Raw genomic sequence first — 72089 nt, 5'->3', positions numbered from 1 at the left:
GTAGTATTTTTGCTTAATCATACTATTTCTGCTTTTCATAGTATTTCTGCTAAATTTAGTATTTCTGATTAATTATAGTTTTTCTACTAAATCATAGTACAGTATTTCTGCTTTTTATGGGATTTGTGCTAAAACAAAGTATTTCTACTAAATGTAGTATTTGTGCTTAATCATACCATTTCTGCTTTTTATAGGATTTGTGCTTAATATAGTATTTCTGCTAAATTATAGTATTTCTGCCAAATTATAATATTTGTGCTAAAACATAGTCTCAATTTAAAATTACAATATTCATAGTTCATCACAGTGTCTCTGGTAAATCACAATATTTCTGCTCTGTTGTACTATTTTTCTAAATCATAGTGTTTCTGTAATGTTTAAGTATTTTTGGCTAAATATATTCTTTCTGTTATCTTATACTATTTCTCCTAAATTCTTGTATTTTTGAGAAGTTATCATGTTTCTGGTAAGTTACAATATTTCTGCTAAATTCTGCTATGCTATTGTATTTCTGCCAAGTATTATGTTTCCTCTAAGATATTGCAGTTCTGCTAAGTTATTCCATTTTAGCAAACTTCTTTTGCTTCTGCAAAGTTTTTACAATTTCTGCAACTTTTCAGCTTTTTCAGCTACTTTTTGCATACAGCTTCAGCTTTAAGCATCCACACTGCATTTTCGCAGGAAATGCAAATTTTTCTAGTTATTATTATTATTCTAGTTGCTTCCGTACACTTTTTGGCACTTAACTACTTCCACAATTTTCAGCCGATTTTCACCGTTCAAATTTTAAACTATTCTGCTATTTCTGCTAATTTACGCTATGATTTTTGCTATTTTTAACTATTATACTTTTTAAAATATTAAGCTTTTTTCCTTTAATTTGTCCCATTGAAATGAATGGGAAACTTCTGCAATTCTGCTAAAATTTGCTTGTTTCTGAAACTTAACTACTTCCTCATATTTTCACCTAGAACAACCATTCAAATTTTAAAATGTTCACAAATTATTGGGCTATTCAGGTATGATTCAGCTTTTTCAAATGTTTTACTGTTTTACTTTTATGCCTCTTAAAGTTTTGAGTTGCAAAATTGTGATTTTTCACAAAATACATGCGTTGTTATGGTTGCTATGCTCTTGGCTTCCAGTGTGCCACTGAAGGTTTTGCAATTTTCACTTCATGTCCGAACAACTTCTTGCTACTTGCTCAATTTTCACTCAACTTCCACAAATTATACATCAAAACGTAGGTATTTTTGCTGGCTTTCAGAAAATGTCACTATCATTGTTGTGGGATTTATAGAATTTTTGCAAATCTCCTCAGACCAACACAAGGTCTCAAAACTCTCCATATAAAGTCAATGGAGAGCTTGTTCAAAATCATCGCTGGATTTCTGTAATGAGAGGCATATTCGAATCGTCATATCTCCTTAACGAAGCGACTTTAAGACATGAGGCTTGTCCCCGAATATCTTCAGACACCCCTGACGCTCACAATTCAAGAATTTCTTTCTCACCTATTACCGTTCTGAAATGAGTTGGACTTGTTTGAGGGTAGGAAATTCGTCCTTCGCTCAGATTTCTTCAGATTTAAAACTCTGGAAATGAACCACTTTTTTCTCTCGTCATAATTTTTTTTTGGATTTCCACAGAGACCTGAAAATTTCCATGACTGTTCACCAAAGCCTGCTGTCTCTTACGGTGAAAGAATGATATCGATACTCCAAATAGATTTCGAGTTACAAAGCGTTGTTTGAGGGCAAGTCAAGGCAGTTTTTGCTTCGCTCTACTCAGTTATGGTGCATTAGAAGTCAAATATCTTTAATAATTCATATTTTAATGATAAATTGTAAACACTGGAAGATTCCCCCATCTCTTCTGAACAAAACGGTGTAAGAATGACCGCTCTAGCCCCTACGGTTTGGGAATTATGGTCATTTGTTTGAGGGGAGTCCTCACTATGAGAAATAGGCTGCAATAATCCTGTGCCTCTCTGTGCTGCGTGTGTAAAAAGAGGCACATGTTTTGGCGGGAAAAAGTACACAGGCTCTCTGATTGGTGGATTCAAATTCAGCAGCTCCCAGGCTGACCTAGAAACTTACTTCTCTCTCCCTGTGCATTTTTTTGCTGATTTTTTCATTTAACAAGTATATTTGAGGGACCCTCAGCATGTTCAGCATTTTTTCAGCTGTCCATTTTGCTTTTCCAATTTTTCTGTTTAACTGATTACTATTGTGCTAAATCATACTGTTTCTGCTATTTTATAAGATTTGTGCCTAATATAGTATTTCTGCTAAATTACAGTATTTCTGCTTTTTATACTATTTGTGCTAAAACATAGTATTTCTACTAAATGTAGTATTTATGCTTAATCATACTATTTCTGCTTTTTATGGGATTTGTGCCTAATATAGTATTTCTGCTTTTTATAGGATTTTTGCTCAAACATAATATTTCTACTAAATGTAGTGTTTATGCTTAATCATCCTATTTCTGCTTTTTATAGGATTTGTGCTTAATATAGTATTTCTGCTAAATTATAGTATTTCTGCTTTTTATAGTATTTGTGCTAAAACATAGTATTTCTACTAAATGTAGTATTTATGCTTAATCATAGTATTTCTATATATTTCTATATATTTCTGCCAGGTCCCCAGGCAGCCAATCCTCTGTGAGGACTTAGACATTCAAATTTTCAAATCAGGGCCTGCACGGTTTCCCAGCCAATCATATATGTGTCCTGAGGCATTCAAATTTGCATATTGGGGCCTTCATGGCTTCTAAGCCAGCCAATCATATCTGAGGGCTGAGGAATTCAAATCCACAAATCAGGGCCTGCACAGCTTCCCAGCCAGCCAATCATGTATGTGGGCTCCAGGTATTCAAATTTGCATATTGGGGAATTCGTGGCTTCTAAGTCAACAAGTCATCCATGTCATATATCTCTAAAAATTCATATTTTAATGATAAATTGTCAACACTTGAAGATTCCCCCATCTCTTCTGAACAAAACGGTGTAAGAATGACCGCTCTAGCCCCTACGGTTAGGAAATTATGGTCATTTGTTTGAGGGGAATCCTCACTATGTGAAATAAACTGAAAGAAGCAGGTCTATGTCTCTGTGCTGCGTGTGTAAAAAGATGCACCTGTTTTGGCGGGAAAACGTAAACAGCCTCTCTGATTGGTGGATTCAAATTCAGCAGCTCCCAGGCTGACCTAGAAACTTAGTCCTCTCTCCCTGTGTGTGAGTGTGTGTGTGTGTGTGTGTGTGTGTTTAGTGGGAGAGAGAGGACCCTGCCCTTATTTGGCAGCATGTCATTGTAGGATTTAAATTGAACATAGTTAGACTGGTTGACTGGATTAGAGACTGTGTTTGTGTGTCCCTCTGTGCATTTGTGTTTCAATAAGTTATTACTATTCTGCTAAATCATAGTATTTCTGGTACTTTTCGGTACTTGTGCTAAATACAGTATTTCTGCTAAATCATACTATTTCTGCTTTTCATAGGATTTATGCCAAATATAGTATTTCTGCTAAATTATAGTATTTCTGCTTTTTATAGGATTTGTGCCTAACATAGTATTTCTGCTAAATTATAGTATTTCTGCTTTTTATAGGATTTGTGCCTAACATAGTATTTCTGCTAAATTATAGTATTTCTGCTTTTTATACTATTTGTTCTAAATTATAGTATTTCTGCTTTTTATAGGATTTGTGCTTAATATAGTATTTCTGCTAAATTATAGTTTTTCTTCTTTTTATAGTATTTGTGCTAAAACATAGTATTTCTACTAAATGTAGTATTTATGCTTAATAATAGTATTTCTATATATTTCTGCCAGGTCCCCAGGCAGCCAATCCTCTGTGAGGACTGAGACATTCAAATTTTCAAATCAGGGCCTGCACAGTTTCCCAGCCAATCAAATAAGTGTCCTGAGGCATTCAAATTTGCATATTGGGGCCTTCGTGGCTTCTAAGCCAGCCAATCATATCTGAGGGCTGAGGAATTCAAATCCACAAATCAGGGCCTGCACGGCTTCCCAGCCAGCCAATCACATATGTGGTCTCAGGCATTCAAATTTGCATATTGGGGAATTCGTGGCTTCTAAGTCAACAAGTCATCCATGTCATATATCTCTAAAAATTCATATTTTAATATTAAATTGTCAACACTTGAAGATTCCCCCATCTCTTCTGAACAAAACGGTGTAAGAATGACCGTTCTAGCCCCTACGGTTAGGAAATTACGGTCATTTGTTTGAGGGGAGTCGTCACTATGAGAAATAGACTGCAAAAATCCTGTGTCTCTCTGTGCTGCTGCGTGTGTAAACAGATGCACCTGTTTTGGTGGGGAAAAGTGCACAGCCTCTCTGATTGGTGGATTCAAATTCACCAGCTCCCAGGCTGACCTAGAAACTTACTTCTCTCTCCCTGTGTGTGTGTGTGTGTGTGTGTGTGTGTGTGTGTGTGTGTGTGTGTGTGTGTGTGTGTGTGTTTGTGTGTGTGTGTGACAGAGAGAGAGAGAGAGAGAGAAAGCCTTTTAATGGGATGATCCCATTGTAAGATTCAAATTCAATATATTTAGACTGGTTGACTGAATTGGATCTTGTGTGTGTGTCTCTCTGTGCATGTGTGTTTCCTCATGTGTACATATTTGTAATTGTGTGGCAGTCATAAATTTTTTTGCTGATTTTTGTCATTTAACAAGTATATTTGAGGGAACCTCAGCATGTTCAGCATTTTTTCAGCTGTCCATTTTGCTTTTCCAATTTTTCTGTTTAACTTATTACTATTGTGCTAAATCACACTATTTCTGCTATTTTATAAGATTTGTGCTTAATATACTATTTCTGCTTTTATAGGATTTGTGCTTAATATAGTATTTCTGCTTTTTATAAGATTTGTGCTTAATATAGTATTTCTGCTAAATGTAGTATTTATGCTTAATCATACTATTTCTGCTTTTCATAGGATTTGTGCTTAATATAGTATTTCTGCTAAATTTAGTATTTCTGATTAATTATAGTCTTTCTACTAAATCATAGTACAGTATTTCTGCTTTTTATGGGATTTGTGCTAAAACAAAGTATTTCTACTAAATGTAGTATTTATGCTTAATCATACCATTTCTGCTTTTTATAGGATTTGTGCTTAATATAGTATTTCTGCTAAATTATAGTATTTCTGCCAAATTATAATATTTGTGCTAAAACATAGTCTTAATTTAAAATTACAATATTCATAGTTCATCACAGTGTCTCTGGTAAATCACAATATTTCTGCTCTGTTGTACTATTTTTCTAAATCATAGTGTTTCTGTAATGTTTAAGTATTTTTGGCTAAATATATTCTTTCTGTTATCTTATACTATTTCTCCTAAATTCTTGTATTTTTGAGAAGTTATCATGTTTCTGGTAAGTTACAATATTTCTGCTAAATTCTGCTATGCTATTGTATTTCTGCCAAGTATTATGTTTCCTCTAAGATATTGCAGTTCTGCTAAGTTATTCCATTTTAGCAAACTTCTTTTGCTTCTGCAAAGTTTTTACAATTTCTGCAACTTTTCAGCTTTTTCAGCTACTTTTTGCATACAGCTTCAGCTTTAAAGCATCCACACTGCATTTTCGCAGGAAATGCAAATTTTTCTAGTTGTGTGGATGCTTTAAGCATCCACACTATTGAGTTCCTGTTTCTCTTTATTCTTTATACTTTATTGTGTGGATGCTTTAAGCATCCACACTATTGAGTTCCTCTTGGGACTTCCGTACACTTTTTGGCACTTAACTACTTCCGCAATTTTCAGCCGATTTTCACCGTTCAAATTTTAAACTATTCTGCTATTTCTGCTAATGTGTGCTATGTCTTTTGGTATTTTTCACTATTATACTTTTTAAAATATTAAGCTTAATTTGTCCCATTGAAATGAATGGGAAACTTCTGCAATTCTGCTAAAATTTGCTTTTTTCTGAAACTTAACTACTTCCTCATATTTTCACGCAGAACAAGCATTCAAACTTTAAAATGTTCACAAATTATTGGGCTATTCATGTGTGATTCAGCTTTTTCAAATCTTTTACCGTTTTACTTTTATGCCTCTTAAAGTTTTGAGTTGCACAATTGTGATTTTTCACAAAATACATGCGTTGTTATGGTTGCTATGCTCTTGGCTTCCAGTGTGCCACTGAAGCTTTTGCAGTCTTCTCTTCATGTCCGAACAACTGTTTGCTACTTGCTCAATTTTCACTCAACTTCCACAAATTATACATCAAAACGTAGGTATTTTTGCTGGCTTTCAGGAAATGTCACTATCATTGTTGTGGGATTTATAGAATTTTGGCAAATCTCCTCAGACCAACACAAACTCTCAAAACTCTGCATAGAAAGTCAATGGAGAGCTTGTTCAAAATCATCGCTGGATTTCTGTAATGAGAGGCATATTTGAATCGTCATATCTCCTTAACGAAGCGACTTTAAGACATGAGGCTTGTCCCGGTATATCTTCAGACACTCCTGACGCTCACAATTCAAGAATTTCTTTCTCACCTATTACCGTTCTGAAATGAGTTGGACTTGTTTGAGGGTAGGAAATTCGTCCGTCGCACAGATTTCTTCAGATTTCAAACTCTGGAAATGAACCACTTTTTTCTCTCGTCATAACTTTTTGTTGGATTTCCACAGAGACCTGAAAATTTCCATGACTGTTCACCAAAGCCTGCTGTCTCTTACGGTGAAAGAATGATATCAATGCTCCAAATAGATTTCGAGTTACAAAGCGTTGTTTGAGGGCAAGTCAAGGCAGTTTTTGCTTCACTCTACTCAGTTATGGTGCATTACAAGTCAAATATCTTTAATAATTCATATTTTAATGATAAATTGTTAACACTGGAAGATTCCCCCATCTCTTCTGAACAAAACGGTGTAAGAATGACCGCTCTAGCCCCTACGGTTAGGAAATTATGGTCATTTGTTTGAGGGGAGTCGTCACTATGAGAAATAGACTGCAATAATCCTGTGCCTCTCTGTGCTGCCTGTGTAAACAGATGCACCTGTTTTGGCGGGAAAACGTAAACAGCCACTCTGATTGGTGGATTCAAATTCAGCAGCTCCCAGGCTGACCTAGAAACTTACTTCTCTCTCCCTGTGTGTGTGTGTGTGTGTGTGTGCGCGCGCGTGTGAGAGAGAGAGAGAGAAAGGCTTTTAATGGGATGATCTCATTCTAAGATTCAAATTCAATATATTTAGACTGGTTGACTGAATTGGATCTTGTGTGTGTGTCTCTCTGTGCATGTGTGTTTCCTTCTGTGTACATATTTCTGATTGTGTGGCTGTTATATATTTTTTTTGCTGATTTTTTTCATTTAACAAGTATATTTGAGGGACTCTCAGCATGTTCAGCATTTTTTCAGCTGTCCATTTTGCTTTTCCAATTTTTCTGTTTAACTTATTACTATTGTGCTAAATCAAACTATTTCTGCTATTTTATAAGATTTGTGCTTAATATACTATTTCTGCTTTTAATAGGATTTGTGCTTAATATAGTATTTCTGCTTTTTATAGGATTTGTGCTTAATATACTATTTCTGCTTTTTATAGGATTTGTGCTTAATATAGTATTTCTGCTAAATGTAGTATTTATGCTTAATCATACTATTTCTATATATTTCTGCCAGGCAGCCAATCCTCTGTGCGAACTCAGACACATATCACATATCAGGGCCTACACGGCTTCCCAGCCAGCCAATCATGTCTGAGGTCTTCCGTTTCCTCTCTCGTCATATCTCAGCGACGGTTGTACAAAGCGCAATGAAAATCGCAGTCAAAGTACACCAAAGTCCGCTGATTCACCCAGCACAAGAAATATGCCTCTAGTCCACCTAGTTTTTGAGTTACACAACGTTTTGTAACTCCAAAAAACTGCGTTTTTCGCCTCTCACCGCGATCTAATTCTGACTCCTCATCACCCTGTTTTTCAAGACGGCTCCTCTCTTTCCCAGTGGCGCAGTTGGTAATGACACGGGTCTGCAAGCCAAAGATCGTGGGTTCGATTCCACCTTGGTCAACATGTTTTTTTCCCTACAAATTAATACACTGTCACAGACCAGTAATTCATATTCATCATTTATTACAATTCTGCAAACTGTTATGATTTTACCAGCTTTTCTAATATGGACCTCACATTCTTAACACTCCATGGCACAAATACTCTTCCCTTTAGGCTCTGTGTATGTGTGTGTGTATCAATATTTCTCCCATTTTAAAGTATTACTCCTCTATAATTGTATTTCTGTTAAATCAAAGTACTTTTACTACATCTTAGTACTTCTGCTCAATCATAGTATTTCTGCTAAATCATAGTATTTCTGCTACTTTTTGGTACTTGTGCTAAATACAGTATTTCTGCTAAATCATACTATTTCTACTATATTATATTTTTCTTTCTAAATATAGCATTTCTGCTATATAATTGTATTTATGCTATGTTATAATATTTGTGCTAAACCAGAGTATTTGTGCTGAAACATAGTATTTCTGCCAAATGATAGTATTTCTGTCAAATTATAGTATTTGTGCTAAAACATAGTATTAATTTAAAATTACAATATTCATAGTTCATCACAGTGTCTCTGGTAAATCACAATATTTCTGCTAAGTTCTGCTATGCTATTGTATTTCTGCCAAGTATTATGTTTCCTCTAAGATATTGCAGTTCTGCTAAGTTATTACATTTTAGCAAACTTCTTTTGCTTCTGCAAAGTTTTTACAATTTCTGCAACTTTTCAGCTTTTTCAGCTAGTTTTTGCAGACAGCTTCAGCTTAAAGCATCCACACTGCATTTTCGCAGGAAATGCAAATTTTTCTAGTTATTATTCCAGTTGCTTCCGTACACTTTTTGGCACTTAACTACTTCCACAATTTTTAGCCGATTTTCACCGTTCAAATTTTAAACTATTCTGCTATTTTTGCTCTTTCTTGCTATGATTTTTGCTATTTTTAACTATTATACTTTTTAAAATATTAAGCTTTTTTCCTTTAATTTGTCCCATTGAAATGAATGGGAAACTTCTGCAATTCTGCTAAAATTTGCTTGTTTTTGAAACTTAACTACTTCCTCATATTTTCACCTAGAACAACCATTCAAACTTTAAAATGTTCATAAATTATTGGGCTATTCAGGTATGATTCAGCTTTTTTAAATCTTTTACTGTTTTACTTTTATGCCTCTTAAAGTTTTGAGTTGCAAAATTGTGATTTTTCACAAAATACATGCGTTGTTATGGTTGCTATGCTCTTGGCTTCCAGTGTGTCACTGAAGGTTTTGCAGTCTTCTCTTCATGTCCGAACAACTGTTTGCTACTTGCTCAATTTTCACTCAACTTCCACAAATTATACATCAAAACGTAGGTATTTGTGCTGGCTTTCAGGAAATGTCACTATCATTGTTGTGGGATTTATAGAATTTTCGCAAATCTCCTCAGACCAACACAATGTCAGAAAACTCTCCATATAAAGTCAATGGAGAGCTTGTTCAAAATCACCGCTGGATTTCTGTAATGAGAGGCATATTCGAATCGTCATATCTCCTTAACGAAGCAAAGTTAAGACATGAGGCTTGTCCCCGAATATCTTGAGACACCCCTGACGCTCACAATTCAAGAATTTCTTTCTCACCTATTACCGTTCTGAAATGAGTTGGACTTGTTTGAGGGTAGGAAATTTGTCCTTCGCTCAGATTTCTTCAGATTTCAAACTGTGGAAATGAACCACTTTTTTCTCTCGTCATAACTTTTTGTTGGATTTCCACAGAGACCTGAAAATTTCTATGACTGTTCACCAAAGCCTGCTGTCTCTTACGGTGAAAGAATGATATCGATACTCCAAATAGATTTAGAGTTAGAAAGCGTTGTTTGAGGGCAAGTCAAGGCAGTTTTTGCTTCGCTCTGCTCAGTTATGGTGCATTAGAAGTCTAATATCTTTAATAATTCATATTTTAATGATAAATTGTTAACACTGGAAGATTCCCCCATCTCTTCTGAACAAAACGGTGTAAGAATGACCGCTCTAGCCCCTACGGTTAGGAAATTATGGTCATTTGTTTGAGGGGAGTCCTCACTATGAGAAATAGGCTGCAATAATCCTGTGCCTCTCTGTCCTGCGTGTGTAAAAAGATGCACCTGTTTTGGCGGGAAAACGTAAACAGCCACTCTGATTGGTGGATTTAAATTCGGCAGCTCTCTCCCTCTGTGTGTGTGTGTGTGTGTGTGTGTGTGTGTGTGTGTGTGTGTGTGTGTTTAGTGGGAGAGAGAGGACCCTGCCCTTATTTGGCAGCATGTCATTGTAGGATTTAAATTGAATATAGTTAGACTGGTTGACTGGATTAGAGCCTGTGTTTGTGTGTCCCTCTGTGCATTTGTGTTCCAATATGCCTCCATATTTGTAATTTTGTAAGTTATTACTATTCTGCTAAATCATACTATTTCTGCTTTTCATAGGATTTGTGCCTAATATAGTATTTCTGCTTTTTATAGGATTTGTGCCTAACATAGTATTTCTGCTTTTTATAGGATTTGTGCCTAATATAGTATTTCTGCTTTTTATAGGATTTGTGCCTAATATAGTATTTCTGCTTTTTATAGGATTTGTGCTTAATATAGTATTTCTACTAAATTATAGTATTTCTGCTTTTTATAGTATTTGTGCTAAAACATAGTATTTCTACTAAATGTAGTATTTCTGCTTTTTATACTATTTGTGCTAAATTATAATATTTCTGCTTTTTATACTATTTGTGCTAAATTATAATATTTCTGCTTTTTATACTATTTGTGCTAAAACATAGTATTTCTACTAAATGTAGTATTTATGCTTAATCATACTATTTCTGCTTTTTATAGGATTTGTGCCTAATATAGTATTTCTGCTTATTATAGGATTTGTGCTTAATATAGTATTTCTGCTAAATTATAGTATTTCTGCTTTTTATAGTATTTGTGCTAAAACATAGTATTTCTACTAAATGTAGTATTTATGCTTAATCATAGTATTTCTATATATTTCTGCCAGGTCCCCAGGCAGCCAATCCTCTGTGAGGACTTAGACATTCAAATTTTCAAATCAGGGCCTGCATGGTTTCCCAGCCAATCATATATGTGTCCTGAGGCATTCAAATTTGCATATTGGGGCCTTCATGGCTTCTAAGCCAGCCAATTATATCTGAGGGCTGAGGAATTCAAATCCACAAATCAGGGCCTGCACGGCTTCCCAGGCAGCCAATCATATATGTGGCCTCAGGCATTCAAATTTGCATATTGGGGGAATTCGTGGCTTCTAAGTCAACAAGTCATCCATGTCGTATATCTCTAAAAATTCACATTTTAATGATAAATTGTTAACACTGGAAGATTCCCCCATCTCTTCTGAACAAAATGGTGTAAGAATGACCGCTCTAGCCCCTACGGTTTGGAAATTATGGTCATTTGTTTGAGGGGAGTCCTCACTATGAGAAATAGGCTGCAATAATCCTGTGCCTCTCTCTGCTGCGTGTGTAAAAAGATGCACCTGTTTTGGCGGGAAAAAGTACACAGGCTCTCTGATTGGTGGATTCAAATTTAGCAGCTCCCAGGCTGACCTAGAAACTTACTTTTCTCTCCCTGTGCATTTTTTTTGCTGATTTTTTCATTTAACAAGTATATTTGAGGGACCCTCAGCATGTTCAGCATTTTTTCAGCTGTCCATTTTGCTTTTCCAATTTTTTTGTTTAACTTATTACTATTGTGCTAAATCATACTGTTTCTGCTATTTCATAAGATTTGTGCTTAATATAGTATTTCTGCTTTTAATAGGATTTGTGCTTAATATAGTATTTCTGCTTTTTATAGAATTTGTGCTTAATATAGTATTTCTGCTTTTTATAGAATTTGTGCTTAATATAGTATTTCTGCTAAATTATAGGATTTGTGCCTAATATAGTATTTCTGCTTTTTATAGTATTTGTGCTAAAACATAGTATTTCTACTAAATGTAGTATTTATGCTTAATCATAGTATTTCTATATATTTCTGCCAGGTCCCCAGGCAGCCAATCCTCTGTGAGGACTTAGACATTCAAATTTTCAAATCAGGGCCTGCACGGTTTCCCAGCCAATCATATATGTGTCCTGAGGCATTCAAATTTGCATATTGGGGCCTTCGTGGCTTCTAAGCCAGCCAATCATATCTGAGGGCTGAGGAATTCAAATCCACAAATCAGGGCCTGCACAGCTTCCCAGCCAGCCAATCATGTATGTGGGCTCCAGGCATTCAAATTTGCATATTGGGGAATTCGTGGCTTCTAAGTCAACAAGTCATCCATGTCATATATCTCTAAAAAATCATATTTTAATGATAAATTGTCAACACTTGAAGATTCCCCCATCTCTTCTGAACAAAACGGTGTAAGAATGACCCTTCTAGCCCCTACGGTTAGGAAATTATGGTCATTTGTTTGAGGGGAGTCGTCACTATGAGAAATAGACTGCAAAAATCCTGTGTGTCTCTGTGCTGCGTGTGTAAACAGAAGCACCTGTTTTGGCGGGAAAAAGTGCACAGGCTCTCTGATTGGTGGATTCAAATTCAGCAGCTCCCAGGCTGACCTAGAAACTTACTTCTCTCTCCCTGTGTGTGTGTGTGTGTGTGTGTGTGTGTGTGTGTGTGTGTGTGTGACAGAGAGAGAGAGAGAGAGAAAGGCTTTCAATGGGATGACCTCATTTCTATATATTTCTGCCAGGCAGCCAATCCTCTGTGCGGACTCAGACACAAATCACATATCAGGGCCTGCACGGCTTCCCAGTCAGCCAATCATATCTGAGGTCTTCCGTTTCCTCTCTCGTCATATCTCAGTGACGGTTGTACAAAGAGCAATGAAAATCGCAGTCAAAGTACACCAAAGTCCACTGATTCAGCCAGTAGAAGAATTATGCTTCTAGTCCACCTAGTGTTTGAGTTACACAACGTTTTGTAACTGCAAAAAATGGGGTTTTCCGCCTCTCACCGCGATCTAAATCTGACTCCTCATCACCCTGTTTTTCAAAGTGGCTCCTCTCTTTCCAAGTGGCGCAGTTGGTAATGACACGGGTCTGCAAACCAAAGGTCGTGGGTTCGATTCCACCTTGGTCAACATTTTTTTTTTCCCTACAAATTAATACACTGTCACAGACCAGTAATTCATATTCATCATTTATTACAATTCTGCAAACTTTTATGATTTTACCAGCTTCTGTTATCTTATACTATTTCTCCTAAATTCTTGTATTTTTGAGAAGTTATCATGTTTCTGGTAAGTTACAATATTTCTGCTAAGTTCTGCTATTGTATTTCTGCCAAGTATTATGTTTCCTCTAAGATATTGCAGTTCTGCGAAGTTATTACATTTTAGCAAAGTTCCTTTGCTTCTGCAAAGTTTTTACAATTTCTGCAACTTTTCAGCTTTTTCAGCTAGTTTTAGCAGACAGCTTCAGCTTTAAAGCAATTCAGAATTCATGATTACAACCAATATGTAGTAGAATAAAAGAAACAAATGTGCAATGAACATATCAGGAGTCCCTGTTAAAAAGTCTCATAGCAGTGGGGTTAAGGGACCTCCTGAACCTCTTGAGTCCTGCAGTGGAGTGAGATGAACCTCTGCAGCTCCTACTGTGAGGATGCTTAGGCGATCACCAACACCAGCTCCTTGGTGTTGGTGTTCAGCAGAAGACTGTTCTTATTACTGCAGTCAGTTAAATAAATCTATCATAATAAAGTACATTTTAACATAATGACCTTGTGTTTATTTATGTCTTTTAACCATTATTTCAAATTCAAAGAATCCTGTTTTAAACATTTATTAAACTTATAGAATTAAATTTCTGCTAGTTGCTTTTTGTTGCAAAAAAATCTAGTATAATAATATTTAAATTTACATATATTTTTCACGTTTTCCATGCCAATTTTGTGTGATTGCGGAGTTTCCCACTACCCGTGAATGCCTCTATTTTTAACGTCTCTGCCTGACTCCTGAATCTCCGTCCACTCTCAGCTCGATCCCCACCGGTAAGCGCTGCTTCTCTGTCTCTCTTTTCTGAAATGAAATGTCTATAAGCTGTATGAGGGATTTACCCAGTTGTTGTTAGTGACTTATGAAGCCAGTCGAAGTATAAGTCATGTTAAAGTAACACAATGGCTGCTTTTTTAGTGAAACGTTGTAATTTTACTATTTAAAAGGAGTGTTTGGTATGCTAGCCCTAAGTGCTAACGCCTAGCCTAGCTGCTATAGGCCCAGTGTGAAATTAATATGGTTCATTTGATTGTTTATTACAGTTATTGTGTTGTATTTGGTTCATTCGGTGTGTTAGTGTTTCTGAGTCTGTTAGGGAAGCTGAAGTTAGTTCTCTTCACAAATCAGTCAGTTAAAACGGCCTCATTCTTTCGGTTGTAAGGTAATGAGCCGTCATTTTAGAACCACTGATTAGCTGCTGAAGCAGCAGGGTCGGCAACTTCAAAGGAGCCATTTTACCGCCATTAGCTGTGTCCCAAAACGTCGGCTGCATCTTTCGGAGGACCCGGCCTTCGCGGTCTACGTGGACCGAGAAGGCTGTGAAACTGGACGGTCTAGCCTTCAGATTTGCGTCACCGCTGTCTCGCTGGAGTTTAATAAACTCGGCCGTCTGCTCCTTGCTATTTAAAATATAACAGGACACTGGCGTAAATTCTCGACCGTTTAACGTTTATTGAGCTATGTGAAAATCCCGGAGGAACCCACCAGATGGATTAATAAAGCTTTATTTAATCTAATAATCTAATAACTTTGATCTCAGCCAAACCGATTTACTCCAGAACAAATAAAACACAGAAAAAGGCAAACAATTACATTTTTAAGTTATCAGAGTGACTTGTATATCATGTTTAACCTGAGTAGCGAAAGAGCGGGGGTCTGAACCCCCCTCCCGGCTTGCCATCGAGCCGGTGGGTGACAGACGTCTCTGAAAACGTCGGCACACTTTTGCAAATATGCGATGTCTTGATAAACCAAGCAGATATTTGCAATTTACACCGCTACTTTCTCGCCTAAAAATATGTTAAAAGTTTATGAAATGAAGGACTCATTTGTCGGCCGCATTTGAGACAGCCTTCGTCGACTGGCTGTGACATAATCGGCCTTCAAATGCGGCCTCCGGAGGATGCAGCCGACATTTTGGGACACAGCTTCTGACTGAAAGCCGGGAGAAGAAGAGTCACGTGCCTGTACCGGTGTGTTTTTGTGCTGTGGGTTAATTAACAGAAGGGAGAGAGAGAGTGAGGATGAAACACATAATATAAGAATAATAACATCTCTTAACAAGAAGTTTTTTTTAATTAGGTAATTTTAGTTTTTTAGTTAAATTTTAAGAACTGTTTAACAAACACTTGTTTGTGCAGGTTGTTTTTTTTTTTAAAATAAAACCTTCACCTGCAGTTCTGTTTAACTTCTCACTTTGTGAAAAACTAACGAAATATAAAAAACGTCCACCTTCAAATAAATAAAATGCAGCAGTGCACCATTAATATTATAAATATGATATGTAGATATTTAAAACAACAGCATATTAAATGATACTGTGTGCAGGTGATAATATTTTTAGGAAGCAGAATTTGAATGCAGACGAACTCAGATGTTGAAGCCTACAAAAATATCATCCAAGCTTTCATTTATGATTGTTCATGCTTTGAAATTGTGATGTCAGAATTTGATAAAGTGTGCAGAGCTAGGTGTAGTAAATCATTGCTTATTAAATCTACTGTGTTATCTAATAGCACCAAACTAATAGAGCTATCACATAACTGAGAAACGTGTGTGGCTTATTACAAATGGATGAAAGCACATTTTACCTTAATGAAGATGTAATCTTTAATAAGGTGTAGAAAAAAGAGGTGAGTTGTTTGTTGCTGTGGTAAACAAAGAAGTGTACTGAATCTTTTGTACTACACAGAGTGATGCAGTATTGACTGTGATGCTGATTTGAGTTGTCTTATTCTGTGTTTTTGTGCTTTGTCTTTTGTTACACAGAGTGAAAGAGATCTTTGGTTTTGCCTTTGCTGGTAAGTAAACAGTGATTGTAACTGAAGCAGTATGAACCTGGCATTGCGTAGCACATTTGGCAACTTACATACAGTAGTCTGACTTTTTGTGATATGTTTCCATTTACTGATTGGCAAAAACACAAAGTCATAATGAAAAACTAAGAGAACCAGAGGTGTGAGTGGACATTGTTAGGTACATTACAGCCAGTGTGTCTAATTAGTTTATCACTTATTTGGTGAATATAATGTGTTTTAAAATTAAATAGAAAAGTTGCCAAAAAGGTACACTGCAAAATACATAAATATTCCTAGCAACGGGTACAATGAGAGGACTTTTTAGTGTAAAAATTTAAGACATTTAATTTTAATTACAAAACATGGTGCACCTCTGCTATTGTAACATGTCAATATTTATTTTAAGATTTACATATTCATATCAGACATGATGAGGTTTTCTGTTGCTTCTGATTTATATAATTACTTTGTATCTAACATTTTTAAAAGTTTTGGTTTTCACACTTTACTAGTACTGACCTGTTGTAGAAAATGTTGGAGCCACAAAGCTTCTGTGTAGAAAATATTTGGTATATCCTGCACTTGTGCCAACAAATATTGGTGGCTATTCTTTGTATTTCTGTAGTAAAGAATGCTTTTATTACACTTGCTATAGCCATGTGAGACGCTGCAGTTCATTTATCTCCTCTTTAGACTACAGTAAGCTCATAAAGCCTTAAATAAATTTACTAGTTAATTTATGTCACAGTAAATTGGATTGTGTGTGAAGAGGCTCAACAGTCTGAATCATCAAACAGTGATCTGATGAATTGTTTCCTTTCTCTAGACTGCTGATCTGATCGTCTCAGTCTGGTAAGTAAAGGTTTGTCTGAGGTGCAGTTCTGGGAAATGTTTCTCATTATAGGAGATTCAGTTTAGTGCAGTGAGTCAGCACAGCTCTTGGGAATAATCAGATCATAGAAAAGTCTATGTAAACATTTCCAGACTTACAGATCTCTCTTATCATCATAGTACATTTTTAATTAGGCCCTAATATCGGCCATGCTAAGTTTATTGTAGATTTAGTGGAGTGTGTATTAAACATGCCCCAAATTTGACTGAAAAATGTAGAAACTGCTGTTTAGGAGTCATCTGTCTCCAAATTTTTCATTTTGCCAAAAGTCATACTGAGTAAATTATTTTTTACTTTTATGTTAACTGCTCCCCAGACATTATGATATACTGTTGTACCAGGTAAGTACACACAGAAACGGGAATTTGAGACCTTTGGGCATTTAGGATCATGTGAGTTGAGTGCATGTGAAGTGTTTAAAGCAGGTGGTCTGAAACTGTCTGCTCTGACTTCATTGTGTGGGTTTAGCTTGACCATATAATGTTTATAGTAAGTTACTATAGCACCATATCTTGGTTTACAGACTCTGTTTGTTTTTATTGTGTTAATAGAATGCGAAAATGTCCTTAGAAATGTTCCACCACCATATGATAAACATTTTTATTCAGTTGAATCTAATAATGTACTGTACAACTCTTCAGTGTGTAATGATATATATGTTCTGTATTTTTCGGACTGTAAGGCGCACTAAATTCTAAGGCACATTAAGCCAAACAAAACAGATAAGTCAAACTTTATTCAACTCATTTACAATAACTCTCAAAATTGTTCAGTTGTAAGACATAAAATACAGAACAATACGCTTACTTTTCAGGATTTATGGACTGATGAATGTGGATTGATCAGTTTGAAATCTGCTACATAAGCATGGCTCTCAACAGGTGCCAGGCCCTTATACACACACACCATATTATGTTGAAGCACAGTACGAATTACTCTACGAGGGTGCTGACTATGGTAGCCATGCTCCGACGATACATCAAGTGGTGCTGCTTTGTAGCTTACCAAAGTCATACTAAAACATTTGACAGAGTGCCGTGTACCACATAGAATTGGTTTGAAATCAGTAAGCACAACCATACATAAGGTGCACTGTCTATTTTTGAGAAAATTAAAGGCTTTTAAATGTGCCTTATAGTCTGAAAAATAGGGTAAAGCCAGGTTTATTGGAAGTGTGTCTAATTCCACTTTCTTTCTGTCTTACAGGTGACCTGCTGCAGAAAACCCTCTCCCTCTATCATTAACAAGCCATTAACAAGCAAATTCAGTCTGTCCTATCACTCTCCCTCTCCCTGCTCCATCTTTTTTGACAAGCCATTCTATCTTCTATCATTTCTCCGCCATGTACTCTATCTAATTTTGACAAGCATAAGCCCTAGTTTGACAAGAAACCAAGTTTGACAACAAACCAAGGTTGACAACAAACCAAGTTTTTGGAAATTGAAGTTACCGCAACTTCGACGATCTGTTTTCAGAAATCTGAGAGATCTCTGCTCTCACTGCTCCTTCTTTCCTGTCGTTAAACTCTCTCATATCCACTCATTTTACTGGAAATTACAAGTAAGAAGTTGAATATACAGTACAGTAGAAGTCACTGTAGAAACTATTTACACAGCCCTAAATTTGTCATTTTAATTTTGCATTACACTTTGGAATAAACATTGATTGGCTGTTTGGCTTACAGGTGCAATTACTTTGAGAAATTATATAAAATATACACCTCTTAAAGGTTTATTTGTAATAAGACAATCTGGTTATTTTGTAATATATACATTCAGACTGCTCTATTTAGATAAATATTAAATTAGATTCAAATACATTTTTCAAGTCTGTTTCACTGGCTATAACATTTGACTACAAGTTTAAACTATTATTATTTAAGGACAAACCCTTTTTTTGTCACTCAGTGTAAGTATTCAGTTACAATTGTCATCTAGAGGCTGCCCTGAGAACCCAGACTTCCTGTTTCCTGACTGCTGCAGAACATCCAGCTGAAGAATCCTCATCGCCTGTCATCTGATCACTACACCACCACAGCTCCTTATATTTGCTTTAGATTTTAGATATCTGAAAGATTTACACAAAGTCTACTTTAAAACTAAGAGTTTTATTATAGCCTGTTGATTGATTGTTGAGATTTATTCTGCATATTACTTCACAGAAGTATAGACCTATTCATTAACCAGTCTGGTTAAAAAAAAAAAAAGTATAATATACAGTTTTTGAAAAAGCTACAATAAAACTTTTTAAAGATCTTTCCATAACTTTTATATTGAGTTTGTATTTAAGTCAGCCTTTTACATCAATTAAACAGTTATAAGAACACTTTACCATTTGTATAGTTTTACATTTATCCATTTAATAGAAACTTGAGGAGTTTTTCAGTGTTTACAGGTTGATTTTTGTATACATTTGTGTATAAATACATATAAGGTCCAGTTTGTACTTGCACAAAATGCCAAGGAAAGGTCAAAGGTCACAGTCCCAGAAGCTTAGATGGCAAAAGCAGAAGGAACAGGTAAATCTTTCTCAGACCGGTGAGCAGGTAAAGGTGTCTGTTACAAGTATTCCCAGTCCAGAAGTGCAGCTCAGCGTTCAGACAGCCGCAGTGTCTTATGCAGATGTGGTAAAGAGAGGTGTTTGCTCATCATTGGTGCCAAATGCTAAAGTACAGCAGGTAATCCAAACTGAACCCCAGCTAACTGTGCAAACGCAGCATGATGGAGAAGCTCCAGGACCGTCTCATGTACAGGTTACAAACAGTGAAAGTCGTCCACAAGTGAGTAGCATCTGTGCATCCCGAAGCCAGGCCAATGCTAAGTATGGAAAGTACCGGAATCAGCAATGCATGGCGAACAGTTTGGTTTTCCTGTCATTCTTACACGAGGATGAATTCATTACCAGAGCAGATCTTAACCGTGTGTTGGACAAAGGCCATGCCGTGTATTCAGATGCCAGAAAGAGGTTTGTGAACAGCGTGTTTCTAGCCTGTGATGAACTTCCCACTGTGATCATCAGCCGCAGACACGAGTATCAAGTCGACATGTCTCAGTTTGCTCTTTATGGCACATTTGACGGTACAGATCATCTTCCGAGCCTTGAACAGGGACTACAGTGTTTGGCTTCAGACATTTGCTATGCTTTGCTAGTCATGGGAGGAACCGCCATTGCAGTTTCCAGGCTGACTTCAGGTGAATACGCATATTTTGATCCTCACCCACGTAAGTCTACAGGAATGCCATTGTCGCTAAGTGTAAGTGGTGGAACTGCAGTTATGTTAAAATTCACACGTCTTAACGACATGATTGACAGGATCAAACGTTTGTACCGAATGTGTAGCATCGCACCAACCTGTACCTATGAGCTACAGCCTGTTGAGTTCCACAGTGAAAACGTTGCTGACCAAAGAAATGCTGATGAAAACAGACAAACAGCTACAACTGTTCCAGCACCAGCTTTAAATGAACCTAAATTTGAAACCCCCAAATCCACTGAGAAAACACAGAAAACTGTGGCCGACACTTTAGCTACTGAAGTGATGTCATCCAGAGTGGATTATTCAAATGAGCCAGCTGCTGAGCTGAACAATTCTGATTATTTAGAAATAGAAACCTCTGCATCTTCTGTAAGAGACACTCAGGTAACAAAAGATTCTGTTCCTCTGAATGATTTAAACACTGCCTCCTGTTTAACTATGACAACAGATGAACTCTCACATAAACTGTTGAAGCATAATAAACAGCAAAGGAGAAAGATTAGGAGACGACTGTTGGTCCAAGAAAAACTACCACAGAGAAGGGAAAATCAGAAAAAGAAAGAAAGACAGATGTACGCTTTTGATGAAAGCTTTAAGGCAAAGAAAAAAGATTCTAGCAGAAAGTCTCATGATCCTGATCACAGACAGAAGAAGAGTGTGTACAAAAATAATCTGTGTAAACTCAATGCTACATATAGAGAGAAACAGAGAGAACATTTTAGAAAAATCTATAGAGATAGTGCTAAAATTAGAGAGAGAAAAAGAGAACGTGTCATAAGGATGTATAAAGAAGATTCTTCATTCAGAGAAAAGCAGAAGGAACGTATAACAAGAACATATAGAGAATCTCCCATTTTTCGAGAAAAGCAGAAGGAACGTATAACAAGAACATATAGAGAATCTCCCATTTTTCGAGAAAAGCAGAAGGAACGTATGAGAAAAACATATAAAGAATCTTATAGACAATCTCCTATATTCAAAGAACAGCAGAAGGAACGTATAAGAAGAAATTACAGAACTTGTGCTGGATTCAGAGAGAAACATAAAGCTTACATGAGGTCATATGTTTCTAACCTATATAAAGAAAGTGTAGAATTTAGACAGAAAAAAAAATGTTACATCACTAAACGTTATGGAGAAGAGAGACAATTTCAGCAGCAACACAAGGACAATATGAGAGAACGAATGAGAGTAAAATATTGGAACAGTATTTCTTTTAGACAGATGCATAATATCAGATGTGCAATGAAAATAAAAAGAAAATATCGTCAGATGCATCGACCAGCTGACAGTTTACAGTGTCATCCAGAGAACACTTTAATGAATGAGGCCATATCTCGTTTCAGATCCAACATTAAGTCAGCACCATCTTATGTTTGTACTGTTTGTCTAAAAGCTTCTTTTCCTAATCAGGTGAAAATCTGCAAAAGAGAAAATTACTCAAAACACCAAATTGTAGCTCAGCAGTGTCTAACTGGTAAATTTGTTCATGTGTGTGACGAAGCATGTCATGATCACTGCAGCTTTCCTGTTGAGAGAAAAAAGGAGTATATCTGTCACACGTGTCACAGTTCCCTCAAAAGTGGACGCATGCCAAGACTTGCTGCTGTCAACGGTTTAGAACTGCAGGATATTCCAGCTGAACTGTGCGATCTCAACATTCTGGAGAGACATCTGATTGCCAAATGCATACCATTTGCTAAGATTATTCCACTTCCAAAGGGCAGACAGAGACTCATACGTGGTAATGTGGTGTGTGTACCATCTGAAGTCCAACAAACAGTTGACAGTTTACCGAGGATCAGAAGCCAATCACAGATCATGAGGATAAAGCTGAAAAGACGACTGTGCTACAAAGGCCATCAGCTGTTCCAGACTGTCACCTGGTCTAAACTCATTCAAGCCCTGCGTAAACTCAAACAAATTCATCCACAGTACACAGATATTATTATCAGAGATGATGCATTGCTTTGTGATCCAACGTTACCTGATGATGACAGCAGTGATGAAGCCAGCATGGGAAGTGATGATTATGATGAAGCAGATTTAATGGAAATTGACAACTATGAAAAAGATGCCCTTTTGTGCGAAAGTGAGTCTGAAAGTGACCAAGCTATTAATATGCAATCCTGTGATGAACAACCAGAGGAACAAAATCCAGATGAACCAGAAAGTGATTTGAACAATGGAGGTTTTGCTCTAGAAAGTTGTCTGCAGCCTGTAGACATTTCAGAAGAGATTCTCTGTTTCACTGATAACACATATTGTGTGGCTCCTGCAGAAAGAAACAATCCTGTTAGCTTCTTCAGAACTCCTCATTTGGAAGCCATGGCATTTCCTGTGCAGTTTCCTACCGGTCAGAATACACTGGATGAAAAGAGACTTCTTAAACTCACACCAAGTGCTTACTTCAAGTCAAGGCTTTTCAACATTGATGCAAGATTTGCTAAAGACACAAATTACCTGTTTTTCTCACAGTTTGTCACTGAAATACATTTGGCTAATTCCAGCATGACAATACAGCTAAGGAAAGGTAAAACTATGACCAAAGATGGACGCAAAATCACATCGGGAATGTTACAAAGTAAGACAGAAGTAGAGAAGCTGGTAAGAAATAAAGATGCAATCAGATTTATGCAGCCACTCAGAGGAACTCCAGCTTACTGGCAGAAAACTACCAAAGATTTATTCAGTATGATTCGTCAAATAGGAACACCTCAGTTCTTTGTCACTTTCTCTGCTGCTGAGATGAGATGGCCTGAAGTGATTCAAGCAATAAAGAGACAGCAAGGTGAAGAGGTTGATTTTGAAGCCCTGGACTGGTCAGAAAAGTGTGAAATTCTAAGATCAAATCCAGTAACCACCATGCGGATGTTTGATAAGCGTGTTGAGGCTTTGTTCAGAGATTTGCTTTTTTCTCCTGCACAGCCCCTTGGTGAGATCATTGATTACTTTTACAGAGTTGAGTTCCAGCACAGAGGTAGTCCGCATATACACATGTTGCTGTGGATTCGAGAAAAGGTAGAAGCAGATGTGGATGATGACCAAACTGTCTGTGACTTTGTGGACAGATACATCTCAGCTCAACTCCCTGATCCAGAAAAACAACCTGAACTGCACAAAAAAGTCTCTGAACTACAAAAGCACAGCAAGAACCACACAAAGACATGCTTTAAGAGTGTGAACTCTGGTTGTAGATTTGGGTTTCCAAAACCACCATCCACAAGAACAATGATTGTGAGACAGGATGAGGATTCAGACACTGAAGCTGCAAAAGCCAAACTCAGACCTTTGTTGAACCTGCTGAAGGAACCTGAAGCTGCTTCCCTCACCATAGAGCAGATTCTGTCACGATGCAACTTGACAATGAATGAGTATGAACAATGCCTCCAGAACATAAACAAGAAAACAGCTCTGATTCTGAAACGTGACCCAAAGGACTGTTGGATCAACAATTACAACCCAGATCTGCTTGAAGCCTGGAACTCTAATTTAGATGTCTCATTCATTTTGAATGCCTATTCATGTGTAGAATACCTCTGTAAATATATAACAAAGAAAGAATCTGGCCTCTCTGAATACCTGAAGACAGTTATCGATAACTCTGATAAGAACACCGTCAATGAATGTGATGAAATGAGAGCTGTGATGCAGGCTTACTCAAAAAAGAGAGAGATCAGCGCACAGGAGTGTGTGACTCGAGTCTGTGGCCTAAAAATGAAAAAATGTTCCCGCAGTGTTGTATTTGTACCAACAGATGATAACCCAGTAAAAATGAGTCGGCCCATGAGCTTCCTGGAAAGCACAACACATGACAGCTGTAATATTTGGATGACAAGTTTGAGTGATAAATACAAATGCAGACCTGAGACCCCAGAATATGAGGAAATGTCGCTGGCTGATTTTGCTGCCCTGTGCCGGTTGGTGAGTGGTCCAAATGAAGGAAAAGATGTGCTTCCTCTTCTAAACCAGCTTGGATTTGTACAAAGGCGAAAGAATGATAAACCAGCTATAATCAGGTATTACCACTGTTCACAGGAAAAAGATCCTGAGCAATATTATGGTCGACTGTTGAGACTTTACCTTCCACACAGATCAGAGCAGGAACTGAAACCACAATGTTTCCAAACCTATCAGTCCTTCTACAACTCGGGTTTTGTGCGACTTCCATGTTCAGACCACAGTGAGTCTGTGAAACGGATTGTGAAAAGAAATAAAGACAAGTATGAGAAGAACTCTGAGGATATTGAGAGTGCACTGGAAGAGTTTGAACAAAATAGGGATGTTGTGATCGATGAATGGTGTAATCTTGCTCCTGAATCTGAAGTTGTGAGGCTGCAATGTGATGAGAATCTTCCTGAGAGACATTCTGATGATGAGAACGAACAGGAGAATGTTCCCGACTACAGTCGTCAGTCTGATGCTGTAACAGAGATCAGAGCCATCAGAGAACAACCTGCAGTAGATCCAGCCGTGGTACGTGTAATGTATCAGAATCTGAACCAGAAGCAGGCCTGCGTGTTCTATACTATAAGAGACTGGTGTATTCAGCGAGTTTGTGGTTTGAACCCAGATCCATTTTTCTTCTATATCAACGGTGGTGCAGGAACTGGAAAGTCACATCTGATTAAATGTATTCACTCTGAAGCATCAAAGATCCTGAGCAGACTGCCTGCTAATGCAGAAGAAGCTGACATATCAAATCCAACTGTTTTACTGACTTCATTTACCGGTACAGCAGCTTTTTCTATCAATGGCTCTACATTACATTCTCTACTGAAACTACCCAGGAGTCTGAAACCACCCATTCAAGGACTTGGTAACCAACTGGATGAAGTCAGATCTGAGCTGATGAATGCAGAAATTATTGTTATTGATGAGATTTCAATGGTTTCAAAACCCCTTTTTGCCTATGTGGATGCAAGACTGAAACAAATCAAAGGCACTCAGAGACCTTTTGGTGGAATGTCAGTTTTAGCTGTTGGAGATTTTTACCAGCTGCCACCAGTGCGACAGTCTAAACCTCTCTGCGTTTACGATCCAGAACAGATTGACCTATGGCAGGAACATTTTCAGATGATCACTCTAACCGAGATCATGCGTCAGAAAGATGATGTGGCCTTTGCAGAGATGCTGAACAGGATTAGAGTGAAAGAAAAGACGGATGAGCTTTCTCAGTGCGACAGAGATTTGTTGTCACAGGCTGTGACTGCACCAGAAGAATGTCCAACTGAGGTCTTACACATTTATGCCACCAACAAGAATGTGGAATCCCATAACACAGATACCCTGAAGAAGCTTCATTCAAACATCATAATCATCACTGCAGACGATTTCCAGAAGGATAAACGTACAGGCAGAATGGAACGAAGAGACAAACCATTTACAGGTGGGAGAAATGATTTACCTGACACTCTGAATGTTGCTGAAGGAGCTCGAGTCATGCTGACCAGAAACTTGGACACACTAAACGGTTTAGTCAACGGTGCTTTTGGTATACTGGTAAAGGTGGTGAGATCTGAAAATGATGGACACATAATCAAACTGGGGCTCAGAATGGACAACCGGCAGCCTATGAGACACAACCGCAGTGCTAATGCAGCATCTGATGATCTGGTTTACATTGAGAGAGCAGAGGAGAGTCTGAAGTTTAAAGGAGCGGTACGCAGACAGTTTCCTGTAAAGCTAGCATTTGCCTGCACAATTCACAAAACTCAGGGTCTTACAACACAGACAGCTGTAGTTTCAATGAAGAACATTTTTGAACCAGGTATGGCTTATGTTGCTCTCAGCAGGGTGACGTCTCTCAGTGGACTCTATTTGCAGGACTTGGATGAGAAAAAGATTTACTCCAATCCCGAGGTAACTGCAGCACTCCAAACCATGAGACAAGCCAGCGTTGAGGAAATGATGCCTCTTCTTCAGGTCAGAGAAACAGCCAGCAGACTTGACACTCTTACACTGATCCATCACAATACGGAGGGTTTGCCATCTCACATCAGTGACATCAAGAGTCATCATGAAATGTGTTTAGCAGATGTTTTGTGTCTCACAGAGTCTCACCTCCAAGGCTCCTTTGTTGCAGACAGTCTTCATTTGGATGGCTACACCATGTTCAAACGCAACAGACATGTGTCCTACACAAACTTTCCTCACATGGCCAGCAGAAGTGGTGGTGGAGTTGTTGTGTATTTGAGGAATCATTTTCAGGTTCAGGTAAAACAGTATCTGCATAATGTCACTGATCTTGAGTTTTTAGTGTTGAAGGTTCAGGCTCCATTCCCTGCACTCATTGCTGTTGTGTACAGACCCCCTGACTACAGTTTGACACCATTCATGCAAAACCTGGTAAGTCTTTTAGATTCCCTTGAAATAATGGACTGTCACCCAATCATTGTGTGTGGAGATTTTAATGAGAACCGCTTGCAGAGTGGAAGAAAACAGATTCTGGAGCAGTTTCAGTCGAGAGGGTATTCACAGCTGATCACTTCTGCCACTACAGACAAGAACACCCTGCTTGACCTCATTTTTATTTCTCAGCCAGATCAATGTCTCCATTCCGGTGTTCTGAGATCATACTACAGTTACCACAACCCTGTGTTTTGTGTCCTGTCCTCGAGCCAATCATGAAGTCGTCTGGTGAGTTTTGAAACAATTACAGATCATGTTTGTTACAGAGTTTACTGATTGTAGAGCATGAAAAAGATTTTTCATTGGAAAAAATTGTCTTCCCTACTCTGTCTGTAAGAAGACCCTTTCTTATTGCAATGTTATTAATCATGTCACCAAATCATGGCTGTACTTCATGCAGAGCCGGGAGATCTGCTTTCTGTTATCATGCACCTCAGATCTGAAATATACTGCATTAAACGGACATAATTTATTTTTTATTCTCATGTTTTAAATGACTAAATCTACTTATACATTTTTTCAGGGATGTTAATTGTCATCTCCTTTTTTGATACTTTTTTTACTCTGACGTATGTATCTCAACAAACGAGATCTTCCCCTCCAAGATGCTTTCAAATATGAAATAGTAAATAAATAAATCACAGATAAATGCAGGTATTTATTATGGGTCACATGAATAAATACAGACAATTATATTTTCTTGATTATAGTAAATTTTGTAGAATCAAATGTTTTTTGGATGAATGAGGTTTTGCTTATCATGTTTTACAGGTAAAAAATGTTAAAAGTTTTAAACTATCTTTAGGCTACCAGAGATGTCTATAATTATACATTATGTAGAGAAAAACATTTTCACAGCTTACAGAATTTGTATAAAAACTGATTTAGAAGTACATGGAAAGTTTCTGCATCAATTTTCTGACTTGAACTTTATCCGGGTGGGTTTGGGTTTGGGTGGATAAAGGCCAAGTCAGAATTCTCTGAGCAGCTGGAAAAAGCTGCTAATAAACAAAGACATCAGAAAGCGGGGGCTTTAGGTGTAGCCCCCGCTTTCTGACGCACTAATTAGATTTAGTAACTGACACCCCATACCAGCATTATATAGACACTTGGGGGCTGAGATGGGTGGGTGGGGAGGGGGGGTGGGTGGTGTTAAAAGCACTTTATGTTTTGTAGATGTATTTTTTTCAGACAGGGCACACACAGTCCTGTTTCCTTTGTGGGAAAACCTTCAAACTTCACCATCCTCAGCTGAAACAACAACATCTTAACACCATCTTCATGAACTGCTGAGCCAAACCTGATCCATCAGTGCTGGACTGCACAGATAACTACATGCCACACAGAGACTGCTGTTTTATGAACTGCCATACCAGTATGTCTTCAATGGAGAAGATGACACACCCATCACCTGACCTCCTGCCTGATCTGGAGACCATCATGATGCTGCCACACTACACACCTCTGAGACCATGAATGATGACTCCTACTGAGGAAACTGTATTTCCTGTCAGAGATGCTCAGTGATCCTCAGAGCAGAGAGAGGTATGATTCTTTATCTTTGATAAAAAATGTCAGTGTTTTTAATTCAATTAATTAATTAAAATCCTGTTTAGTGCATAAATAATTCCACACTCAAATGATTATACTTGTTGACACTTTTTGAGTTTTAATTCACATTATGGATTACAAATCTATGCTTTTTCTACTGTCTCTCTGTGCAGGTATTGCTGTCTTCTGAGTTCTTCAGTGTCCCAACTGAGACATTCAAACCTCATTGCAGAGCTCATGTCTTTCCTCACCATCATGTGAGTGTGAGATTGCTCTGGATTCTGGTTATGTGGCCTGCAGCACCTATAAGGTATTTCAACATTGTTCATTGCATAACTTATTTGTAGTTTTTAGGCCTTAACACAAATAAAATGTTCCTTTTTCTGTATTTTTTAGAACAAGCTCATCCAGTGTGCCTGCATTCCAGCTTCTTAGACTCTACTCAAGTGGACAGAGTATCAGTGTTTGGCCACTCTTACAGACACCGACTTCTGTCAACTCACTGCTACTGATCAGGCACCTGACTCCAGGAAGACAGAGGGCTGCAAGCCTGTCATCGTTTCCAGTGTGGCTTTGTATTCTTGGGGTAGCATCAGATTTTTCCCACAAATATTCAAAGGTAACACTTATTTTAAGCGTAGTTATTAAGTCAAAAGTCTTCCCTTGTGTTAATTTTATTTTTTTTATTTGTTTTTGTTTTCTTTTAGATTTATGTGCAGTGATCGGATGTGGTGGAGCTTTGTTAACTGTGTGGAAAACATCTGTTTGTGATGATATTTACAATGAGGCTTTAAGGTGACAGTTTCCATGTAATTTCAATCCTTTTACTAAGCAAAAACATGTTTGCAATTAACATATTTTTTTTCAGTTTTGTCTTTTGGATTTATGGTTAACATTCCTCTGTGACAGCAAATACTAAACTGGTCCAAGTAACCAGCATATCATTGGTCAAAGGCAAAAAGGACCACATGTCACGCTAGCAATGAATTATTGACTGTGTTTGTGTCACCAGATTTAACAAACAATATCAGACATGAAACTGAACTCTGGATTAATGTGCAGATTTTTTTTGTGTTTTTTTTATTGTTGAATAATTATTTTGTAGAACAAACCCAATCTATTTACCCAAACAATGTAACTTGTTTGGGTAAATAGTGGATTAATATATCTAAGTCTATAAGTATAGCAAGCTGAATTCATACAGACACACAGCTCTAAATCCTGGATTGTAGGATGTACAAAAATGATCATGTGATTATTATGGACATTTAAATAACTATATCTATTGAACCATTACATGTATTCTTTTTAGAAATTACACAATCTCAAAATGTGAAAAAAGAAAGTGTTTAAGAGAATAAATAATGTGTGTTTGTATGAATCCTGCCTTAGTATGGGGTGTCAGTAACTACATTAGTATAGAGTAGGTCTAACAGTGGTTTTCCACATCTGCTCTAATACAGCGGTCCCCAAACTTTTTTGCGCCATGGACCGGTTTATGCCCGACAATATTTTTCATGGACCGGCCTTTAAGGTGTCGCGGATAAATATAACAAAATAAAACTAGTACCGGTACCGAAAAAAAGAAAATTTATTCATAACACACGTCAAAAGACCCAGGAAAACCGAGTTAACGATAAAAACGATAACAAAATAACGCTGAAAACTGATAAAAACCCTGAAAACGATACATTTCACACCTGAGCCTCATCTCTCGCGGCCCGGTACCAAACGACTCACGGACCGGTACCGGTCCGAGGCCCGGGGGTTGGGGACCGCTGCTGTAATATATATAGATAATGGGTCAGACATATAAAGTCATTTTGAAAAGTTCATAAAGGTCATTTATATGTGTTCCTCTTTATCATTTTATATCAGGTCAAACAGCTGACTTGAGTTTTGATCAGAGTAGAACCATAACATTCATGCTAATGGTTCTACTGTTTACAGTTACTTTATGATGGATTTCACCCTGGTCACAGCACTATGTGAAAAGCTGTTAGAGGTAAAGTTAAGCCAATTAATACCTCATCATAAGTCACTCTCTAACGCAAAGCAGTGATTATTTTTCACTGTAATTTATTCCACAACGATGTTCTTTATTTGATCCTTGTTTCTTTAAATATGCAAATCGATTGTTCAGCTGTGTGACTCTCCACACCTCAAATATATCACAATGTGGACTTCATTTTGACAGTATTTTGTAGATTGGTACCATATTTATCATCAAATCAGGAAACTGTAAACTAATTGAAAAAATTAAGCTTATGAAAATTTTAATGTGGCATAGGAACATGTTGTTTATCCTTGCCAAATGGTATTTACACAAAACTCCAGCAAATCAGAGGATATATTTTTGTCTCTCACTTGCTATATATGTGTATATTTTTGCAGTTAATAGCCTATCATGTGTCTGCGCATCTTAGGGCCATAAACATAAACATGGCAAACAAGGATATGTTCACAATTCCAACAGATGCTTCAATTGTTTGTATAGATTTTAGATCAATTTGATTTGCATTTTCTATTAATATTTTTCTGTTTGTCCCAAATGGTATTTTTATTTCTTTATGCCATTATTGTAATCATTGGAAACAACTGAGTAAATATTTTGTATCATATGTTTCTAAAAATATTTGAATGTTCTACTTTTCTACTACTGGTTTTCTACTTTCTAAACTTTCTGCCACTTTTTGGCATTTCAATAACATTATTTTTGGGTGTTTTAATCTCTGACCGCAGCATCTTGTGCATTTATTACCTAAATGTTGTTTGTGTGGGTCTTGCCTTTGTTATGTTTTTTTGCCATTTTTAGATTTCACCAGCTGTGCAAACTCGCAATTTTACCTTGGTTTTGTTCCACATTAGTTTATCTGCCGGCACGTTTTCTTCCTTTTCTAATGTTTTTGGTAATTTTTCACAGTTAAACAAGTAACTTTGAGGTTACTTCAGCATTTTCAGCTGTTATCTGTTGACAGTTTTGCCTAATTATTACATTTCTGCAAATTTCTAGCAGTTCTGATAAGTTGTAATATTTCTGCCAAGTTTTTAATTTTCTACTAAATTATATTATTCCTGCTAGGTTACACTACTTTTGTTTGTTATGTTATGTTAAGTTATGTTATTCTAAATTATTGCATTTCTGCTAAGTTATTACATTTTTATTAACTTGATATTGTTCTGCAAAGTTATTAAAATTTCAGCAACTTTTTAAACACTGACTTTGATTTCTTCAGCTTCTTCAGCTATTTTCAACTATTTTCAGCAGACAGCTTCAGCTTTACAGTTTCCTCTAAGTGATTGCAGTTCTGCTAAGTTATTACATTTTAGCAAACTTCTTTTGCTTCTGCAAAGTTTTTACAATTTCTGCAACTTTTCAGCTTTTTCAGCTACTTTTTGCAGACAGCTTCAGCTTTAAGCATCCACACTGCATTTTCGCAGGAAATGCAAATTTTTCTAGTTATTATTGTGTGGATGCTTTAAGCATCCACACTATTGAGTTCCTGTTTCTCTTTATTCTTTATTATTATTGTGTGGATGCTTTAAGCATCCACACTATTGAGTTCCTGTTTCTCTTTATTCTTTATTATTATTATTCTTCAAGTTGCTCGTTTTTCGTCCTTTAACTACTTCCACAATTTTTGTGCTATTTTCACCGTTCAAATTTTAAACTATTCTGCTATTTCTGCTAATTTGCGCTATGATTTTTGCTATTTTTTGCTATTATACTTTTTAAAATATTCCACTTTTTTCCTTTAATTTGTCCCATTGAAATGAATGGAAAACTTCCAAAATTCTGCTAAATTTTGCTTGTTTTTGAAACTTAACTACTTCCTCATACTTTCGCCTAGAAAAACCATTCAAACTTTAAAATGTTCACAAATTATTGGGCTATTCATGTATGATTCAGCTTTTTCAAATCTTTTACCGTTTTACTTTTATGCCTCTTAAAGTTTTCAGTTGCAAAATTGTGATTTTTCACAAAATACATGCGTTGTTATGGTTGCTATGCTCTTGGCTTCCAGTGTGACACTGAAGCTTTTGCAGTCTTCTCTTCATGTCCGAACAACTTCTTGCTACTTGCTCATTTTTCACTCAACTTCCACAAATTATACATCAAAACGTAGGTATTTTTGCTGGCTTTCAGAACATGTCACTATCATTGTTGTGGGATTTATAGAATTTTGGCAAATCTCCTCAGACCAACACAAGGTCAGAAAACTCTCCATACAAAGTCAATGGAGAGCTTGTTCAAAATCACCGCTTGATTTCTGTAATGAGAGGCATATTCGAATCGTCATATCTCCTTAACGAAGCAAAGTTAAGACATGAGGCTTGTCCCGGTATATCTTCAGACACTCCTGACGCTCACAATTCAAGAATTTCTTTCTCACCTATTACCGTTCTGAAATGAGTTGGACTTGTTTGAGGGTAGGAAATTCGTCCTTCGCTCAGATTTCTTCAGATTTCAAACTGTGGAAATGAACCACTTTTTTCTCTCGTCATAACTTTTTGTTGGATTTCCACAGAGACCTGAAAATTTCCATGATTGTTCACCAAAGCCTGCTGTCTCTTACGGTGAAAGAATGATATCGATACTCCAAATAGATTTAGAGTTACAAAGCGTTGTTTGAGGGCAAGTCAAGGCAGTTTTTGCTTCGCTCTACTCAGTTATGGTGCATTACAAGTCAAATATCTTCAATAATTCATATTTTAATGATAAATTGTTAACACTGGAAGATTCCCCCATCTCTTCTGAACAAAACGGTGTAAGAATGACTGCTCTAGCCCCTACGGTTAGGAAATTATGGTCATTTGTTTGAGGGGAGTCCTCACTATGAGAAATAGGCTGCAATAATCCTGTGCCTCTCTGTGCTGTGTGTAAAAAGATGCACCTGTTTTGGCGGGAAAACGTAAACAGCCACTCTGATTGGTGGATTTAAATTCGGCAGCTCTCTCCCTCTGTGTGTGTGTGTGTGTGTGTGTGTGTGTGTGTGTGTGTGTGTGTTTAGTGGGAGAGAAAGGACCCTGCCCTTATTTGGCAGCATGTCATTGTAGGATTTAAATTGAATATAGTTAGACTGGTTGACTGGATTAGAGCCTGTGTTTGTGTGTGCGTGTGTGTGTGTGTGTGTGTGTGTGTGTGTGTGTGTGTGTGTGTGTTTAGTGGGAGAGAGAGGACCCTGCCCTTATTTGGCAGCATGTCATTGTAGGATTTAAATTGAATATAGTTAGACTGGTTGACTGGATTAGAGCCTGTGTTTGTGTGTGTGTGTGTGTGTGTGTGTGTGACAGAGAGAGAGAGAGAGAGAGAGAAAGCCTTTTAATGGGATGATCTCATTGTAAGATTCAAATTCAATATATTTAGACTGGTTGACTGAATTGGATCTTGTGTGTGTGTGTCTCTCTGTGCATGTGTGTTTCCTCATGTGTACATATTTGTAATTGTGTGGCTGTCATAAATTTTTTTGCAGATTTTTGTCATTTAACAAGTATATTTGAGGGAACCTCAGCATGTTCAGCATTTTTTCAGCTGTCCATTTTGCTTTTCCAATTTTTCTGTTTAACTTATTACTATTGTGCTAAATCACACTATTTCTGCTATTTTATAAGATTTGTGCTTAATATACTATTTCTGCTTTTATAGGATTTGTGCTTAATATAGTATTTCGGCTTTTTATAAGATTTGTGCTTAATATACTATTTCTGCTTTTATAGGATTTGTGCTTAATATAGTATTTCTGCTTTTTATAAGATTTGTGCTTAATATAGTATTTCTGCTAAATGTAGTATTTATGCTTAATCATACTATTTCTGCTTTTCATAGGATTTGTGCTTAATATAGTATTTCTGCTAAATTTAGTATTTCTGATTAATTATAGTCTTTCTACTAAATCATAGTACAGTATTTCTGCTTTTTATGGGATTTGTGCTAAAACAAAGTATTTCTACTAAATGTAGTATTTATGCTTAATCATACCATTTCTGCTTTTTATAGGATTTGTGCTTAATATAGTATTTCTGCTAAATTATAGTATTTCTGCCAAATTATAATATTTGTGCTAAAACATAGTCTTAATTTAAAATTACAATATTCATAGTTCATCACAGTGTCTCTGGTAAATCACAATATTTCTGCTCTGTTGTACTATTTTTCTAAATCATAGTGTTTCTGTAATGTTTAAGTATTTTTGGCTAAATATATTCTTTCTGTTATCTTATACTATTTCTCCTAAATTCTTGTATTTTTGAGAAGTTATCATGTTTCTGGTAAGTTACAATATTTCTGCTAAATTCTGCTATGCTATTGTATCTCTGCCAAGTATTATGTTTCCTCTAAGATATTGCAGTTCTGCTAAGTTATTCCATTTTAGCAAACTTCTTTTGCTTCTGCAAAGTTTTTACAATTTCTGCAACTTTTCAGCTTTTTCAGCTAGTTTTTGCATACAGCTTCAGCTTTAAGCATCCACACTGCATTTTCGCAGGAAATGCAAATTTTTCTAGTTATTATTATTCTTCAAGTTGCTCGTTTTTCGTCCTTTAACTACTTCCACAATTTTTGTGCTATTTTCACCGTTCAAATTTTAAACTATTCTGCTATTTCTGCTAATTTGCGCTATGATTTTTGCTATTTTTTGCTATTATACTTTTTAAAATATTCCACTTTTTTCCTTTAATTTGTCCCATTGAAATGAATGGAAAACTTCCAAAATTCTGCTAAATTTTGCTTGTTTTTGAAACTTAACTACTTCCTCATACTTTCGCCTAGAAAAACCATTCAAACTTTAAAATGTTCACAAATTATTGGGCTATTCATGTATGATTCAGCTTTTTCAAATCTTTTACCGTTTTACTTTTATGCCTCTTAAAGTTTTGAGTTGCAAAATTGTGATTTTTCACAAAATACATGCGTTGTTATGGTTGCTATGCTCTTGGCTTCCAGTGTGTCACTGAAGGTTTTGCAGTCTTCTCTTCATGTCCGAACAACTTCTTGCTACTTGCTCAATTTTCACTCAACTTCCACAAATTATACATCAAAACGTAGGTATTTTTGCTGGCTTTCAGAAAATGTCACTATCATTGTTGTGGGATTTATAGAATTTTTGCAAATCTCCTCAGACCAACACAAGGTCTCAAAACTCTCCATATAAAGTCAATGGAGAGCTTGTTCAAAATCATCGCTGGATTTCTGTAATGAGAGGCATATTCGAATCGTCATATCTCCTTAACGAAGCGACTTTAAGACATGAGGCTTGTCCCCGAATATCTTCAGACACCCCTGACGCTCACAATTCAAGAATTTCTTTCTCACCTATTACCGTTCTGAAATGAGTTGGACTTGTTTGAGGGTAGGAAATTCGTCCTTCGCTCAGATTTCTTCAGATTTAAAACTCTGGAAATGAACCACTTTTTTCTCTCGTCATAATTTTTTTTGGATTTCCACAGAGACCTGAAAATTTCCATGACTGTTCACCAAAGCCTGCTGTCTCTTACGGTGAAAGAATGATATCGATACTCCAAATAGATTTAGAGTTACAAAGCGTTGTTTGAGGGCAAGTCAAGGCAGTTTTTGCTTCGCTCTACTCAGTTATGGTGCATTAGAAGTCAAATATCTTTAATAATTCATATTTTAATGATAAATTGTAAACACTGGAAGATTCCCCCATCTCTTCTGAACAAAACGGTGTAAGAATGACCGCTCTAGCCCCTACGGTTTGGGAATTATGGTCATTTGTTTGAGGGGAGTCCTCACTATGAGAAATAGGCTGCAATAATCCTGTGCCTCTCTGTGCTGCGTGTGTAAAAAGAGGCACATGTTTTGGCGGGAAAAAGTACACAGGCTCTCTGATTGGTGGATTCAAATTCAGCAGCTCCCAGGCTGACCTAGAAACTTACTTCTCTCTCCCTGTGCATTTTTTTGCTGATTTTTTCATTTAACAAGTATATTTGAGGGACCCTCAGCATGTTCAGCATTTTTTCAGCTGTCCATTTTGCTTTTCCAATTTTTCTGTTTAACTGATTACTATTGTGCTAAATCATACTATTTCTGCTATTTTATAAGATATGTGCCTAATATAGTATTTCTGCTAAATTACAGTATTTCTGCTTTTTATACTATTTGTGCTAAAACATAGTATTTCTACTAAATGTAGTATTTATGCTTAATCATACTATTTCTGCTTTTTATGGGATTTGTGCCTAATATAGTATTTCTGCTTTTTATAGGATTTTTGCTCAAACATAATATTTCTACTAAATGTAGTGTTTATGCTTAATCATCCTATTTCTGCTTTTTATAGGATTTGTGCTTAATATAGTATTTCTGCTAAATTATAGTATTTCTGCTTTTTATAGTATTTGTGCTAAAACATAGTATTTCTACTAAATGTAGTATTTATGCTTAATCATAGTATTTCTATATATTTCTATATATTTCTGCCAGGTCCCCAGGCAGCCAATCCTCTGTGAGGACTTAGACATTCAAATTTTCAAATCAGGGCCTGCACGGTTTCCCAGCCAATCATATATGTGTCCTGAGGCATTCAAATTTGCATATTGGGGCCTTCATGGCTTCTAAGCCAGCCAATCATATCTGAGGGCTGAGGAATTCAAATCCACAAATCAGGGCCTGCACAGCTTCCCAGCCAGCCAATCATGTATGTGGGCTCCAGGTATTCAAATTTGCATATTGGGGAATTCGTGGCTTCTAAGTCAACAAGTCATCCATGTCATATATCTCTAAAAATTCATATTTTAATGATAAATTGTCAACACTTGAAGATTCCCCCATCTCTTCTGAACAAAACGGTCTAAGAATGACCGCTCTAGCCCCTATGGTTAGGAAATTATGGTCATTTGTTTGAGGGGAATCCTCACTATGTGAAATAAACTGAAAGAAGCAGGTCTATGTCTCTGTGCTGCGTGTGTAAAAAGATGCACCTGTTTTGGCGGGAAAACGTAAACAGCCTCTCTGATTGGTGGATTCAAATTCAGCAGCTCCCAGGCTGACCTAGAAACTTAGTCCTCTCTCCCTGTGTGTGTGTGTGTGTGTGTGTGTGTGTGTGTGTGTGTGTTTAGTGGGAGAGAGAGGACCCTGCCCTTATTTGGCAGCATGTCATTGTAGGATTTAAATTGAATATAGTTAGACTGGTTGACTGGATTAGAGCCTGTGTTTGTGTGTCCCTCTGTGCATTTGTGTTTCAATAAGTTATTACTATTCTGCTAAATCATAGTATTTCTGGTACTTTTCGGTACTTGTGCTAAATACAGTATTTCTGCTAAATCATACTATTTCTGCTTTTCAAAGGATTTATGCCTAATATAGTATTTCTGCTAAATTATAGTATTTCTGCTTTTTATAGGATTTGTGCCTAACATAGTATTTCTGCTAAATTATAGTATTTCTGCTTTTTATAGGATTTGTGCCTAACATAGTATTTCTGCTAAATTATAGTATTTCTGCTTTTTATACTATTTGTTCTAAATTATAGTATTTCTGCTTTTTATAGGATTTGTGCATATAGTATTTCTGCTAAATTATAGTTTTTCTTCTTTTTATAGTATTTGTGCTAAAACATAGTATTTCTACTAAATGTAGTATTTATGCTTAATCATAGTATTTCTATATATTTCTGCCAGGTCCCCAGGCAGCCAATCCTCTGTGAGGACTGAGACATTCAAATTTTCAAATCAGGGCCTGCACAGTTTCCCAGCCAATCAAATAAGTGTCCTGAGGCATTCAAATTTGCATATTGGGGCCTTCGTGGCTTCTAAGCCAGCCAATCATATCTGAGGGCTGAGGAATTCAAATCCACAAATCAGGGCCTGCACGGCTTCCCAGCCAGCCAATCACATATGTGGTCTCAGGCATTCAAATTTGCATATTGGGGAATTCGTGGCTTCTAAGTCAACAAGTCATCCATGTCATATATCTCTAAAAATTCATATTTTAATATTAAATTGTCAACACTTGAAGATTCCCCCATCTCTTCTGAACAAAACGGTGTAAGAATGACCGTTCTAGCCCCTACGGTTAGGAAATTACGGTCATTTGTTTGAGGGGAGTCGTCACTATGAGAAATAGACTGCAAAAATCCTGTGTCTCTCTGTGCTGCTGCGTGTGTAAACAGATGCACCTGTTTTGGTGGGGAAAAGTGCACAGCCTCTCTGATTGGTGGATTCAAATTCACCAGCTCCCAGGCTGACCTAGAAACTTACTTCTCTCTCCCTGTGTGTGTGTATGTGTGTGTGTGTGTGTGTGTGTGTGTGTGTGTTTGTGTGTGTGTGTGACAGAGAGAGAGAGAGAGAGAAAGCCTTTTAATGGGATGATCCCATTGTAAGATTCAAATTCAATATATTTAGACTGGTTGACTGAATTGGATCTTGTGTGTGTGTCTCTCTGTGCATGTGTGTTTCCTCATGTGTACATATTTGTAATTGTGTGGCAGTCATAAATTTTTTTGCTGATTTTTGTCATTTAACAAGTATATTTGAGGGAACCTCAGCATGTTCAGCATTTTTTCAGCTGTCCATTTTGCTTTTCCAATTTTTCTGTTTAACTTATTACTATTGTGCTAAATCACACTATTTCTGCTATTTTATAAGATTTGTGCTTAATATACTATTTCTGCTTTTATAGGATTTGTGCTTAATATAGTATTTCTGCTTTTTATAAGATTTGTGCTTAATATAGTATTTCTGCTAAATGTAGTATTTATGCTTAATCATACTATTTCTGCTTTTCATAGGATTTGTGCTTAATATAGTATTTCTGCTAAATTTAGTATTTCTGATTAATTATAGTCTTTCTACTAAATCATAGTACAGTATTTCTGCTTTTTATGGGATTTGTGCTAAAATAAAGTATTTCTACTAAATGTAGTATTTATGCTTAATCATACCATTTCTGCTTTTTATAGGATTTGTGCTTAATATAGTATTTCTGCTAAATTATAGTATTTCTGCCAAATTATAATATTTGTGCTAAAACATAGTCTTAATTTAAAATTACAATATTCATAGTTCATCACAGTGTCTCTGGTAAATCACAATATTTCTGCTCTGTTGTACTATTTTTCTAAATCATAGTGTTTCTGTAATGTTTAAGTATTTTTGGCTAAATATATTCTTTCTGTTATCTTATACTATTTCTCCTAAATTCTTGTATTTTTGAGAAGTTATCATGTTTCTGGTAAGTTACAATATTTCTGCTAAATTCTGCTATGCTATTGTATTTCTGCCAAGTATTATGTTTCCTCTAAGATATTGCAGTTCTGCTAAGTTATTCCATTTTAGCAAACTTCTTTTGCTTCTGCAAAGTTTTTACAATTTCTGCAACTTTTCAGCTTTTTCAGCTACTTTTTGCATACAGCTTCAGCTTTAAGCATCCACACTGCATTTTCGCAGGAAATGCAAATTTTTCTAGTTCTAGTTGCTTCCGTACACTTTTTGGCACTTAACTACTTCCACAATTTTCAGCCGATTTTCACCGTTCAAATTTTAAACTATTCTGCTATTTCTGCTAATGTGCGCTATGACTTTTGCTATTTTTAACTATTATACTTTTTAAAATATTAAGCTTTTTTCCTTTAATTTGTCCCATTGAAATGAATGGGAAACTTCAGCAATTCTGCTAAAATTTGCTTGTTTTTGAAACTTAACTACTTCCTCATATTTTCACCTAGAACAACCATTCAAACTTTAAAATGTTCACAAATTATTGGGCTATTCAGGTATGATTCAGCTTTTTCAAATCTTTTACTGTTTTACTTTTATGCCTCTTAAAGTTTTGAGTTGCAAAATTGTGATTTTTCACAAAATACATGTGTTGTTATGGTTGCTATGCTCTTGGCTTCCAGTGTGCCACTGAAGGTTTTGCAATTTTCACTTCATGTCCGAACAACTTCCTGCTACTTGCTCAATTTTCACTCAACTTCCACAAATTATACATCAAAACGTAGGTATTTTTGCTGGCTTTCAGAAAATGTCACCATCATTGTTGTGGGATTTATAGAATTTTTGCAAATCTCCTCAGACTAACACAAGGTCAGAAAACTCTCCATATAAAGTGAATGGAGCGCTTGTTCAAAATCACCGCTGGATTTCTGTAAGGAGAGGCATATTCGAATCGTCATATCTCCTTAACGAAGCAAAGTTAAGACATGAGGCTTGTCCCCGAATATCTTCAGACACCCCTGACGCTCACAATTCAAGAATTTCTTTCTCACCTATTACCGTTCTGAAATGAGTTGGACTTGTTTGAGGGTAGGAAATTCGTCCTTCGCTCAGATTTCTTCAGATTTCAAACTGTGGAAATGAACCACTTTTTTCTCTCGTCATAACTTTTTGTTGGATTTCCACAGAGACCTGAAAATTTCCATGATTGTTCACCAAAGCCTGCTGTCTCTTACGGTGAAAGAATGATATCGATACTCCAAATAGATTTCGAGTTAGAAAGCGTTGTTTGAGGGCAAGTCAAGGCAGTTTTTGCTTCGCTCTACTCAGTTATGGTGCATTACAAGTCAAATATCTTTAATAATTCATATTTTAATGATAAATTGTAAACACTGGAAGATTCCCCCATCTCTTCTGAACAAAACGGTGTAAGAATGACCGCTCTAGCCCCTACGGTTTGGAAATTATGGTCATTTGTTTGAGGGGAGTCCTCACTATGAGAAATAGGCTGCAATAATCCTGTGCCTCTCTGTGCTGCGTGTGTAAAAAGAGGCACATGTTTTGGCGGGAAAAAGTACACAGCCTCTCTGATTGGTGGATTCAAATTCAGCAGCTCCCAGGCTGACCTAGAAACTTACTTCTCTCTCCCTGTGCATTTTTTTGCTGATTTTTTCATTTAACAAGTATATTTGAGGGACCCTCAGCATGTTCAGCATTTTTTCAGCTGTCCATTTTGCTTTTCCAATTTTTCTGTTTAACTTATTACTATTGTGCTAAATAATACTATTTCTGCTATTTTATAAGATTTGTGCCTAATATAGTATTTCTGCTAAATTACAATATTTCTGCTTTTTATACTGTTTGTGCTAAAACATAGTATTTCTACTAAATGTAGTATTTATGCTTAATCATACTATTTCTGCTTTTTATGGGATTTGTGCCTAATATAGTATTTCTGCTTTTTATAGGATTTTTGCTCAAACATAGTATTTCTGCTAAATGTAGTGTTTATGCTTAATCATCCTATTTCTGCTTTTTATAAGATTTGTGCTTAATATAGTATTTCTGCTAAATTATAGTATTTCTGCTTTTTATAGTATTTGTGCTAAAACATAGTATTTCTACTAAATGTAGTATTTATGCTTAATCATAGTATTTCTATATATTTCTGCCAGGTCCCCAGGCAGCCAATCCTCTGTGAGGACTTAGACATTCAAATTTTCAAATCAGGGCCTGCACGGTTTCCCAGCCAATCATATATGTGTCCTGAGGCATTCAAATTTGCATATTGGGGCCTTCATGGCTTCTAAGCCAGCCAATCATATCTGAGGGCTGAGGAATTCAAATCCACAAATCAGGGCCTGCACAGCTTCCCAGCCAGCCAATCATGTATGTGGGCTCCAGGTATTCAAATTTGCATATTGGGGAATTCGTGGCTTCTAAGTCAACAAGTCATCCATGTCATATATCTCTAAAAATTCATATTTTAATGATAAATTGTCAACACTTGAAGATTCCCCCATCTCTTCTGAACAAAACGGTGTAAGAATTACCGCTCTAGCCCCTATGGTTAGGAAATTATGGTCATTTGTTTGAGGGGAATCCTCACTATGTGAAATAAACTGAAAGAAGCAGGTCTATGTCTCTGTGCTGCGTGTGTAAAAAGATGCACCTGTTTTGGCGGGAAAACGTAAACAGCCTCTCTGATTGGTGGATTCAAATTCAGCAGCTCCCAGGCTGACCTAGAAACTTAGTCCTCTCTCCCTGTGTGTGTGTGTGTGTGTGTGTGTGTGTGTGTGTGTGTTTAGTGGGAGAGAGAGGACCCTGCCCTTATTTGACAGCATGTCATTATAGGATTTAAATTGAACATAGTTAAACTGGTTGACTGGATTAGAGCCTGTGTTTGTGTGTCCCTCTGTGCATTTGTGTTTCAATAAGTTATTACTATTCTGCTAAATCATAGTATTTCTGGTACTTTTCGGTACTTGTGCTAAATACAGTATTTCTGCTAAATCATACCATTTCTGCTTTTTATAGGATTTGTGCTTAATATAGTATTTCTGCTAAATTATAGTATTTCTGCCAAATTATAATATTTGTGCTAAAACATAGTCTCAATTTAAAATTACAATATTCATAGTTCATCACAGTCTCTCTGGTAAATCACAATATTTCTGCTCTGTTGTACTATTTTTCTAAATCATAGTGTTTCTGTAATGTTTAAGTATTTTTGGCTAAATATATTCTTTCTGTTATCTTATACTATTTCTCCTAAATTCTTGTATTTTTGAGAAGTTACCATGTTTCTGGTAAGTTACAATATTTCTGCTAAATTCTGCTATGCTATTGTATTTCTGCCAAGTATTATGTTTCCTCTAAGATATTGCAGTTCTGCTAAGTTATTCCATTTTAGCAAACTTCTTTTGCTTCTGCAAAGTTTTTACAATTTCTGCAACTTTTCAGCTTTTTCAGCTACTTTTTGCATACAGCTTCAGCTTTAAGCATCCACACTGCATTTTCGCAGGAAATGCAAATTTTTCTAGTACTTTAATGGTTATGCACATATTAACTTGAGTGAAGTAAATCTAGGTGAGTTGTACCTAATGATGCAAGAAGCCAAATTTCTATATATTTTTTTTAATTTCTACAAAAAGTGGGTTTGAGCAACTTTGAGTTTGGCTGAGATGAGGAAATTTTGCATACGTGGGGATAGTTTTGCTTCTGTCTGTCTCTTTCCTTCTTGAGGCTGAAGCATTTGGTTTTCCTCATACTCAGTGTCAAAGCACACATAGATCATTCCCTTTAAAATCACTCATTTCTAAAAAAGGTTGAAAGGTTTCCACTTAACCCCCTCACTTTTTTTTATATCTTTAACATATTAAATGAAGCCATGCAAAAGATTACCTTCATACTTTAAAACTATCTGGAACTTAAAATGCAAGGACTAGGCTGATATTGCACACTTTTCAATAAATCTTATTTTTGTCCAATGTTTTTGACCCCTCATAACATTACACTATAGGATAGTCTTGTGACTTTTTCAATGCTGAGAAAATCTATTTGGGCTCTGTTAATTACTGAAATCAATTTAAATTTAAAAATTAAACAGGGAATTTAAATTTAAAGTGCACTGTGCAGAAGAAGCTGAAACTTGTGCTGAAAAAATGTGAAAATGCTGAATGTTCAGCAAAAAAGAGATAAGGAACCTGAAAATTGTGCTGAAAAGAGGTGAAAAAGCTGGATTCTTCAGCTGAGGAATCCAGCTTATGACAACATTTTCTTCAGCTGAAGAAGCTGGAATTTGTGCTGAAAAGAGTTTAAACAGTTCAACCGTTAACTGAAATTTTTTTGTCATGAGCGGGATTCGAAACCTGGCCTCCTGCTCTGAGAACGACTGCTCAGTTTCAGTTTTCAGTTTTATTTGTCATATGCAAGTTAGCACAGGGTCAACATTGCAATGAAATGTGTTTGATGAGCAGCAGTCACTCAGCAGCATGATACAGTAGGAGAAAATATAATAAAATAAAATAAAATAATAAAGAAAATAGAAAAATAGTAAGGAGCAAAATATTAGAGAGACATGGAAAACGAGAAAAGATGACTAAATATATATGTATCTATAAATATAAATATATGTACACTAGTGATTAAATAAGAAAATCTTGAAAAGAAATATGACGGGAGGGCAGATGGGATATTGAGAGCACACTACTCATTTTAGCTCATCTCACTGAGCTAAAACATGGCTCAGCCTGGCAAGCAAAACTGGTGATCACAAAAAGTTATATTTTTCAGCTACTCATCTCACTGAGCCAAACTGGTTCTCAAGTAACTGAAAGAAACTAAAAGAGGTGAAGAAACTGAAATTTGTGCAGAATAGAGTTGAAAAGATAAGGAACCTGAAAATTGTGCTGAAAAGAGGTGAAAAAGCTGAAATTCTTATGAAAGAGCAGAAGAAGCTGAAATTGTTCAGCTACTCATTGAGGCAAACTGGTACTCACGTAACTGCAAAAAGGTGAAAAAACAATTTTCTAATAACAGCAGAAGAGGCTGAGATTTGTGCTGATAAGAGGTGAAAACGCTGAACTTTCTTGCTGAAAAGAGGCAGAACAACCTGCTTCTGCTCAATTTCAGTCCACCAATCAGAGGTACTGCTTCTGTCTGCTTCATCAGGCTGTGTACTTGCCATGGAGCGTTAACAAGAATCTGAGGTCCATATTAGAAAAGCTGCTAAAATCATAAAATTTTCAGCATTGTAATAAATTAGCACTATAGATCACTGGTCTGTGATAGTGTAGTAATTTGTAATGGAAAAAAATAAGTTGGACAAGGTGGAATCTGAAGATCTGTTTCATTACCAAAGGCTCCACTGGCAGGAGCGAGGGCCGCCTGGAAAACAGGGTGATGAGCAGTCAGAATTAGATCGTGGCGAGAGGCGAAAAACGCAGATTTTTGGAGTTACAAAACGTCGCGTAACTCAAAAGTCAGTCAGTCATGTCTCAGTGTCAAGTCTGCGTCTTAGTCTGTCTCATGTTTCCTGTTTAATTTTGATAGATCCTCATATAGTTTATGCCAGTTAACTGTTTTTTCTTAGTGTTTTGTGTTCTTATCAATTCCTGTCCATATTGGTGTTGGGTTCATTAATTTAAAAAGAGTAATGTGTTAAATATATTACACAGAACGTTTTACTTAAAAGCATACTTTAAGTACTAAATTTATTAAGTACTTACGCAACATACTTAATGCAGTACATCACTTAATTACTCCAAGGAGGAAGTATTTTGTTGCACTACTTGTTAGGATGCCTGGGTCGTTGACCCAGGGTTTTTGAGTTTATTATATTATTTATAATTTCTAGTCTTTGGTTTCTTTGAGTTCTGTCTTATGGTTTATGTCTCTGTCTTCTCTAGTTGCTCTGTCTCCCCTGTCAGCTGTATCCCCTTGTCTAGTTCACGTCTCTGCGTATCCTTAGTTGCTATATCCCCGTGTCCAGTCTGTGTCTGCCCTGGTCCCACGTCTCTGTTCCCTCTGTTGTAGTGCCTGCATGTGAGTCTGTGTCTTTTGTTCAGTCTGTGTTATGGGTTTCCTGTTTTACTTTGAAAGTCCATGTCTGATGTTAATGCGTCTGGTTTTGCTTCCCCTTGTCTCGTTAGGCCTGATTTGCCCCAGCTGTGTTTCCCTCCTGTTACCCATTCCCTGATTGCTTCCTCTGTGTATTTAAGCCCTGTGTTTCTCTGTGTCTGTGTCGCGATCTACCGTTTATTTTGCTGTGTGTTTTGTCAGTCCACTGGTGTTAGTTTATTTTGAGTTTTTCCAGTTATGTTATGTTTGAGTTCAGCATTAAAGCTATTTAAGTTTGTCTCTGGAGTCTGCACCTTGGGTCCTATTCCTGTCCGCACACAGCTGACACAAAACACTACTCTTTACATTACTTTTGAGTTTCTCTGCATAATGACCTGAAACATATGTTGTAAGATAACATTTAACAATATAAACCTATAGGCTCTATTCCCACACACCAACCAAATCACTATCCCAATGAGAACATATATGATATATCATTTATGTATAAATGCAAAGCAAAAATAAAAACCAGCACAAAGAGTGGCAATTAGCACAGTGATTATACTGAAAAGACATGAACAGATATGAAGGATCCAGCCTGACTGCTCATGGATGCTTTTGTTGGGGATAAAGTATCTGAATTTCAGGAGCGGGCCCATGCCTCCAAACACGCTCTTTCCAGTTTTTATCTATGTATGATTCCCCAGTTCTAAAAGCAGTTTGTTCTCATTTTAGTGCCCCACCCTCCCTCCCCTTTTGTAATGCTTTTGTCACAGTGTACAAGGTGGACTCACATGCTGGACTCCGGGGATTGATGCACACAAGAGAATTTATAAACGTACAATGTCCAACAAGTATATATACAAATGGTGCGGGGCAGTGCTACAGACAAAAGGTGAGCGGGGCAGGGCTCCAGGAGAAATCCAGGGGAACACTCTCATTTCTCTCCAAACAATCCACACACGAGCTCACGTCTTTCTCCAAGCAATCCACAAACTAATCCAATCTCTCTCCTCGAACACTCGCCGCTCAGGGAACACTAGGGAAAACAGTCCAGAGGGTCTGCGCACAAAGAAACGCTTGTTAGTTTCTAACACACAACTATACGGAAAAACACTGGCTAGACGCTCGACTTTCACTGACGCGATTCACACAACGATCCAGCGAAGAACAGCCGTTGATTCCTGGCTTAAATGCTAGCCACACTAATGAGGCACCGGTGTTTCTTCCTCCGAGGGTGTGGGCCAAGGGCGTGAACCTGTAATCAGTTCCTCCCTGGCGAGAGAGAGATAGAGAGAGAAACAGCTGATCAGCGACCAGCTGAACCTCCAGGACGTTACAGCTTTCACTTCTTCACTTCTCATTAATACATGGGGATCAATCCCCTCCTAGGCTTTCCCCAAACTGAAGCTCAATTTGTGTCTAAGCCATTCAACTTTGTCTACTAAAATCACCATCAAACTAAAAATGTTCTATTGTATAAATTATATTGATGTTTTCAGGTAAGGGTGAAAATTGTTCCAAAAACAGATGTTGGAATGAATTCATGGCATTTTTGCATTAGGAAGTTATAGTACATTAAGGATTCATTTGGGAATGGTAACTCAGAGTAATTTGATGAAAAAGGAATTTAAAAATTGTACTTAATAAATACATACATTCATATTTAAGAGTATGTGAACTTATCTCCTACAGCTACGGGGACAGGAGCAATGACGAGCACGCCACCTCCAACAACAACCACCACTGCTTCACCGACCACCACCACCACGTCACCTCCCACAACAACCACCACTGCCCCAACGACCACCACCACAATGGCTCCTCCTACAACAACCACCCCTGCCCCAACAACCACTACCACGGCTCCTCCCACAACAACCACGACTGCCCCACCGACAACAACAGCCACGGCTCCTCCGACAACAGTCACCATTGCCCCACCGACTACCACCACTACGATTCCTCCAACAACCACCAATGCTATTACAACAACAACCACTGCCCCAACGACCACCACCACCGCGGTTCCTCCCACAACAACCACCACTGCCCCACCGATGACCACCACGGCTCCTCCGACAACAGCCACCACTAACCCACCGACCACCACCACTACGATTCCTCCAACAACCACCACAGCTATTACAACAATCACCACTGGGCCACCGACCACAACTACCACGGCTCCTCCCACAACAAGCACCACTACCCCACCGACCACCACCACGGCTCCTCCCACAACAACTACCACTGCCCCACCGACAAAAACTACAACGGTCCCTCCCACAACAACCACCACTTCCCAACCGACAACCACCACCACGGCTCCTCCGACAACAACCACCACTGCCCCACCGACCACCACCAACGCTCCTCCCACAACAACCACCACTGCCCCACCGACCACCACCACGGCTCCTCCGACGACAACAAGCACCACTGCCCAACAGACCACCACTACCACGGGTCCTCCGACGACAACGACCAGTGCCCCACCGACCACCACCACCACGGCTCCTCCGACAACAACCACCACTGCCCCACCGACAACAACCTCCACGGCTCCCCCGACAACAACCACCACTGCCCAACCGACCACCACCACGGCTCCTCTGACAACAATCACCACTGCGCCACCGAGCACCACTTCCACGGCTCCTCCGACAACAACTACCACTGCCCCACCGACAACCACCACTACGATTCCTCCAACAACCACCACAACTATGACAACAACCACAAATGCCCCAGCAACAACCACCATGGCTTCTCCCACAACAACCACCACAGCCCCACCGACCACCACCACGGCTCCTCCGACAACCACCACCACGGATCCTCCGACAACGACAACCACTGCCCCACCGACCACCACCACGGATCCTCCGACAACGACAACCACTGCCCCACCGACCACCACCACGGCTCCTCCCACAACAACCACCACTTCCCCAACGACCACCGCCACGGCTCCTCCCACAACAACCACCGCTGCCCCACGGACCACCGCCACGGCTCCTCCCACAACAACCACGGCTGCCCCACCGACAACAACCGCCACGGCTCCTCCCACAACAACCACGGCTGCCCCACCGACAACAACCTCCACGGCTCCTCCAACAACAACCACCACTACCCCACCGACCACCACCACTACGATTCCTCCAACAACCACCACAGCTATTACAACAACCAGCACTGCCCAACCGACCACCACCACAGCTACTCCAACAACAACCACCACTGCCCCTCCGACAACAACAACCACCGCCCCACCGACCACCACCACGGCTCCTCCCACAACAACCACGGCTGCCCCACCGACAACAACCGCCACGGCTCCTCCAACAACAACCACCACTACCCCACCGACCACCACCACTACGATTCCTCCAACAACCACCACAGCTATTACAACAACCAGCACTGCCCAACCGACCACCACCACAGCTACTCCAACAACAACCACCACTGCCCCTCCGACAACAACAACCACCGCCCCACCGACCACCACCACGGCTCCTCCCACAACAACCACAACTTCCCCACCAACCACCGCCGCGGCTCCTCCCACAACAACCACGACTGCCCCACCGACAACAACCTCCACGGCTCCTCCGACAACATCCACCACTACCCCACCGACCAGCACCACTGCGAATCCTCCAACCACCACCACAGCTATGACAACAACCACCACTGCCCCTCTGACAACCACCACGGCTCCTCGCACAACAACCACTGCCCCACCAACCACCACCACGGCTCCTCCCACAACAATCACCACTGCTCCACCGACCACCACTACCACGGCTCCTCCGACAGCAACCACCATTGCCTCACCGACTACAACCACTACGATTCCTCCAACAACCACCACAACTATGACAACAACTACCACTGCCCCTCCGACAACCACCACGGCTCCTCCCACAACAACCACCATTCCGCCACCGACAATTACCACCACGGTTCCTCCCACAGCAACCACCACTGCCCCACCGACAACATCCACCACTGCTCCACCGACCACCACTACCACGGCTCCCCCGACGACAACCACCAGTGCCCCACCGACCACCTCTACCACGGCTCCGACGACAACAACTACCACTGCCCCACCGACAACCACCACCACGGCCCCTCCCACAACAACCACCACTGCCCCACCAACCACGGCTCCTCCCACAACAACCACAACTGCCCCACCGACAACAACCTCCACGGCTCCTCCGACAACAACTACCACTGCCCCACCGACCACCACTACCACGGGTCCTCCCACAACAACCACCACTCCCCCACCGACCACCGCCATGGATCCTCCCACAACAATCACCACTGGGCCACCGACCACCACTACCACGGCTCCTCCGACAACAACCACAACGGTTCCTCCCACAACAACCACCACTGCCCCACCGACCACCACCAACACGGCTCCGACGACAACAACTACCACTGCCCCACCGACAACCACCATCAAGGCCCCTCCCACAACAACCACCACTGCCCCACCAACCACAGCTCCTCCCACAACAACCACAACTGCCCCACCGACAACAACCTCCACGGCTCCTCCGACGACAACCACCACTGCCCCACCAACCACCACCACGTCTCCTCCCACAACAACCACCACTGCCCCACCAACCACCACCACGGGTCCTCCCACAACAACCACCACTGCCCAACCGACCACAACCACGGCTCCTCCCACAACAAGCACCACTGCCCCACCCACAACCACAACGGCTCACCAGACAACAACCACCACTGCCCCACTGACCACCACCACTACGATTCCTCCAACAACAACCACCACTGCCTCACCGACCACCACCACTACCACGGCTCCTCCGACAACAACCACCATTTCCCCACCGACTACAACCACTACGATTCCTCCAACAACCACCACAACTATGACAACAACCACCACTGCCCCACTGACCACCACCACTGCCCCACCGACAACATCCACCACTGCTCCACCGACCACCACTACCACGGCTCCTCCGACAACAACCACAACGGTTCCTCCCACAACAACCACCACTGCCCCACCGACCACCACTACCACGGCTCCTCCGACAACAACCACCACTGCCCCACCGACCACCGCCATGGATCCTCCCACAACATCCACCACTGTTCCACCGACCACAACTACCACGGCTCCTCTGACGACAACCACCAGTGCCCCTCCGACCACCACCAACACGGCTCCGACGACAACAACTACCACTGCCCCACCGACAACCACCATCAAGGCCCCTCCCACAACAACCACCACTGCCCCACCAACCACAGCTCCTCCCACAACAACCACAACTGCCCCACCGACAACAACCTCCACGGCTCCTCCGACGACAACCACCACTGCCCCACCAACCACCACCACGTCTCCTCCCACAACAACCACCACTGCCCCACCGACCACCACCACTGCCCCACCGACAACAACCACCACTGCCCCACTGACAACCACCACCACGGCTCCTCCGACAACAACCACCACTACCCAACCTACCACCACCACGGCTCCTCCCACAACAAGCACCACTGCCCCACCCACAACCACAACGGCTCACCAGACAACAACCACCACCACCACTACGATTCCTCCAACAATAACCACAGCTATGACAACAACCACCACTGCCCCACCGACAACCACCATCACGGCTCCTCCAACAACAACCACCACTGCCTCACCGATCACCACCACTACCACTGCCCCACTGACTACAACCACTACGATTCCTCCAACAACCACCACAACTATGACAACAACCACCACTGCCCCACCGACCACAACCACGGCTCCTCCTGCAACAACCACCACTGCGCCACCGACCACCACCACGGCTCCTTTGACAACAACCACCACTGCCCCACCGACCACCACCACGGCTCCTCCCACAACAACCACCACTGCCCCACCGACAGCATCCACCACTGCTCCACCGACCACCACCACCACGGCTCCTCCAACAACAACCACCACTGCCCCACCGACCACCACCACGTCTCTTCCCACAACAACCACCACTGCCCCACCGACCACCACCACGGGTCCTCCCACAACAACCACCACTGCCCCACTGACAACCACGGGTCCTCCCACGACAACCACCACTGCCCCACTGACAACCACTACCACGGGTCCTCCCACGACAACCACCACTGCCCCACCGACCACCATTACCACGGCTCCTCCAACGACAACCACCAGTGCCCCACCGACCACAACCACGGCTCCTCCGACAACAACCACCACTGCCCATCCGACCACAACCACGGGTCCTCCCACAACAACCACCACTGCCCCACTGACAACCACGGGTCCTCCCACAACAACCACCACTGCCCCACTGACAACCACTACCACGGGTCCTCCCACGACAACCACCACTGCCCCACCGACCACCATTACCACGGCTCCTCCAACGACAACCACCAGTGCCCCACCGAACACAACCACGGCTCCTCCCACAACAAGCACCACTGCCCCACCCACAACCACAACGGCTCACCAGACAACAACCACCACTGCCCCACTGACCACCACCACTACGATTCCTCCAACAACAACCACAGCTATGACAACAACCACCACTGCCCCACCGACAACCACCATCACGGCTCCTCCAACAACAACCACCACTGCCTCACCGACCACCACCACGGGTCCTCCCACAACAACCACCACTGCCCCACTGACAACCACGGGTCCTCCCACAACAACCACCACTGCCCCACTGACAACCACTACCACGGGTCCTCCCACGACAACCACCACTGCCCCACCGACCACCATTACCACGGCTCCTCCAACGACAACCACCAGTGCCCCACCGACCACAACCACGGCTCCTCCCACAACAAGCACCACTGCCCCACCCACAACCACAACGGCTCACCAGACAACAACCACCACTGCCCCACTGACCACCACCACTACGATTCCTCCAACAACAACCACAGCTATGACAACAACCACCACTGCCCCACCAACAACCACCATCACGGCTCCTCCAACAACAACCACCACTGCCTCACCGACCACCACCACTACCACGGCTCCTCCGACAACAACCACCATTTCCCCACCGACTACAACCACTACGATTCCTCCAACAACCACCACAACTATGACAACAACCACCACTGCCCCACCGACCACCACCACCACGGCTCCTCCAACAACAACCACCACTGCCCCACCGACCACCACCACGTCTCTTCCCACAACAACCACCACTGCCCCACCGACCACCACCACGGGTCCTCCCACAACAACCACCACTTCCCCACCGACCATCACTACCACGGCTCCTCCAACGACAACCACCAGTGCCCCACCGACCACCACCACCACGGCTCCTCCGACAACAACCACCACTACCCAACCTACCACCACCACGGCTCCTCCCACAACAAGCACCACTGCCCCACCCACAACCACAACGGCTCACCAGACAACAACCACCACTGCCCCACCGACCACCACCACTACAATTCCTCCAACAACAACCCCAGCTATGACAACAACCACCACTGCCCCACCGACAACCACCATCACGGCTCCTCCAACAACAACCACCACTGCCCCACCGACCACCACCACGTCTCTTCCCACAACAACCACCACTGCCCCACCGACCACCACCACGTCTCTTCCCACAACAACCACCACTGCCCCACCGACCACCACCACGGGTCCTCCCACGACAACCACCACTGCCCCACCGACAACCACTACCACGGGTCCTCCCACGACAACCACCACTGCCCAACCTACCACCACCACGGCTCCTCCCACAACAAGCACCACTGCCCCACCCACAACCACCACTACAATTCCTCCAACAACAACCCCAGCTATGACAACAACCACCACTGCCCCACCGACAACCACCATCACGGCTCCTCCAACAAAAACCACCACTGCCTCACCGATCACCACCACTACCACTGCCCCACTGACTACAACCACTACGATTCCTCCAACAACCACCACAACTATGACAACAACCACCACTGCCCCACCGACCACAACCACGGCTCCTCCCGCAACAACCACCACTGCCCCTCCGACCACCACCACGGCTCCTCCCACAACAACCACCACTGCCCCACCGACAACATCCACCACTGCTCCACCGACCACCACCACCACGGCTCCTCCAACAACAACCACCACTGCCCCACCGACCACCACCACGTCTCTTCCCACAACAACCACCACTGCCCCACCGACCACCACCACGGGTCCTCCCACAACAACCACCACTGCCCCACCGACAACCACTACCACGGGTCCTCCCACAACAACCACCACTGCCCCACCGACCATCACTACCACGGCTCCTCCAACGACAACCACCAGTGCCCCACCGACCACCACCACCACGGCTCCTCCGACAACAACCACCACTGCCCAACCTACCACCACCACGGCTCTTCCCACAACAAGCACCACTGCCCCACCCACAACCACAACGGCTCACCAGACAACAACCACCACTGCCCCACCGACCACCACCACTACGATTCCTCCAACAACAACCACAGCTATGACAACAACCACCACTGCCCCACCGACAACCACCATCACGGCTCCTCCAACAACAACCACCACTGCCTCACCGATCACCACCACTACCACTGCCCCACTGACTACAACCACTACGATTCCTCCAACAACCACCACAACTATGACAACAACCACCACTGCCCCACCGACCACAACCACGGCTCCTCCCGCAACAACCACCACTGCGCCACCGACCACCACCACGGCTCCTTCGACAACAACCACCACTGCCCCACCGACCACCACCACGGCTCCTCCCACTACAACCACGGCTGCCCCACCGACAACCACCACCACGGGTCTTCCCACAACAACCACATCTGCCACACCGACAACAACCTCCACGGCTCCTCCGACAACAACCACCACTCCCCCACTGACAACAACCACCACGGCTCCTCCGACAACAACAACCACTGCCCCACCGACCACCACCACGGCTCCCCCGACAACAACCACCACTGCCCCACCGACCACAACCACCACCACTGCCCCACCGACAACCACCACCATCACGCCTCCCCCGACAACAACCACCACTGCCCCACCGACCACCACCATCACGGCTCCTCCGACAACAACCACCACTGCCCCACCGACCAAAACCACGGGTCCTCCCACACCAACCACCACTGCCCCACCGACCCCAACCACGGGTCCTCCCACACCATCCACCACTGCCCCACCGACCACAACCACGGGTCCTCCGACACCAACCACCACTGCCCCACCAACCACCACCACTACAATTCCTCAAACAATCACCACAGCTATGACAACAACCACCACTGCCCCACCGACCACCACCACAGTTCCTACCCCAACAACCACGACTGCCCCACCGACCACCACCACGGTTCCTACCACAACTACCAACACTGTCCCACCGACCACCACCTCAACAGCTCCCCTGACAACAACCACCACTGCCCCACCGACCACCACCACCACGGCTCCTCCGACAACAACCACCACTACCCAACCTACCACCACCACGGCTCCTCCCACAACAACCACCACTGCCCCACCGACAACCACTACCACGGGTCCTCCCACGACAACCACCACTGCCCCACCGACCATCACTACCACGGCTCCTCCAACGACAACCACCAGTGCCCCACCGACCACCACCACCACGGCTCCTCCGACAACAACCACCACTGCCCAACCTACCACCACCACGGCTCCTCCCACAACAAGCACCACTGCCCCAGCCACAACCACAACGGCTCACCAGACAACAACCACCACTGCCCCACCGACCACCACCACTACAATTCCTCCAACAACAACCCCAGCTATGACAACAACCACCACTGCCCCACCGACAACCACCATCACGGCTCCTCCAACAAAAACCACCACTGCCTCACCGATCACCACCACTACCACAAATGCCCCACTGACTACAACCACTACGATTCCTCCAACAACCACCACAACTATGACAACAACCACCACTGCCCCACCGACCACAACCACGGCTCCTCCCGCAACAACCACCACTGCCCCACCGACAACATCCACCACTGCTCCACCGACCACCACCACCACGGCTCCTCCCGCAACAACCACCACTGCCCCACCGACCCCAACCACGGGTCCTCCCACACCATCCACCACTGCCCCACCGACCACAACCACGGGTCCTCCGACACCAACCACCACTGCCCCACCAACCACCACCACTACAATTCCTCAAACAATCACCACAGCTATGACAACAACCACCACTGCCCCACCGACCACCACCACGGTTCCTACCACAACTACCAACACTGTCCCACCGACCACCACCTCAACAGCTCCCCTGACAACAACCACCACTGCCCCACCGACCACCACCACCACGGCTCCTCCGACAACAACCACCACTACCCAACCTACCACCACCACGGCTCCTCCCACAACAACCACCACTGCCCCACCGACCACCACCACGGGTCCTCCCACAACAACCACCACTGCCCCACCGACAACCACTACCACGGGTCCTCCCACGACAACCACCACTGCCCCACCGACCATCACTACCACGGCTCCTCCAACGACAACCACCAGTGCCCCACCGACCACCACCACCACGGCTCCTCCGACAACAACCACCACTGCCCAACCTACCACCACCACGGCTCCTCCCACAACAAGCACCACTGCCCCACCCACAACCACAACGGCTCACCAGACAACAACCACCACTGCCCCACCGACCACCACCACTACAATTCCTCCAACAACAACCCCAGCTATGACAACAACCACCACTGCCCCACCGACAACCACCATCACGGCTCCTCCAACAAAAACCACCACTGCCTCACCGATCACCACCACTACCACAAATGCCCCACTGACTACAACCACTACGATTCCTCCAACAACCACCACAACTATGACAACAACCACCACTGCCCCACCGACCACAACCACGGCTCCTCCCGCAACAACCACCACTGCCCCACCGACCACCACCACGGCTCCTCCCACAACAACCACCACTGCCCCACCGACAACATCCACCACTGCTCCACCGACCACCACCACCACGGCTCCTCCAACAACAACCACCACTGCCCCACCGACCACCACCACGTCTCTTCCCACAACAACCACCACTGCCCCACCGACCACCACCACGGGTCCTCCCACGACAACCACCACTGCCCCACCGACAACCACTACCACGGGTCCTCCCACGACAACCACCACTGCCCAACCTACCACCACCACGGCTCCTCCCACAACAAGCACCACTGCCCCACCCACAACCACAACGGCTCACCAGACAACAACCACCACTGCCCCACCGACCACCACCACTACAATTCCTCCAACAACAACCCCAGCTATGACAACAACCACCACTGCCCCACCGACCACAACCACAGTTCCTACCCCAACAACCACGACTGCCCCACCGACCACCACCACGGTTCCTACCACAACTACCAACACTGTCCCACCGACCACCACCTCAACAGCTCCCCTGACAACAACCACCACTGCCCCACCGACCACCACCACCACGGCTCCTCCGACAACAACCACCACTACCCAACCTACCACCACCACGGCTCCTCCCACAACAACCACCACTGCCCCACCGACCACCACCACGGGTCCTCCCACAACAACCACCACTGCCCCACCGACAACCACTACCACGGGTCCTCCCACGACAACCACCACTGCCCCACCGACAACCACTACCACGGGTCCTCCCACGACAACCACCACTGCCCCACCGACCATCACTACCACGGCTCCTCCAACGACAACCACCAGTGCCCCACCGACCACCACCACCACGGCTCCTCCGACAACAACCACCACTGCCCAACCTACCACCACCACGGCTCCTCCCACAACAAGCACCACTGCCCCACCCACAACCACAACGGCTCACCAGACAACAACCACCACTGCCCCACCGACCACCACCACTACAATTCCTCCAACAACAACCCCAGCTATGACAACAACCACCACTGCCCCACCGACAACCACCATCACGGCTCCTCCAACAAAAACCACCACTGCCTCACCGATCACCACCACGGCTCCTCCCACAACAACCACCACTGCCCCACCGACAACATCCACCACTGCTCCACCGACCACCACCACCACGGCTCCTCCAACAACAACCACCACTGCCCCACCGACCACCACCACGTCTCTTCCCACAACAACCACCACTGCCCCACCGACCACCACCACGGGTCCTCCCACAACAACCACCACTGCCCCACCGACAACCACTACCACGGGTCCTCCCACGACAACCACCACTGCCCCACCGACCATCACTACCACGGCTCCTCCAACGACAACCACCAGTGCCCCACCGACCACCACCACCACGGCTCCTCCGACAACAACCACCACTGCCCAACCTACCACCACCACGGCTCCTCCCACAACAAGCACCACTGCCCCACCCACAACCACAACGGCTCACCAGACAACAACCACCACTGTCCCACCGACCACCACCACTACGATTCCTCCAACAACAACCACAGCTATGACAACAACCACCACTGCCCCACCGACAACCACCACTACCACTGCCCCACTGACTACAACCACTACGATTCCTCCAACAACCACCACAACTATGACAACAACCACCACTGCCCCACCGACCACAACCACGGCTCCTCCCGCAACAACCACCACTGCGCCACCGACCACCACCACGGCTCCTTCGACAACAACCACCACTGCCCCACCGACCACCACCACGGCTCCTCCCACTACAACCACGGCTGCCCCACCGACAACCACCACCACGGGTCTTCCCACAACAACCACATCTGCCACACCGACAACAACCTCCACGGCTCCTCCGACAACAACCACCACTCCCCCACTGACAACAACCACCACTGCCTCACCGACCACCACCACGGCTCCTCCGACAACAACAACCACTGCCCCACCGACCACCACTACGGTTCCTCCCACAACAACCACCACTTCCCCACCGACCACCACCACGGCTCCCCCGACAACAACCACCACTGCCCCACCGACCACAACCACCACCACTGCCCCACCGACAACCATCACCATCACGCCTCCCCCGACAACAACCACCACTGCCCCACCGACCACCACCATCACGGCTCCTCCGACAACAACCACCACTGCCCCACCGACCAAAACCACGGGTCCTCCCACACCAACCACCACTGCCCCACCGACCCCAACCACGGGTCCTCCCACACCATCCACCACTGCCCCACCGACCACAACCACGGGTCCTCCGAGACCAACCACCACTGCCCCACCAACCACCACCACTACAATTCCTCAAACAATCACCACAGCTATGACAACAACCACCACTGCCCCACCGACCACCACCACAGTTCCTACCCCAACAACCACGACTGCCCCACCGACCACCACCACGGTTCCTACCACAACTACCAACACTGTCCCACCGACCACCACCTCAACAGCTCCCCTGACAACAACCACCACTGCCCCACCGACAACCACCACCACGGCTCCTCTGACAACAACCACCACTGCCCCACCGACAACCACCACCACGGCTCCTCCGACAACAACCACCACTGCCCCACCGACCACCACCACTACGATTCTTCCAACAACCGCCACAGCTATTACAGCAACCACCACTGCCCCACCGACAACCACCACCACCACAGCTCCTCCGACAACAATTACCACAGCCCCACAAACATCCACCACCACGGCTCCTCTCACAACAACCACCACTTACCCACCGACAACAACAACCACAGCTCCTCCGACAACAACCACCACTGCCCCACCAACAACCACCACCACCACAGCTCCTCCGACAACAATTACCACTGCCCCGCAAACAACCTCTACCACGGCTCCTCTCACAACAACCACCACTTACCCACCGACAACAACAACCACGGCTCCTCCAACAACAACCACCACTGCCCCACCAACAACCACCACAAACACGGCTCCTCCCACAACAACCACCACTGCCTCACCGACCACCACCACAGCCCCACCGACCACCACCACCACGGCTTCTCCAACAACAACCACCACCTCCCCACTGACCACCACCACTACGATTCCTCCAACAACAACCAAAGCTATGACAACAATAACCAGTGCGCCACCGAACACCACCACAACAGCTTCCCCGACAACAACCACCACTGCCCCACCGACCACCACCACGGTTCCTACCACAACAACCACCACTTCCCCACCGACCACCACCACGGCTCCTCCGACAACAACCACCACTGCCCCACCAACCACCACCACCACGGCTTCTCCAACAACAACCACCACTGCCCCACCGACCACCACCACCACGGCTTCGCCGACAACTACCAACACTGTCCCACCGACCACCACCTCAACAACTCCCCTGACAACAACCACCACTACCCCACCGACCTCCACCACTACGATTCTTCCAACAATCGCCACAGCTATTACAACAACCACCACTGCCCCACCGACCACCACTACCACGGCTCCTCCGACAACAACAATTACCACTGCCCCACCGACCACCACCACCACGGCTCCTCTGACAACAACAATTACCACTGCCCCACCGACCACCACCACAACAGCTCCCCCGAGAGCAACCACCACTGCCCCACCGACGACCACCACGGCTCATCCCACAACAACAACCACAGCTACTCTGACAACAACAACCACCAGATATGTTGTTTTCAGATCCCTTCAAAGCAATTTTACCAAGGACTTGACGAATTCATCATCTGATGCTTTTAAAGACCGATCTGTATCTATAAAGACACAGGTAATCGTTTACTTTTCCCACTAATATATAGCATTTATTAGGTATGTAATTAGTTTTTTCCATTGTTCGAGGCAAATCTGCTCCCCTCTTTGTGGAAAGCAGAATGAATGCTGTGTGCTCTGTAAACAGAATAGACATTAAAACACCAAATACTCAGTGAAATAAATGTTTAAAAAATGAATTGCAGATTGCTGATCTAGAGAGAGAGGTGAAAACATTAGACATCAGGAATATACAAAATTGATAGAGCAAGTACTTTTTTTTGTACTGAACCATCATTGCTACTCACTATAGAGGTCATGTTCTTTGATTTGCCCTTTAATTAGTCTTCTGTCTTACTGTAAAGTTTACAATTGATATAAAATTCGTCTGTTTGTGTACATTAAGAAACAGATAGACATTGTTTTAAGGAAATCTGCTTTGTGTCTGCAGATTGAACCTGCTTACAAAAACTCGTTCCCTTCCTCCTTTGTCTCCTTGGCCGTTGTGAGCTTCAGGTAATTTCACTATTTTGACATATAATGTTAAGAGCAGTGACCTAACGCCCTAAATATTCAAAACTATCATTTTTGTGTCTGCATTTACAGGCAAGGATCAGTCATCAACACCATAGAACTTCATTTTTTAAACTCATCTGTTCCAAATGACACTGAAATTAGAAGTGTTTTGATCAGTCAAGCCTCAAACGTGACAGGCTTTGACATCGAAAGGGCCTCCATCACTGTCAGTTCCACATGTGAGTACTATTTCGTTATGTTTGATCAAAAAGTCTCAAAGGTTTTAGAGGGACTTAGTTAAATGTTTTATGTCCATTTTGTCCTCATTTTAAATCTACCACAGTGATCCCAACAACTACCACAGTTACCCCAACAACAAACACAACACCATCAACTACATCTGCTGCAACAAAACCAACATCTGCTCCAACAACTACCACAGTTACCCCAATAACAAACACAACACCATCAACTACTACATCAGCTGCAACAACAACAACATCTTCTCCAACAACTACCACAACTACAAAAGCTCCGACTGCACCTGTCCAAGTTTTTCTGTTTCTACAGTTCCTTGAACCATATGTACCTGAACTCACAGACCCCACCAGCAGTGTATATCAAGATCGCAAAAGACGAGTTGAAGAGACGGTGAGTAATATTTCAACTTAATATATCTTTTATTGACTGACACTTTATCTAGAGAACAAATCTGAAAGCATACATTTTCTTTCATTTAAATAGGCATTTTTAGACAATGTAATTTTTAAGTTGTTTCACCATGTTTAAATTTTCTTTTTGTGTTAATTTTTTGCAGTGTGATAGAATCTACAAACCAAAATTTCCTTTCTTCATCCGTGCCATTGTCATTCGGTTCAGGTAAAAAAAATTTTTTTAACAGTAATTAAGTTACTTTCCTCTAAATTATTATTTTTAATTTAATTTTAATGTTAAATGTATCATGTAACATAGTTAAACCATTCAATAATCTGCCATTATTATCTAACATCTGACTCACTTTCTTTCATGGCACAGTCTTGTTAGAGTCCAAACACGAGTGGATAGAACTGAGGCAGAGGTGGAGCTTGTGTTCAATCAAACAGCACCCAATGCACAAGTCCCAAATGATACTACTATTGTTCAAATTTTGAAACAGGCTATTAACAGTTCCAGCAGCAATTTCAGCATTGCCATAGTTCCTGACACAATATCAGTAACTTCTGGTGAGTATTTGAAAATGCAAACGAAATTTATTTTGGAGTTAATCAAGGACAAAGAAATTATTTTAGTCTGTACATAAATACATATTAATCTACTTCTGAAAAATATTTTATAGTTCCCATCAATGTCACGACTGTTGCACCAACTACTGCCAATTCCACTACTGCTGCACCTACAGCTTCCACAACTACAACTGCATTATCTACAACTACAGCTTCAAGTGGAGCATGCCACAAGATCAATCCCAGCACTGTTTCCCCCCTGGTTCTCTTGTTATGGCTTCTGTCAAACTAGCAATAGCATCTGTGCTGGTTTCCATGTCAATGGCCAGCGGAACACAAACTCTTTCACTGAAATGTATTAAAAAAAGAAAAGAAAATAATGACATTAGAAACCCAAGCCATGTGATTATCTAGAATGAATCTGGCCTGAAAAGAATGACACAGACTTTAACCACCCAGTTAATTTAATCATCTACAGCAAATCTGACCTAAGAATGCATGAACAAAAGCTTTAAATATATCCTGTGGGTGGGCCTGTAGTGTAGAGGCTTAGAACTTTACGCAGTTGAGCTCATTATATAGTGCCAAGCTACAACAATAGTCACATCAAGGTGCTTTATGTTATAATGTTAAGGTACTTTTATTGTAAGGATCCTACAATAATACAGAGAAAACACTGGCCTGTTTAGGTCCAGGTCACTTGCTTGTAAGTGTGTCTCTGCCTTCATGTCTGTTAACTGTTCTTTTTCGTACTGGGGAAAAAAGGTCAAAATGCACAAAGTTTTTAAATTTTTAAGAAAATTATCCACAACTCATCCATTATTTTCTAAATCACTGTAAAGCTGGGTTTATATACACACACACGCGCACGCACACACGCGTGCGCACACACACACACACACGTGTATGTATGTATGTATGTATATATATATATATATATATATATATATATATATATGAAATACACAGTATATATCACATATTAGATGTAAGAGTGTAAAAAGTAGAGATGGCACGATACCACTTTTTTATGTCCGATACCGATACCGATATCATAAATTTGGATATCTGCCGATACCGATATGAATCCGATATGGTGTTTTTTAATCAACAAAACTGTTTTTTAAATATCTTGCTGCATTTTGTATAAGTTCATACTCAAGTTTAAAACAACAACTACACTAAAGCTATTCTGTTATACCTGTATGCAAAAAAAAATATTTCATAGTACAGCAATACTGATCAATCTAATAAACTTAAACCTACACCATCCTCCCTATTCTGGTATTTTAAAGAGTACTTAGCATAAATATTAAGCAACCTAACTAATAGGGTTCCAACTCCCAGCAACAACAAAAATAAATAAATAAAAAATAGGGAACCACCCCTCACGCTCCACCTCATGATGCTTAATCGACGTAATCAACCTTAATTTGATGCAGTGTGAAAAAAAATGCACAGAAATCAATTATTTTTCAAGAAATATTAAATAGATTCAACATCTTTCTTCAACAAAATTGCAGACTGCACAGATGGTACCTTCCCAAAGGAAAAAGTAGTATAGCTTACTAGGGTATATTAGACTTAATAGTTACTATATACAGTAATGGACTTCTATTCATTTTGCATCAAATTAAAACTTTGGCTGTCAGATAATTATTTATTAAAAGCTAGACATTTTAAATGAGAATAAGAAAGAAAAGTATGTCTTTGTGCCCCCTTTTCCCTGTTAATGCCCTATCAGCCCCCCTGGCTAAACTTTGCTAGATCCGCCCCTGCACAGTTACCAGCCGTCAGCTACGTAGAAAAAGATCCTTGAGTAGAAAGTAATATTAAATACATTCTAACAACAGCTGATCAAGCTTAAACGTGCTGCTGTTGTTCAGCCGCTGGTTTCCTCTTTCTGGTGCAAAGTGGGCCAAAAGCAAACTAGAGACACGGACTCGCGACAGAAAAGCCGATCAGCTGATCGTTAAGCAGTTTCATGATTGAAGTAGCAGCAAGAAGAGGCAGTCGCTTGTTAAGCTTAACGCAGGAATGCTTTACAAACATTCAGAGATGGACTTACACACTTGCTTTACTTCTCTCGGGATAACTTTGTCGGAGATGAAATGCCGGGTTGCTAGCGAAGCTCCACATGCTATCCAGACCACCGACAGGTCCCGCATGCCACAGCCGCTCTATCACGTGATGCATACTGCTCCGACGTGCTAACCTGAGGTGAGTTACGGTGTGTTGCAAGTTTTGTGAGGTGCTTTCGTGATATTTAATGGATCGGATTAAATTTTTTATTTTTCTCCGATATCCGATCCAGTAATTTAGGTCAGTATCGGACGGATACCGATACGTAATATCGGATCGGTCCATCTCTAGTAAAAAGTAGTAGGTGTCCCATAAAAGCACAGTCGGATCAAAAAGGAAAGCGGTTGTATTGCACATTACTAGACTAAATAAATATCAGTGGTATTGAAATTAGCTGTTACTTTTTCTCTAATAGTGAACAAATTCACAAAGTCATTACTATTTAACATTAAAGGAATGCTTGACTTAACAGAGCTCTGACTTTTGGCCAGCTTGGCTACAAAGAGAAACCTAGGGCATTTCATATTTTCTTCAGTGTGAGATGCATATTTTTCCAGGCTAAATGAGGATTGTCTAAATTAGTGAGATGCCATTTCATGTCCAGCTTACCAGTTTTCTGCTTTAAGGTGCGCATTTGAGAATTATACCAGGGAGTCAAGTTCTTCTGATTTGAGTGTTTTTAAAGAAGTACGATTATTGACAAGATAATCAACTGTTTCGTTTCCTTAAATGATTTTTTACAATAATGTCTCACAACTTGACAGTGTCAGGCTTGGGTACGTTGAAGAATCATATTAAACTTTATTAATCCCCAAAAAGGGCAATTTGTTTGCAACTTACCTACACAACCTATTCTCACAGTCAAACTCACACAATCTACAGTATTTAGCGACTAATCACAAATATTGTTACATGTCAAGGCAGAGATCAACAAACAATCAGGTAAAAATAAATAAATAAATAAAAAGTAGAATAACAAAGAAAAATGTCTAAAAATGAACAACCACAGACAGAAGGATTTTAAGTATCTGTTGGTTCTACACTGAGGTACAAGTTGATGGTCAAAGATAGTGCAGTCTTATAAATCTGGATATCAGTGTTGTGAGTAACACAGGCTTTATACTCAGTGTTTAAGCTTATGAAGCCCTTTGTTTTTGACACATTTAAGTCCAGATAGTTATCATGAGACCACTTCACAAATTCAGGACCATCAACAGACTCAGAACCTTGAAGCAAGGACAAGAGTACAGTGTTATCAAAAAACTTAAGTATAAATCTGTTCTCATAAGATGTCCTCTAGCTTTCGGTGTACGTAATAAATAGAAGGAGTGGCTGAACACATTCCTGAGGTGAACAAAGCTTGACACAAACCTAATGGATTGTTTGTCCATTAATAAGGACGTCTTAAATTCTTTCGGTGAGAAAGTTTAAAATCAGCATAAAGAGCTAGTCTGGGAGTTTAAATTGAGAGTCCAGTCTGATTTTAGCAAGTCTTTTCAGTGAGAACAGAGAATAACCATTAATCTTTGTAGTTTTATTCTTTTGGTTCTGGGATTTTATTCAAATTATGTAACACAGTCTGGCAGCCACAGCAAGATTTCTCTTAGGAGAAAATATTTTTACTATTCTTTCTTTTAATAATGATTGCTAAAAGAATCATAGTAAAGCTGGAAAGACTTAGTTACCACATGTGTGACCATCGCCCATTCATCATTTATTTAGGTCGATCACTACCCATACTCCCTTGTTACTTTGCCTCATATCTAAACAGAAAATCAGGCTAGTCAGGGGTTAAAGTGCGATTTGGAAGGTGGGAGAACTCTAATATAGGTTGCGGTGGTGGAACATCAGGAACAGAATGATTTAGTATAATTTTTGAAATAAACTGCACTTGGTTTCTGTTGAAAGCTCCAATGCATTTTGTGTACAGGTTGTGATCAGTTGACCTGCTCTTTGTGGATTTAGCCAGCTGAGTTCAAAAAGATATAAGCAGAGTTATCATGACTGATTTCCAACCCTTAGACTGCATAAAGTTGGACTTTTGTGAGTAAATCTAATGTAAAAGCTCTGGACTTCTTGGTATTGGTTGTTAGGCCCATTTTTGTTTCTTTATTGTCAGGTCCTAATTCACAGTTCCTATCATCTAATAAAGAACATGACTTTGCGTATTTGGGAGCCTATATAAGGTTGGTGCATTTCAGGCAACCAACTTGGTTTTCTTTCTCCTTTGGTTTGCTTGTGTTGTGGTCATTCCTAATTTAAGAGAAATGATGATTATAGGTTAGCACGTTTCCTTTTGTTTTTTTTGCTTTAGTTTAGAATCAATAATTAATTTATAATTATAATTAATTGAAAACTGTTCCTGTGTTTATCTCCCTTTTAAGGAGCTGGACATAACAAGTGGGGTCTCACCTATTATAAAATTTGCAGCAACGTTGAATGTTAAGGCTGTGAAGTTGGCTAGGGAGATCCATAGCAACAATTTTCATTTGGACTGAGAACTGTTGGAGGGGTTATTTTTCTAATAAACTGACTTTCCATGTCCAAGATGAATCATAAGTACCGGTTATTCATTATACAACCTTTTGGCTGTTGCATGGCTGCACCATTTTCTATCTAGCTGAAACATTTTTGTGTTTCCCAACAGGCAATAATAATAATAATAATAATAATAACTTTATTTATAAAGCGCTTTCAAACAAAGTGCTGAACAGCTATTTGCAGATACAAAAGATAAATAAATAAAAGCAATACAGAAAAAAAACCAATACAATTTAAAAACTAATAGGCATAGAATTAAGAAACAGTAAGGAGATTTCCGTTTTGGTTAAAATGCAAGCAGCTGCATTTTGTATCATCTGTAAACCTCTAAAACTTTTCTTCAGTAACCCAGAAAGAAGAGCGTTACAATAATCAATGCTCGAAGACACAAATGCATGGACAAGAACCTCTGCAGTTTCAACTGATAATTGACACTGTATTAAAATAATAACAACAGTTACTTAGTGATGATAATAATAATAATAATAATAATAATAATAATAATAATAATAATAATAATAATAATAACCCTCTGATGCATAGTGGTCACTGGAGTGGACAGCTACTAAAACGTACATATCTGTTTAATGCATTGGTTTCCATGGTGGAACTGGATATTAGCCTTTAGAGTGCTCTCTGCTACCATACTCCATTGAGGTCAATTCAGTGTTCAGTTAGTGCAACTGCAAGTAAATTTCCTCTGAATCAAAGATGGCAGACAAACTGCCACCCTTGCCGACCACTGCTTGCATATCCTGCCAGTCCTTCTATGCTAGAAGAGCCCAACAGGTAAAAAAAATATGACGATATGCAGTAACATCTAGGGAAGGATATTATCTGTTTGGAATAAGAAATTGTTATGTCTAATACTTAGAAAACTACAATTAACTACGTGTCCAATGAAGTGGATATCATGCATTACCCACTATATTTTTTTAACATAAGTCATAAGTTGCTTCACTGTTTCTTGGGACTGTTTGGTTATAAGTAAGGTTATAATTGTTACATTTAAAAGCTACTCATTTAAAATATATATTTTTGTGCAGATCAGCTGTAGTTTGAGTTACTATAATAATTATTTTATCATATTTTGTTGACTTCAAATGCAGCAAAGAATAATGCAGCGTACAGAATTGTCCAGGAAATTCCATCCAGCTCCATTGATGATGATTTCATTAATGAGTGCAATGATGATGAGTTTAGTGATAAGTCCAGTGATGATGAGTGGCTGCCAGAGAAGAACAGAGACATAGGAGCTAACTATAGACACAGACAGTCAGGGTACAGAAAGTGAGAATAATGAGGGCCAGGATGAAGAGGAAGGTCAGCATGATCAGGGAGCTGTGGGAGATGAGCACATGGCACCTGACCATACTCAAGCCTGCAAAAATGTTTGGAAAGTCCAAAACAATGACTTTGATGGAGAGTCAAAGGAGCTTGCAAAGAAAAGCGTCTGGACTTCTTTAAGTTGCTTGAAGACGTTTCACCTCTCATCCAAGAAGCTTCTTCAGTTCTAAGGTCAAATGGTGGAGAGTCCCAGATATAAACCTAGTGGGAGTTTCCCCCCACGGAGGGACAAAAGGACCCCCTGATGATCCTCTAATCGCCTGAGCCAAGGTGTGAAACTGGGTGTGGGTCCCAATCAGCCAGAGCTTCGGGTGTGTTCATTGTGAAACCTGGCCCCACCTTATCATGCGAATTCCTGAGGTCAGATGGCCCAGGATGTGAGTGGGCGTTAAGGCGTCTGGGAAGGGATCTCAAAACTGGATTATAGATGGCAGAGAGTTGGTGTCGTAAACCCCCGCCTCTGTTCAAAGATGGTCGCTCACAGTGGACATAGATGGCTTCTTTCACTCCTCTTTCAAACCATCTCTCCTCTCTGTCCAAAATGTGAACGTTGGCATCCTCAAAAGAGTGTCCTTTATCCTTAAGATGCAGATGGACTGCTGAGTCTTGTCCTGTGGAGGTGGCTCTTCTGTGTTGTGCCATGCGCTTGTGAAGTGGCTGTTTGGTCTCTCCAATGTAGAGGTCTGGGCATTCCTCGCTGCACTGTACAGCATACACCACATTGTTAAGTTTGTGTTTTGGCGTTTTGTCTTTCGGGTGAACTAGTTTCTGTCTGAGCGTCTTGCTGGGTCTGAAATACACTGGGATGTCATGCTTGGAGAAAACTCTCCTGAGTTTCTCTGATACACCGGCTACATAGGGGATGACAATGTTGTTGCGTCTGTCCTTCTTATCCTCCCTCGCTGGTGTCTGGTCTTCTTTTCTGTGCCTCTTTGCTGACTTTAAGAACGCCCATTTAGGATGGCCGCACGTTTTGAGTGCTTCCTTTACATGTGTGTGTTCCTTCTTTTTTCCTTCAGGCTTAGAGGGAACATGTTCTGCCCGGTGGTGTAGGGTCCTAATTACTCCAAGTTTGTGTTCCAGAGGGTGATGGGAGTCAAAGAGGAGGTACTGGTCCGTGTGTGTGGGCTTCCGGTAAACTTCGGTTGAGTTTGCCGTTCTCTTCAATGTGCACAGCGCAGTCCAGGAAAGGCAAACAGTTGTCCTTTGTGTCTTCCCTGGTGAACTTGATGTTCTTATCCACAGCGTTAATGTGCGCAGTGAAGGATTCCACTTCTTGGGTCTTGATTTTGACCCAGGTGTCGTCCACATATCTGTACCAGTGGCTGGGTACTCTTCCTTTGAAAGAGCCAAGAGCCTTCCTTTCCACTTCCTCCATGTAAAGGTTGGCTACAATAGGTGACACGGGGGAGCCCATGGCACAGCCATGTTTTTGTCTGTAAAAGCCTTCGTTGTACTTGAAATATGTAGTGGTGAGGCAGAGGTCTAACAGTGTGCAGATCTGATCGGGTGTGAAGTTGGTCCTGTCCTCCAAGGAGCTGTCTTCTTGTAGTCGTTTTCTGACAGTCTCCACGGCCTCCGTGGTGGGTATGCAAGTGAAGAGAGAGACTACATCAAAGGACACCATGGTTTCATCTGGATCCAGGGTAAGTTTCTGGACCTTGTCTGTGAAGTCGGTGGAGTTCTGAAAGGGTGGCCTTTTGTTGTGGGCAGTCTGAGGTACACCCGTGCACTACTCATGATGTCAGATCAGCATCCTGATGTGGCACACCTGTGAGGTGGGATGGATTATCTCAAATAGCAGATGTGCCCACTACCACACATTTGGACTGATTTGTGACCACTGTTTGGGAGGGATGGTTATATTGTGTATCTGGAATGAATTTTAGGTGTCTACGTCCATCCCATGGGGAATGGGAGCAGTAACAAAGGTGTTGCGTTTATATTTTTGTTCAGTGTATAATGGTTATTTCTCGGAGGGCTGTGAAATGAACTGTGGTCTACCCCAAGGCAGCTGCCTCGGTCCACTTCTCTACTCAGTCTTTACAAATGATTTGCCATATGTCCTGGATAAATCTCATCTTGTAATTATGCTGATGATTCCACCATGTTTTATTCAGCCAGTAGCCACTCTGAATTGACAAGCGTATTACAACTAGATTTGCTGAACGTGTTTGATTGGATAAGTAAAAACAACATGATTTTAAACGTGTCTAAATCCATGTTAATAGGAAGTAGAGTACGCTTAGTCAACAGCCCTAAACTAAATCTTTCCATAGCTGGATTGGTATTAGAACAGGTCACCCAGATTAAATTACTTGGTGTTACCATAAACCACCACCTTTCATGGTCTCAGCACATCAACTCTGTTATTAAGAAAATGGGACAGGGCATAGCTATAGCTAGGAAATGCTCTTTTTATATCACTTCTTCAATTATGAAAGATGTCATTAATGCACTAGTATTATCTCATCCAGAGTACTGCTCAATCATTTGGTCAGCAGCTAATAAGACAGATCTGAACAGACTTCAGTTAGTCCAAAATAGGGCGGCCAGATTAGTGTTAAGGTGTTCATATTATACAAGTATTGATAAAATGCACGATAAACTTTCTTGGCTTTCTGTACAAGCTAAATGATACTATGGCTTACTTGTATTTTTAAGGAAAGCAATACTGGTAAACACACCACACTTTTTTTATGCTCAGTTGCAGTATCCAGATGAAATACATAATCATGCTACACGATTCTCAACTAACCACAATTTAGTAATTCCTCGAGTTAAAAGTAACTTTTTGAAAAACTCTGTTATATTTAGAGCATCTTTTCAGTGGAATAAGTTGCCTTATGCAATTAGAGAATTGGCTTCTATTCATAATTTTAAAAATCACCTAAAAGCCTATTTAGGCAGTTTTTAATTTATTTGTAAAAGTTGTAGAGGGTAATGTCACTTGTAATGGACATTGTGTATTTTGTTTGAGTGTTTTGTTTTGGGGTTTTTTTTTTGCTTTTTTATATAATTTTTAATATTCACATGTTTACATTTTCAGAATTGTAAAACCTTATTGTGGATCTAAGAGCCAAATTATGTGGACAATTTGCATCCAACTCATTGTGTAACATTTTATTTGGTGGTATTTGATGGTTTGGGCCCCAGGAAGACTAGCAACCACTGTTGTGGAAGCTAATGGGGTTCCTTATAAATAAGCAAATAAACAGGGCATCCGGCTTGACGTTGCGAGATCCTGGCCTGTAGGTGATGGAAAAGTGGAATCGTGTAAAAAACAGAGCCCACCTTGCTTGTCTGGCATTGAATCTCTTAGCGGATTGCAAATATCAGAATCAGAATCAGAATACTTTATTGATCCCTGGGGGAAATTATTTTTTGTTACAGTGCTCCATTATAAACCAACATTAAGACAAGACAGACAATACGCTAACTAAGAATAGTACAATATATACATATATATACATACATACATAAGTCACTCATAAATAAATAGCTGGAAAAGAAACATGTGTAGTTGTAGCAGTAACCAGTGTGTTAAGTGGATGCGTTGTACAGGGAGATGGCCACAGGCAGGAAAGATTTCCTGTGTCGTTCAGTGGTGCTTTTCGGTAATCTCAGTCTCTCACTGAACGTGCTCCTGTGACTGACCAGCATGTCATGGAGTGGGTGGGAGGTGTTATCCAACATTGTCTTTATCTTGGACAGCATCCGCCTCTCCGACACCACCTTGAGGGAGTCCAGCTCCATCCCCACAACATTAGTTTATTAAGTCTGTTGACATCTGCGACCCTCAGCCTGCTCCCCCAGCATGCAACAGCATAGAGGATCGCACTGGCCACAACAGACTCATAGAAAATCCTCAGCATTTTCTGGCATATGTTGAAGGACCTCAGTCGCCTCAAAAAATAGAGACGACCCTGGCCCTTCCTGTAAAGTGCTGTGGTGTTTTTAGCCCAGTCCAGTTTATTGTCAATGTGTACTCCAAGGTATTTATAGTCCTCCACAATGTCAACACTGACCCCCTGGATTGAAACAGGGGTCAAGTGTT

At 41.4% G+C, this 72089-nt stretch overlaps 2 protein-coding genes and 2 long non-coding RNA genes across 4 annotated transcripts; all 4 read left to right on the top strand.

Annotated features, from left to right (window-relative positions):
• Positions 1 to 14002: 14002 nt before the first annotated feature.
• Positions 14003 to 19381, top strand: LOC146714969 (uncharacterized). Its single transcript, XR_014918894.1, has 4 exons — positions 14003 to 14060; positions 16054 to 16085; positions 16909 to 16934; positions 18181 to 19381. It is a non-coding gene; the product is annotated as an uncharacterized LOC146714969 (long non-coding RNA).
• Positions 19382 to 22811: 3430 nt separating this feature from the next.
• Positions 22812 to 26493, top strand: LOC146714968 (uncharacterized). Its single transcript, XM_085451324.1, has 2 exons — positions 22812 to 26155; positions 26316 to 26493. Exons 1-2 carry the CDS (start codon positions 22865 to 22867, stop codon positions 26424 to 26426), a joined length of 3402 nt encoding a protein of 1133 aa, XP_085307450.1. The 5' UTR covers positions 22812 to 22864; the 3' UTR covers positions 26427 to 26493.
• Positions 26494 to 27729: 1236 nt separating this feature from the next.
• Positions 27730 to 29205, top strand: LOC146714967 (uncharacterized). The gene is made up of 3 exons (XR_014918895.1): positions 27730 to 28186; positions 28366 to 28502; positions 28589 to 29205. It is a non-coding gene; the product is annotated as an uncharacterized LOC146714967 (long non-coding RNA).
• Positions 29206 to 47247: 18042 nt separating this feature from the next.
• LOC146714966 (uncharacterized) lies at positions 47248 to 62957 on the top strand. The gene is made up of 20 exons (XM_085440643.1): positions 47248 to 47709; positions 47868 to 48336; positions 49115 to 50087; positions 50361 to 51303; positions 51672 to 51898; positions 52979 to 53619; positions 53829 to 53943; positions 54806 to 55237; positions 55337 to 55794; positions 55844 to 55959; positions 56100 to 56785; positions 56885 to 57135; positions 58120 to 59559; positions 60002 to 60342; positions 60775 to 60839; positions 60930 to 61078; positions 61183 to 61490; positions 61657 to 61718; positions 61875 to 62062; positions 62176 to 62957. The coding sequence occupies exons 1-20, from the start codon at positions 47248 to 47250 to the stop codon at positions 62352 to 62354; spliced, it is 8505 nt and encodes a 2834-aa protein (XP_085296769.1). The 3' UTR covers positions 62355 to 62957.
• The last annotated feature ends 9132 nt before the right edge of the window (positions 62958 to 72089 follow it).

The sequence above is a fragment of the Copadichromis virginalis genome, linkage group LG3, assembly GCF_057382275.1.
Source record: "Copadichromis virginalis isolate Kocher_CV1m ecotype Utaka linkage group LG3, C_Virginalis_male_GT1.1, whole genome shotgun sequence".
Classification (NCBI taxonomy): domain Eukaryota; kingdom Metazoa; phylum Chordata; class Actinopteri; order Cichliformes; family Cichlidae; genus Copadichromis; species Copadichromis virginalis.
The sequence above is the reverse complement of the archived record's forward strand: the minus strand, read 5'-3'. Positions and strand labels throughout refer to the sequence as shown.

Bases quoted from the DNA above. Each gene is read 5' to 3' on its own strand.
- LOC146714966 (XM_085440643.1), top strand. From the start codon at position 47,248: ATGGCTCCTCCTACAACAACCACCCCTGCCCCAACAACCACTACCACG. The intron at 47,710-47,867 runs GTCCCTCCCACA...GACGACAACAAG, and splicing joins CACCGACAAAAACTACAACG to CACCACTGCCCAACAGACCA. The intron at 60,840-60,929 runs GTAATTTCACTA...CTGCATTTACAG, and splicing joins TTGGCCGTTGTGAGCTTCAG to GCAAGGATCAGTCATCAACA.
- LOC146714968 (XM_085451324.1), top strand. From the start codon at position 22,865: ATGCAGCCACTCAGAGGAACTCCAGCTTACTGGCAGAAAACTACCAAA. The intron at 26,156-26,315 runs GTCAGAGAAACA...CCTTTGTTGCAG, and splicing joins AAATGATGCCTCTTCTTCAG to ACAGTCTTCATTTGGATGGC.